At 42.5% G+C, this 72,089-nt stretch overlaps 3 protein-coding genes across 3 annotated transcripts; 1 reads left to right on the top strand and 2 right to left on the bottom strand.

The window, feature by feature from the left end:
• Positions 1–35,917: 35,917 nt before the first annotated feature.
• LOC146651780 (breast cancer metastasis-suppressor 1-like protein-A) lies at positions 35,918–46,292 on the bottom strand. The gene is made up of 10 exons (XM_085382286.1): positions 46,018–46,292; positions 45,710–45,800; positions 44,426–44,553; positions 43,854–43,933; positions 43,254–43,350; positions 41,721–41,810; positions 41,546–41,610; positions 41,415–41,454; positions 40,979–41,108; positions 35,918–38,571 (listed from the first exon to the last, which is right to left on the bottom strand). Exons 1-10 carry the CDS (start codon positions 46,151–46,153, stop codon positions 38,454–38,456), a joined length of 975 nt encoding a protein of 324 aa, XP_085238412.1. The 5' UTR covers positions 46,154–46,292; the 3' UTR covers positions 35,918–38,453.
• Positions 46,293–60,894: 14,602 nt separating this feature from the next.
• Positions 60,895–63,264, top strand: LOC146651779 (NF-kappa-B inhibitor alpha-like). The gene is made up of 6 exons (XM_085382752.1): positions 60,895–61,190; positions 61,756–61,861; positions 61,957–62,164; positions 62,279–62,367; positions 62,480–62,740; positions 62,837–63,264. The coding sequence occupies exons 1-6, from the start codon at positions 60,967–60,969 to the stop codon at positions 62,864–62,866; spliced, it is 918 nt and encodes a 305-aa protein (XP_085238878.1). The 5' UTR covers positions 60,895–60,966; the 3' UTR covers positions 62,867–63,264.
• A 1,318-nt stretch (positions 63,265–64,582) lies between these two features.
• LOC146651778 (proteasome subunit alpha type-6) lies at positions 64,583–70,255 on the bottom strand. The gene is made up of 7 exons (XM_085382377.1): positions 70,084–70,255; positions 69,117–69,211; positions 67,258–67,339; positions 66,711–66,866; positions 66,439–66,617; positions 66,171–66,265; positions 64,583–64,795 (listed from the first exon to the last, which is right to left on the bottom strand). Exons 1-7 carry the CDS (start codon positions 70,157–70,159, stop codon positions 64,738–64,740), a joined length of 741 nt encoding a protein of 246 aa, XP_085238503.1. The 5' UTR covers positions 70,160–70,255; the 3' UTR covers positions 64,583–64,737.
• Positions 70,256–72,089: the final 1,834 nt, after the last annotated feature.

Below are 72,089 nucleotides of genomic sequence, written 5' to 3'. Positions count from 1 at the left end.
GTGTATATATATGTGTATATATATACACACACACATAGATATACATAGATATTCAGTTTTGTGTAATATTTATAATTAGAGCTATTTTGTTACATTTAGTACATTTAAAATATATTGTATTATTTAACTTCGTCTAGTTAGTTACTGTTCTTGGAGAAACTAATAATTTTCTCCTGGAATTAATAAATAAATAAATCTAATTTTGAAACTATGTTACTGTGTCTGCTTTAAGGAGACTCTTTGTGCCAAAAACATACAGCCAGATAACTGCTGCTTCTAACATGAGCTCTACAGTTTGATGCCCAGAAAAAAAATCCAGGCTCCTGTTAACCTGGTTTAATCAGCCTGATGTCAGAGGATAATGGCCAGACAGGCCATTCCTGTAACAGGAATAACCACTCCTTAGATGAGCAGAAGGGCACATCTGAACGCACAACACAGCAAATATTGAAGCAGACAGGCTACGGCAGCAGAAGACCGCACCAGGTGCCTCTACGGAAAACCGTGGTCTCAATTTTTGCTGCGACATTTAGATGCAGCGATCAGAGTTTAGTGTCAACAACATGAAAGAGCAGAGCCACCCTGCTTTCATGTTGTTTACTAACATGGAACGGTTTGGGCTACTGCTGGGGGTGTAATGTGTGGGGGATCTTTTCTTGGCACACTTTGGAGCCCCTCATCACCGACTGGGCCTAATGGCCTACACAGTCACCAGCTCTCAATCCAACACAGCACCTTTGGGACGTGGTGGAAAGGGAAAGTCACATCCTGGATGTGCAGCTGACAAATCTGCAGCAACTGTGATACTACCATGTCAGTATGGCCCAAAATCTCTGTTGAATGATAGTAGCAAGGCGTACCCAATGAAGTGGTTGGTGAGTGTATAATAGATTTATTTTCTTAAAAATAGTGAATACTAGGAAGTAACACAGTCTTGGAGCCAGTAGCTTGGTGACTGTAAGCTGTAAAGGTGTGCCTGCAGGTGCCTGTTCCCCCCCCAGCATCAATCAACACTTAAACGCTAGCAGACTGACAACAAACAGCCACACTGGCTTGTTTGCCTGTAAGCACTAACCAACCAATGAAGAAAAAGCAAGCACATCCTCTCAACCAATCCCAGAAGAACAGGGGTGTGGTTTCAGTGTGGAGGCTGCAGGTTCTCTGGAAAAGGCCTCTCCCCCGGCTCTTTGGGAGAGGAAGGGACACCTGAGCACCCCGGGGGTTAAATTAAGAACATCAATATTTCACGTGTAAATGAAGCAGCTCACTGCAGAGGCGGTAAAGTGAGAGGGACTGACCGGGCACGGATATCAAGTATCAATGCTGCTGGAAAGAACGGGCATGCTTTTAAGACAGACCTATGACATACAGGATGAGTGTGTATCCTGTATTTAGTAATGTGTGTGTGTGTGTGTGTGTGTGTGTGTGTGTGTGTGTGTGTGTGTGTGTGTGTGTGTGTGTGTGTTAGGGTTGCCAACTCCCTGAAAAATAAATAAGGGACACCTCGTGGCCAGGGCCGGGCGACCCAGTTGTCTTCACCCTTCCCAGTGTGGTGAATTTTCTAGCTCTTTTTTTGTGTGTGAAATTATTTTTTTAACCATTTGACTTGAAGTTGATTTAAGTACATGCATATTCTATTCTTTGTGATATGAACACATGGGAAACAAATGATCATTTAGCCATTTATTTTTAGCTCAAAATGACAACATTAACACATAAAACAGGTCTCTTTCTTAAACAGAAGCCTGTCATGCTTAACTTTTGAGAATATAAGTAAATCTTTCTTTAAAAGAACTCTGTCCTGCTTAACTTAAAATAATAGAAAACAATAGAAAGAAAAACATTCTTGTAACAGTGCACATTTAGTGCATTTAGTACAATTGGCTTCAGTTGAGGTATTATTTCAGCTTTTCTAATGCTAATCAGCTGCTCCTGTTTGTAAACCCGCTTGCTCCCATGATTACGCATCATAACTCATCATCATTATTCATCTATGTATTACTTTTATGTATTAGTCATCTATTTGTTGTAATCATCCATCCTTGCAGTTGTTTATTACACAAAATAAATTATATTATCACACTTCTGGCCACATAGCGCTGATATTCATTGCACATGCCCATATTAACTTTTTCCAGCCAGGTGTTTTCCTTTTCCCATTCTTCCCTTTCTCTGAGGGGAACAAACATTGCTGCTCTAATGCTGGGCTCACACTGTGCGGTTTTAGGCCCATTTTGAGCCGATTTTTGAGTGATCGGACCGATTTTGGCCTTCATCGTGCGTCGTGTAGTATACGTGGGGTAACGAGAAGTGATTAACACCTCACGACCAGCTCCCGATCATCAATCGCTCGTGAGGGTCTCACCACAGCCGCTCACACTGCTCACGCGCAAACACGTAAACGTTGGTGTAAAAGATGGAGCAGCACGGCTGTGCAGCGTGTGATCTGGACACAAGCGATGGAGGCACAACTTGTAGAACTTTGGAAAGCTCATCCGAGCCTTTTCGATGTGGCATCACAAAATTATCACGACCACAACAACCGTGAAAATAGTTGGATTTACACTGCTGCTCAATCACAGCTGCCTGATCAATGTTTTTCATTAGCAATTTAGCAAAGTTGATGGTGGTGGTGTGTCTGTGTGAGTGAGAGACAGAGAGAGCGACAGATTTTCTGTTATAACCTTCATGTTATGGAGGCACAGTGTGAGCACTCAGGTCGCATCAGAGCATCGGGCCGTATAGTGGTGAGACCTGCATCGTGACCTACCAACTTCTAACCCCTGCGAGTCAATCGTGCAGTTTGAGCAGGAGCTGAATAACGTGACTGAAAAAATCGCACAGTGTCTGCCCAGCTTTAGGTGTACTGTCGTCCGAGACTTGCACCGCAGTGTCGGCGTTTGTTTCCCTGTTGGCCATGCTTCTTGTTGTGGTCATCTGTTGTCTTCCGGTATTTTCTCCGTAAGCGACCTTTCCTCGACCAATGAGATGAGTGGTAATCTGAATTGTCATACTCGTAAGTGTGCTGTCAGCTCATTGGTCACAAAGCAGGAGAGGGGCTGGGAATTATGTTTTCAAACAAAGCGTTAATTCCATTAAAAGTTATAGACTACTTTTGATTCTCACTGTATTACGGGACAAAGTGCGTCCCTTATTAGCTCAATACGGGACGTGTACTTTTGTTTCGAAATACGGGACGATTCCGTATTTTAAGGGACGGTTGGCAACCCTAGTGTGTGTTGGAGGGCAGGGCATGGAGCTCTGCTGGTTGGTGTAACGTCCAGCTGTAGTAGCAAGTCAAGGAAGTGGATGAGCGGAGCTGACGGAGACGTGCAATCAACATGAGAAAGCTTCTAGTACTTTCTATAAGTACCCCTACACACACACACACACACACACACACACACACACACACACGTTTTCACATCTTAATCAGGCCTTCCCTGAAACCACATTTTGAGCCTCAAAATTCCACGAGTACAGTCCTCACAAAGACATTTAAACAAGTACACACGCGCACACACACAGTAACACAGGTCCATTTGCACCAGCGTAACGTGCTTCGGACTTTGCTATATCGACCTAAACAAGCATATTTGCCTTTGTGGTGGCTGGAAAGGTGGCAACGTTTTAAAGGCCCACCTGTCTCCAGAGTGAACGGCACAAAGCCACGAGGACTGTAATAAAGAAAGGCAGGCACGACCTTTCAGAGCGGTTTGATCTTTACCCCTCGCGCTCACGCTGTGTACGTACACACACGCGAACACGCTAATCACTTGGAAACTTGTGTTTTGTGTGGAGACGTTACCTGCAGCAACACAAGGACCTTCCCCAGCTGTGTTTTATGTTTTGCCTTTAGAGCCGTCTTTACTTATTTCACTTCCTTTTGCTGTATTCATGGTAAAAAGGAAAGAGAGTAAAATGATGCTATTGCAGCCTCACTGCTTATTATGGGCCTTTGAGGGTCATTTTCACCGTGCTGCACTAATGACGACTACAGAGGTGCCGGAGCAAAGAGTGAGGGGGGGTTCGGCTGTTCTTGTGTCCTGGACTCTGCAATGCAGCGAGCTCTCCACCAGCACCATCCCACCAAACCCAGCTAAGCTTCCTCTGTAAATCAGTCCCGCTGCCTTTTCAATTACTGGGCCAGCGTCGGTCTCCGTCTCTCCAACTCTAACTCTTTCTCTCAACGTCTAATAGCTCCATCACTCTCATTTTTTTAATCCTCCGCCTTCTCACGTCTTGTCTTTTCTTACTGTCTCCCTCTCTTGTCCTCTCCCTCCCTCTTTCCCCCTCATTTACCTTGCTCCCTCATCTCTGCCTGCTCCATTTGTCTTACAGTGTATTTTTATGGACTCAATCACTCTTCTAGCATTTTTTCTGGTCCCTTCCTCTTCCAAGCTCCCCACCCACCCCCACCCCACTTTATAGCACGTCAGTGTCACCGTCACCATCTCTGGGTTCCTCCTCATTGGTGCCAGGCCTCCCTCTATTTACCTAGAAGAATAGGCTCATCCATCTTTGATTGTTGTGAAATATTATGGCGGTGTCACGACAACCAAGCCTCCCCGAACCTCATGCAATATTCAGAGGCGATGATATAAGATTCCTGCTAATGAAAAAAACAGCAGGCAATACAAACAGCCCTTTAATAACGGCCCGGCAGAACAGCAGGCTCCCTGTTGAGCTCAGGAGTTGTCTGAGACACAGAGACAGAGTGAGAGACCCTGTATATCAGTGCTAGGCCCCTAGGGTGGAGGCACCAGCACCCAGCACCCGTTTGCTCTAAAAACCCCACTTCATTAGTACCATGGACATATCTAGAACAAATGCATGCAAAATACTGTTTAACATGTATATAAAAAAGAAACATATGTAGCTACTTGTCATATTAAAATATTCCTCCATGTTTCTCAGATCGTTAGAGGAGAGCTTGTAATGATCTGCAGTTTGTTTGGGACGCTCCACTCCAGCAAAGCCTAAAGTAAAGCCTGCATGTTTATCCACTTTTCTAACCCTGTCACGCTAAATTGCACCAGTCCACCTGCTCCTAAATCTCCATAGCAACTCAGGCTGTCGATGGAGAGTGATTTCAAACTTAGATCAACGCCATTACATACTGTGTTAACCTGGCCGACACATTACCGACTCAACACTACTGCGCCAGAACTCTAGCCACCCTGAAACTAACCAGCTGATTAACTCTCACCTTTGCTTCACCAACAAAAAATATCTCATCCTTCGCCTCCAGAGCGGCAGCGCTGCAGCACATCAAGCTGAAATAAAACTCGTTACTTTTTTAAACTTTAATCCGAGCAGCAGTATAAAGGAGACAGATAGACCTTGCCAAAGTGGCGCTGCAGAAAGGATTTTTTCTGTAGTACTGCAGCTACACACAGCATACAAGTGTCCAAGAGCTTCAGTCTTTCAGGATATCTCTGTTTTTCCTTTACAAGTATTTGGGGCTTGAAACGAGATGATAAGATCACAGTCGGTGTGTTGGAACGGCGTTTCAAGATCCTGCAGGTGTATCACGCCGGTCACATGACTGAAAAATGTGAAGGAGTGACAGGCCTGGAGCGTGTATCCTTGTGTTGTGTAGAATTGTGTAGTACAGGGTTCAGCATTACTTCAAATATGCCAGACCGCATTTTGCTTATTTATTACAGAAATATACTTAATAAGTAAGAGTTATTTATTACGTAGAAATAAATAATCTGTTTATTTATTGGATGGCGCCACAAAACGAGATCTGGTAGCATCAAGATGTCTGTTTTATCAAACGATGGACGCACATGTCGTTCCAGAAACTATATTTACATATTGTTCAGTATCAGTGGTGTTGGTCAGTGAATGAATTTCAAATTGTGACCACAAGATAGTTTTCCACTCCGCCTCAGTACGTCCTAAACGAGCCCTGGAACAGAGACGGTGGCTGTTTTTCACGATCATGTCAAAGAAATTTGGCACATCAACTCGTTTTCTGCAGTTTGACACTGAGAAATCTTCTCAAACAGTGAAATCACTGGCCCATGCAGACGTCCACTGAGCGGTGATCCACTTCCCTGAAAGCCTCGCAGAGTCGCTCCCTTTATTCCCACTTGCATTAGGATTCAGCTTCAGGTGTGATGTTCTACCAGTGTCTATGTTTTTTAGCACTGGACAACTTTTCCTGTCCTTTTTCTGCACTACCCCAATTTTGTTTCAACATGCTGCAGGCATCAAATTCAACATGCAGTAAATTGTCTGTGTCAACATTTTACTATCTTCAATTAAATACGAGGTCGATGGCGACAGCAGTTCTAACAGTGTCACACACACACACACACACACACACACACACACACACACACACACACACACACACACACACACACACACACACACACACACACGTTAAGTGTATGATCAAAAGGGAGGGGTTGGCTTAGTGGCAGTGCATTGCGTCAACAGCAGGGATAACCCTCGTTCCTCGTTCCTTGTCCCAAATGCGCAGATCAATGCAGAGGCACCTATCCAAGCACGCAGCAAAGAGACGCACCAGCGGGAATAAGGAAAAGATGGGAGGGAAGGGAAAATGATGCAGAAAAATGGAGGGAGGAGGAGAGAGGTGTCAGGGAGAAAGCGCTGAGCTGGAATCCTCCAGCCAGGGATTTCCTTCCTCTGATGTACCCCCACCCAGACCTTGTCCTTTTTGTTTTCCCCCCTTTTTTCCTGCCGTAATCTTTCTGAAGTTTGCTGCTTATTCCCAGCAATACCCGGCCTGTATGCAGAGCAACTCACTGCCAAGTCTCTGCAGACAGGCACTACCCCGACGCTGGAGACAGTGATGATGATGTTAATGATGGTGAGGGGTTGGAGGGAAAGAAAAGGAGACATAAAAAGGGCAAGGGGAGATGAGAGAATGAAAAGGGGGCCAGTCTTGCAGAGGCAATGCAGAGGCAATACGATGCAAATGCAACATAATGCAGTGGTGCTGGGGGGAGGCACTGCAGATGAGACGGGGCAAGGGCGTCCAAGAGACGTCTGCTGCTGCTGAAGGCCCCGCCAGTGCTAGCAATGATCTTTGCAATGCACCCTTGACCTTGATACATATACTTTGTGAATTACATACTAGTACGCAATGGAAACGCGCGACAGCAGACGCAGACGAAAGCGAGAGCAGCCAGACATTGTCCCCTCCATCCCAGACGCCAGATTTGTTTGACACGGCATCAAATCCAAATTCCAGCCCTCCCCCCTCCCAGTGCACGCTTAAACATTCATCAACTCGTACGTGCGCTCTAATAACGATCCACGTACTCATGCCCGACTCTTCAATTATTCATTACCAATATACGCTCAGTCTGAGCAAAACACAAACAGCTCAAATGTACCTCGACACAAAAGAAGTCATTACTGCAGCCAGGCTGGGTTTAGGTAACGCAGACATGGCGATCTATGCTGACGCAGTACAAACTAATACAATTTTCACAAGTAATCTTGTTTCAAGTCTTGTTAGACTGCATACAGCCAGAGAATCACGATGCCGCTCCCTCTTCACTCGGGGTACAAGCCTGGAGAATGTTCCCTTAAATGTTAACATCCTCTTTTTTCCCCCCTGATTTAATAATTCAATAAAGCTAAACTTAAAATGGTCTGCGCTCTCTCAGCACTGCCAGGAACAATTCAATTAGCCAGACAACGTGTTGTGACAGCCCGGTTTACGCTTGGATCCCTTATTTGTTTGTCCCGTTTGTATAACCCCTCAGCCCCAACCACCTTTCTCTCCCTCCTCCTCTATCTCGCTCTTTCTGTCAGTTATTTCTGCATCGACAAGAAAGCTGAGGCAACTAGCCGACTCAGACTTTTTCTGTCCTACTCTGACGAGCCGCGGGCCACATTTGCTGTGGGGATAGGGGATAAAAAAAACCCTGCTGTCAAGGGGTAGCTGGAACAGTGGGGAGAAGTGTGATGGGGATGGCGACGTTCTGCATTTGTACAATGCTGTATGTGAAAGGTGCTGACGGGCGACAGTGTGGGAAGGGCACAGCATTTGTTCCCAGGATGGGACGGCCAGCCGCCCGTCAGTGCGGGCTAATCCGGAGCTGTGTTGATTGACAGAGAGTCAGCTGTCAGCAAGAGAAAAGCGCTTTGTTTTCCCAACACACAAAAGCGTTTCTGTTCGACGGCAGCGCCCTGCATGGACACGTTCACCTCGGCCAACGGCAGAAAAAGGAGATGACTATTTAAAGGAAACGCTTTAAATGGTTAGGCATTAGATATTCTACAGAAAGGCCTCGATCGAGCACATGTCATTTTGCAGTTTGACACTGAGCAGCTACTACGTCATGACTCTTAAATCTATTTACATAGTGCCAAATCACCCTCTAAACTCTTCAGATCTCACAGGACCCAAAGTTTCCCAAATCAGGAGCCAAAGATTTGGAGTCTCCAAACTGGGAGAAGGTTTCACACAAGAAGGGCCTGAAGGCTCTGCGTCCCGTTCTACTTTTAAATATCTTATGAGCCACACCTAAATCTGCAGTCTGAGAGTGAAGTGCTGTGTTGGGATGATACAGTATTACGAGGTCTTTAAGACAAGAGGGGCCTTGTTGTATGTGAGGACAAGGATTATAAATTCAGTTCAGGATTTAACAGGGAGCCAATGAAGAAAAGCTAATGTGGGAGAAATCTGCTCTCTGTTTCTAGTCCCTGTCAGGACTCTCGCTGCAGCATTTTGGATCAACTGAAGGCTTTTCAGGGGCTCCTTAGGACATCCTGATAATAATGAATTACAGTAGTCCAGCCTAGAAGTAACGATTGCAGGATCACTCTGAAACAGGATATTTCTAATCTCAGAGTTGTTGCGCAACTGCTACCACTGAATTCTGAATGCAAGTGGCTGATGCAAATATCTGCTTACTGTGAATAAACAGAAATTTCATTCACAATAAACAAAGATTTGTGAGTTAGGCAAATTTATTATGTGATTAGGTTAATAGCTGTATTATCACAGACCACATGTAACTGCTACCTTGACCCATTCAACTGCAAACAGATAGTAGGCTCATAGCATGCTGACTCCATCTTATTTTATCATCATCTCGACGCACCAAACCTGCTTTAACAATGGAACGTGACTGCGAGGTGTTGTATGGCTGAAGCAAACAATTCAAAGTTCATTGCTCATCAATTCATTGATCATATCACAGTCTCCAACTGCTGTTCTCCCTAGTGTAACAGTAGCATCGGGTACTGCAGTCAGCAACAATATTATAGACAGGTTCAGACAGGTGAAGGAAATAAGATTAAACTCTCTTTCCCTTTGACAACTACCACCCACTGAGACACAAGCCCCAACCCACCCAGGCGGATGCAGCGTCACATGCATATGGAAAATCTACGATGTTCAAACTCTCCAGATGTCACATGACTCAAAGACTCTATGTGACGCTCCCAGAGGTGCCTGCCTCGATCAGTTTGTTTTGGCAGTTTTCACCTCATCGGCATTATCTGGCTTTATGTGATGATTCAACTGTATGCACAAGTGTTTCCCATTAAACATCACCAAATGTTTTCCGTGTTTTATGTCTGAAGTGAGAAATGCAGTCAAGCATAATGCAACGTCACTGCTCGTGTTTGGCCTAATGAGTGAATGTCAAAGTCAGCTAGCAGTTCAGCTAATAGTTGTTGAGTTCATGTGGTCTGGACCAAAGTGGGCAGACTGACTGACAATAAGCCACACTGACAGCACAGCTAAAGAGCTGAGATATTGATTTAACTCTGTTGCAAAGTTGAGCATTTTACCATGCGAGTCTTTAGGGAGGAATGCACTTTTGGAAAGACGGTTAGTAGCAAAAGTGCATTGGCTTCATTTTTCTGCTCAGATGCACCAGACTGTGTTTACCTTTGTTTATATGAGCTCTTATTTGCACTTATACAAAGAAAAGACAAACAACTCTGAATAAAAAGAAAAACAGAATCTAAACAAAACATGGGCTGCTTGGTCAAAGTCAATCTGGAACCTTTGTTTGCTCAGATGTATTTGACAAACTGAGGAAGAAAACGTGTTGTTTGCTTTAAATAGCAAAGAGCAATATTAAGCTTTCTGCATATATAAAAATGTGTCTGTAGGTAGAACCAGAGACAAGCCTGGAGAGCAGCAGTGTCTTCTCCGCCGTGTCCACCCACACAGGGGCCTAGTCACCAGGTGGGCGGCTGGCAAGTCCACTTCTATTGGCCAGCCGAGAATGCCTATCCAGTGGAAACTGCGAGAGCGCAATTTTTCCAGCCAAAAGACGACGATTTCCATCTCCTCATCTCCCCGCACGAACGTACCCCTGCCACAGTGATGAGCACGGCTGATTCAGAACAGAGAATTGCCTCGACTAAAATAGTTATGCCATCATCATCATCCTTCTTTGATAAGCACTTCTGTGAATTTAAAGCAACGCTTAAGAATTTTGAGACGTGTGTGTCATCATGAACTTGGGTGACCTGTCAGACCTTGGCTCATTCTTACATCGTTCAAATTAATAGAAACAGATGCGGATGATGTAAATGGAAGTCAGTGAGGGGAAAAACAATCACACAAGGCACCATTAAAACATTTTGCTGATGGGTTCACTTATATTAAAAAACTGCTTTTGGCTGGAAAGTGATTAATCAGACTGTTGAACACCTACAACACTAATTTGAAAACCAAAAAGCCTTACTGCAGAGTTGAAAATGCTTTCATAACTACTCATATGACTCTATGTAGTTAATGTATGACGTCTGCAGTACAGGGGAGTTTTGGAAATTTCAGGATTGTGGAAAAGTCTCAAGCCTCCCCTCATTTCTTTGTATTTTGCTTCCAAGTAGCCAGACTGTTGTTTTTTATTAAAATGGTCTCAGCGACAGTTTTTCAGGTTTTTGAAGGTCATTGGACATTGGCTTCTTTTTCATGTTTTTTAATCAACTTAACATTGGTCTCTAGATCATTCATAAATAAAAAGGATCCTAACTCAAGCAAAGAACCACATAGCATCTCTCTACAAAGAGCCTATTTTAAATTTTATACTTAGGCACTTTGTTACTAGCAGCCCGTCACCAAAGCACATAATTAGTTCCCATTTTTTAATTGAATATAGAAAAATGTTTGTGAGACATGAAATAGTATTTTTGCAACAATGTGATTCACAAAGAGCAACTGGCCTAAAGCATGGCAGGTCTCGGCACAGTGAGCAGTGTGTCCTCAAAAACAATCTTAAAGTGGAGAAGGAAAGGTAGGCCTAAAAAAACAACTTTGCAGATGAACAGTATCTAAAAGTCACGTCTTTAAGAAACATATCCACAGGATCTGAGAGATGCATCTTCAGCTGGTTCATCTAATGTTTACTGAAGCTTCATCAGAAATGGTGTCAGTGGAAGAGTGGCTGTCAGAGAAAAAGTAGAGACAAATAACACAAAAATTCGAATGATTCATCCAGATTTCAAGTTTTTGGTTAAAAATGAGGAGGTCAGTAGAGAGTCATGGCAAAGGATGTCAGCTGCTACAGCTTTGGATGTTCTTCCAGCAACACGGAGAACTGTTCCTGAAACTTATTTGAAGAAATTACGATAAAGCTGTCCGAAGAAAGTTCTGATTTAAAAAAAAGGGTAAACGTGGTCATAGCCCTCAAATTTTGCGGTTTGTGCAGACTACTGCTGCAAGTTCTTGGACCAACCACTCTGGTCCACTCAATTCAATTCAGTTTTATTTATACAGCGCCAAATCACAACAACAGTCGCTTCAAGGCACTTTATATTGTAAGGTCGACCCTACAATAATACATAAAGAGAAAACCCAACAATCATATGACCCCCTATGAGCAGCACTTTGGAGACAGTGGGAAGGAAAAACTCCCTTTTAACAGGAAGAAACCTCCGGCAGAACCAGGCTCAGGGAGGGGCGGGGCCATCTGCTGTGATTGGTTGGAGTGAGAGAAGGAAGACAGGATAAAGACATGCTGTGGAAGAGAGATAGAGATTTATAACAAGTATGATTCAATGCAGAGAGTCTGTTAATACATAGTGAGTGAAGAAGAAACACCCAGTGCATCATAACTAAGGGAGGACTCAGGGTCACCTGGTCCAGCCCTAACTATATGCTTTAGCAAAAAGGAAAGTTTGAAGCCTAATCTTAAAAGTAGAGATAGTGTCTGTCTCCTGAATCCAAACTGGAAGCTGGTTCCACAGAAGAGGGGCCTGAAAACTGAAGGCTCTGCCTCCCATTCTACTTTTAAATACTCTAGGAACAACAAGTAGGCCTGCAGAGCGAGAGCCAAGTGCTCTAATAGGGTGATATGGTACTACAAGGTCATTAAGATAAGATGGGGCCTGATTATTTAAGACCTTGTATGTGAGGAGCAGGATTTTGAATTCTGGATTTAACAGGAAGCCAAAACAGGAGAAATATGCTCTCTCTTTCTAGTCCCTGTCAGGACTCTTGCTGCAGCATTTTGGATTAGCTGAAGGCTTTTCAGTGAGTTTTTAGGACTTCCTGATAATAATGAATTACAGTCGTCCAGCCTGGAAGTAATAAATGCATGAACTAGTTTTTCAGCGTCACTCTGAGACAGGATATTTCTAACTTTAGAGATGTTGCACAAATGGAAGAACGCAGTCTTACATATTTGTTTAATATGTGCATTGAAGGACATGTCCTGGTCAAAAATGACTCCAGACTAAAGCAAACCAACCATTCGGTGATTTTGCAATGTTTTGCAATGTTGAAATATGATACAAAAAAATGTAGCAATCACTTTTATACCACTATTGCAACAACCATCATGTCACACTTGGGTATTTCCCAACTATTACATTATGTAGAACAGCCATTATAACTTCACTGATGTACAGTATAGTTTCCTGTGTTGAGCAAAGTCAGTTTCCTTTCACTTTTTTCTCTTCTCTCCATTTTCTCTCTAATTACTGCTTCACAGACTAATGAGGAGGATTCTTTCTTTAAATACAAACAGCACCCTGACCCTTAATGAGCAGCGTCTCTGGTTTTTGAAAACATTGTGGCACAGATAGGAATACAGCATCTAATAAAAGATGGATATAGAAACCCAATATTTTGTGGACTGCCTTCATGAAACTCCCGGATGAGCATTTTGGCTGTTGCCATTTTTATTTTTATTTTTTTTATTGTTGCTGATCACGTATGAAACAAAGAACCAACAATCATGACCATAAACTCATTAAGAAAATGTCCCAGTATCAAAATAAGACACATGTAGGCTTATTTTCTCTGCGAGCTTCACTGAATCTGAGAACTAGAGAAGTTGCTTGCTGGTGGATATTAGAAAGGATGAGCGTGTAAGGCACTGGCTACATCCATCTCCTACATACAGTCTGTGGGCACAGATATGTAACTGGAAAAAATGTTGCAACCTTATTGCAGCCTCTATCACATGACCCTTTTAAGAAACAAATCAACCACAGAAGCTCTGACCTTGTCTGTGCTAGCTGCTGTTATGCTGTTATTGTGGGAAGATAACATTTTTAATTAAAAGCTCTTTTCATCTTTTCAACAGATTGCTGGATCTTGGCAGATAAAAAATGCAGCTACTACTAAAGAGTGTGATGGTAAACCAGTACAGCATTCGAGTATTGTGGATGTGCTTTGCATTTTCTGGATGAAACAAATGGTTGTCTAATAATATATTTACTATTTATACGTTACACTCATTTGCATATGTCAAGACCCCAATCTGAGCGAACAAATACTGAGCCAGTGAAGCCAGTGGAGGGTCAGAGGCTAAACACAGAAGCCTACTGAACTGTGAATATTTCCTCATTCTACATTTGTTTTGGTGATTAAGACTTTAAATTCCAAGTACAATTCTCGCTCTTTCCTCATAAACACAGTGAGCAGGCACGGCGGATGCACCTTCATCCGCAGTTACCAAGAAGACCAGTGGTGGATTTGAAGATGAAAACCTGAGATGATGTCAGCAGTCTGCTGAAACTCACCACCATCGGCTAAGGTGTCTTCAGTTTCCAGAGCAGCACCTCATCCTCAACAAGAGCCAGTGCCAACGATTCTGTGCCGCCGGACTGGGAAACGACAGACGGCCAAGGATCAAACGGTCGAGCGAGGGCAGGAATATTTGAGGAAGATGAACTGACTGCTAATGAGACACTGGATCCTAAATGATAACAGAGTGTTTATGAGAGGTCACCTGAGATGGCTGATGAATAATAAAGGGACCGTAGCCGTGTGAAAGCAGGATAAACTCATTGGGCTGTGGTTAGAATCGGTGCAGCCACAGAACAACATTTAGGGACTCGTGCATGGCCTCAGCAGAGGCAACAAGTGAGCAGGGCAAGTAAAGGCCAACAGAGGGCAAGCAAAGGCAGCAGCGGGTCACAGAGTGACAGCAGGAGAACTGGAACCTCAATACACTCTCAGTACTGACTGAAATACTTTAAGAGCAAGTAAGCCTCCTAATTTATTATTTATTACTCTTATATATATATATAAGAATACTTCTTCAAAAGCATTTTTTTTTCTGGCGCAGAGACACGTTCAAGCTCGAGGCATTACACAGAAAAAAGCTACTTCAGTCCTCTGCTCTGGTTTGGAGATGACGTAACCGTATATTCATTTATTAGTTTAAACTTTCTTCTCACTATGATGAATATTTGAATTATTGTCTGGTCTTCTTACCCAAGTACAGAGAGAACCATAGCATTTTTATTTGTTCTTTTTTAAGTATATATTTTTGTATTTAAATGCATTTTAAGATAAGATAAGACTTTGTTGATCCCACGACGGGGAAATTTTTGCGTCACCTCAGCTCAGGTACAGATATCAGAAGGAAATACAAAAATACAAATAAGTACAATCAATGAAAAAAAGTAAGTTAATACGCTATATACAATGGTAGCATACACAGTATGTGATTATGGATATGGTTGGAAATAAGACATAAACTATATACCTTGACATAACTATTGTACCACTACTATTCCTATGTATAGACATGTACACACACACATGTACACACTAAATATACATATGTATACATATACAGTGGGGCAAAAAAGTTTTTAGTCAGCCACCGATTGTGCAAGTTCCCCCACCTAAAATGATGACAGAGGTCAGTAATTTGCACCAGAGGTACACTTCAACTGTGAGAGACAGAATGTGAAAAAAAAATCCATGAATCCACATGGTAGGATTTGTAAAGAATTTATTCGTAAATCAGGGTGGAAAATAAGTATTTGGTCCCCTCAAACAAGGAAAATCTCTGGCTCTCACAGACCTGTAACGTCTTCTGTAAGAAGCTTTTCTGTCCCCCACCCGTTACCTGTATGAATGGCACCTGTTTGAACTCATCATCTGTATAAAAGACACCTGTCCACAGCCTCAAACAGTCAGACTCCAAACTCCGCCATGGCCAAGACCAAAGAGCTTTCGAAGGACACCAGGAAAAGTATTGTAGACCTGCACCAGACTGGGAAGAGTGAATCTACAATAGGCAAGCAGCTTGGTGTGAAGAAATCAACTGTGGGAGCAATCATCAGAAAATGGAAGACATACAAGACCACTGATAATCTCCCTCGATCTGGGGCTCCACACAAGATCTCATCCCGTGGGGTCAAAATGATCATGAGAACGGTGAGCAAAGATCCCAGAACCACACGGGGGGACCTGGTGAATGACCTGCAGAGAGCTGGGACCAAAGTAACAAAGGTCACCATCAGTAACACACTACAACGGCAGGGAATCAAATCCCGCAGTGCCAGACGTGTTCCGCTGCTGAAGCCAGTGCATGTCCAGGCCCGTCTGAAGTTTGCCAGAGAGCACATGGATGATACAGCAGAGGATTGGGAGAATGTCATGTGGTCAGATGAAACCAAAGTAGAACTTTTTGGTATAAACTCAACTCGTCGTGTTTGGAGGAAGAAGAATACTGAGTTGCATCCCAAGAACACCATACCTACTGTGAAGCATGGGGGTGGAAACATCATGCTATGGGGCTGTTTTTCTGCCAAGGGGACAGGACGACTGATCCGTGTTAAGGACAGAATGAATGGGGCCATGTATCGTGAGATTTTGAGCCAAAACCTCCTTCCATCAGTGAGAACTTTGAAGATGAAACGAGGCTGGGTCTTCCAACATGACAATGATCCAAAACACACCGCCCGGGCAACAAAGGAGTGGCTCCGTAAGAAGCATTTGAAAGTCCTGGAGTGGCCTAGCCAGTCTCCAGACCTCAACCCCATAGAAAATCTGTGGCGGGAGTTGAAAGTCCGTGTTGCTCGGCGACAGCCCCAAAACATCACTGCTCTCGAGAAGATCTGCATGGAGGAATGGGCCAAAATACCAGCTACTGTGTGTGCAAACCTGGTAAAGACCTATAGTAAACGTTTGACCTCTGTTATTGCCAACAAAGGTTATGTTACAAAGTATTGAGTTGTATTTTTGTTATTGACCAAATACTTATTTTCCACCCTGATTTATGAATAAATTCTTTACAAATCCTACCATGTGGATTCATGGATTTTTTTTTCACATTCTGTCTCTCACAGTTGAAGTGTACCTCTGGTGCAAATTACTGACCTCTGTCATCATTTTAGGTGGGGGAACTTGCACAATCGGTGGCTGACTAAATACTTTTTTGCCCCACTGTACATACATATATACCTGTACATGTCCATACACATGGAAGGTCCATTATGCATGAAGTGGTGACCGTGGATGTCCACAGTGTCCAGTGACTTATGACACCGTGATTGAGGAGGGTTTTAAATGTATTTTTCAGATATATTGATGATTGATTCTATTCTATATTTTTACAGGCAAAGAGAGATCTTTAAACTTTTCATCATGCCCAAACAAAAGGCTAAAAGTGCCAGGGCAGTAAGTTACAAACTACTGCAGGTAGTCGACAATTCCCACTGGGACACTCTCAGCATCCGAATGTGAGGTCAGGGATTTATGAGTCGAGCCGGCCGGCCTGAATCCAACGCTGTTTGCTAAGTTCAAAAAACTGTAAAAGAAAAATGCACTCGAAAAAAAAGTGGAGACAGTTGCAGATGCAGGAACAAAGCAGCAGTAAATAGAGAGTCACTGACATTTTATTAGCCACACCTGTTCAACTGCTCGTTACTGTAAATATCTAATCAGTTAATCAGATGTCAGCGACAAAGGGCCAGACTGCTCCTTGCTGATGATCATTTGCTTCACCAAGGTATGCACAAGAGCATCTCTGAACACACACCATGCTGAACCCTGATGCAGCTACAGCAGCAAAAGAACACACTGGATGTCACTCCTGTCATCTAACAGCAGGAAACTGAGGCTTAGCAAAACTGGACGTCAGACTGTGTGTCGTCTCCTGTCATGCTTAGTGTCAGAGCATCAGCACAAATGGTGATGCTCTCCTGCTTGTTTGTGTACATTTTTTGTGTCTTCAAAACTGAGTTTTCCCATTACAGTGATATTAAACTTTGTTAGTCTACAACCAGTAAGCAATTTAATACAGTTCATTGAATTTATGTTTTCTCTGCATTACATTTCGTTCACTTTCATTCACCTGAAATTTTGTTACACTGACACTCAAAAAATACACAATTTCACAATTGATCTCGTGTGCTGGACTGGAGTCTTTGGCAGTCTATTTCAGGTCCACGTCCCATCTTCAGAGCATCAATACAAAGTTGTTTTAGGTGATCCCTTTATGCAGCTCTCCACAGGGAGCTGTGTCTGTGTCTCCATCACTGTCGTCAAAAGATGGTTGTCCATCCGTCCAGCACAGTTCCAGAGATCTAGAGAATCAGTGCAAAGCTGTACTGAAGCTGCACCCCAACAACTCAGTCTGTTGATTTTTACTCTAATCTGTGATCAGTAATCATCAGTTCTGCAAACCGGCTCGTCTGTATAATGTAGACGGAAACCTGACACCCAGAGGAAGACAGGGAAAACATGCAAACTCGATCCAAGCAGGCTTCACACACAAAGGTTGCTGTAAGTTTACTTTGAACCCAGGAGGCTGCTTGATGTGAGACATGCTCGCAGCACAGCTCGACTTTTTCATCATTTTTCCTGATGACAGTTATTTGCATGGATTGCTTTTTTTGGGCATTGCTGCTCCTAACCTTGGCCCAACGAGACATTAATGAGAACAGGTGTACTCTTAATGACCTAACTGGAAAATCTCACCGAGAACCGCTCACAATGAAGCACAGTTACATCATCTGTGTACAGTACTAATTGCCCCAGAATTCGTTGCTATTAAAAGCCTGTTGGAATTATTTGGACTTGAAAATGATTGGATGACGGTGAATTCCATTAGTGCGATCTCTCTTTTCTCTGCATCTGTGCAGCCTCCATCTCTCTAGCCCATTAAAAGATGCATCCATTTCACAATAAAAGCCTTTTTTTCTGCTCCGCAGCTCACTGCATTAGGCTGCTGACGGATAAAGAGAACAGAGTGTCTCCTTATGAAGAAAATGCAGACACATCATCTATCCGCATGCAGATGGATAGATGCATGGACAGACCAGGTAGTCGGAACTGCTTTTGCTCTGAGGGCCTTCTGTCTTTATGTATGTTCCAGTGCACAGTCTGCGGGGCTTAACATGCACCCATGAGCATCACTGAAGCTCAGCGAAGCCAGCACATAAAGACGGATCGAGCCTGCTTGCTTCAGCTCGCCCTCCTTCTGAGGGTTACATAAGAATGGGAGATGCAGGCATACCGGCGCTGTTGCAGCTGGAGGTGAAAGTAGGCCTGTTAAGCCAAAGGGGTGATAAAAGTGTGTGAGTGTGTGCATGTTAGAGAGGACCATGTGAGGATGAGGGAAAAAAAAGACTGCTCGAAGCGGTGGGCTGGGCCGAGGCAAATGGAGCCACTGCTGGACACGAAATTCTATTTACTTATTCATAAATCTAGACCTCGAGGACTTGTTTTCTACACACTCACTGAGTAAGTGTGAGCCTTTTATTTTTTTTTAAATGTGAAGCAAGGAAACATATCAGCCAGTAGGTAAAATGCAGATATTACAGAGTATTAGTGTGTGGAGAATATAAACTTGCTGCAAAAATGCTTTGTCACAGTCACAGTCACGATCCATATGAACGCCACCAGATGCTACAGGACGAACCTGCAACTGACAAATAACCCAAGCTCTGCTTTACCCTACCTTTCTGACCCCCCCACCTAGCTCCACCCCCTTACCCCGAACCCTCTGTGGAACAACATGAAGCTTTTACCAAAGACAAGATGACCTCATGAATATTCATGTCGCAGACACTGCTGGAGACGCAACAGAATTCGCTGAGCTCAGCGCTGAGAAATCCCCGTTGTGTGGCAAACATGCATGGTGGGCCTCCCTCTCTTTGTCTTTCACTCCTGCTGACCCACCCGCCTGCCCCATCCTGGTGCTGAAAATATGTGCATTCATGTTTACATGGGCTGACTGGTGGATACTGGGGCCGACATGTTCTACATTTTTCCATCGAGGAGGCCTGTAGTTAAAAAACTTGGACAAAATACATGCCATCCTAAGAGAATGCATAACCTGTAAGGCTGACAGTAAAGTCATGAGGAAAGTTGTTACTCAGAGTAGCTGCGAGTTAAGAAAACACCAGTAAACAGAAAAAGCCTGAAATGGAAGTTGAATAAACCTCAAAGGAAGATGAATTTTTTTTAAAAACACATGTATCTACAGTATTATATGACACATGTGATTAAAACACATTAGCTGCATCTTTTTCCCCTCACAGCACTGCAGTGACCTTTACATGTTTTGGTTTCTGTTGTTAGTGGTCCCCAAAAAGGCTTTTGTCTTGTCTTGAGTTTTGCTTGAAGTCATATTCAGCTTTTAACAGTCTTTTGAAAATGAGTCAGAATACCTGGAGCCATACTAGTGAGTGATATCTGAGTTTTTCTTATATCTGCATATGCATTTGTAAAGATATGTTGTAAAATCCCTTATTTGGCAAAGGAAAATAATCCTTCTAAAAGTTCCCAAATCCACATCCAGGTCAATCACTTCTGAGACTGAGCCCCTCCCACCAGTTGGCTACAAATTTTCAGGTAAAACTTGCTAACAAACAGAAAAAAGTAACCAAACCAAATCAGTTGCATAAAGCAAGCATCTGTGGAAATGAGTTTAGATTATGTCTGTGAAGGTTCTCAGTCATCCAGGTCATCGTAGTCAAAGGAGCTTGCAAAGAAAAGCGTCTGGACTTCTTTAAGTTGCTTGAAGACGTTTCACCTCTCATCCGAGAAGCTTCTTCAGTTCTAAGGTCAAATGGTGGAGAGTCCCAGATAGTCCCAGAGTTTAGATTATCTGCAATCCACATGTTGACAGTTGCTTCTCTTTCACATTACTAGCCATACAAACACACACAGATTTGTGCTGAGAATCGCAGCATTGGGACAGTTTCTCACTGTGGTCCCTCTGTCGTGTTCACGAGTCAGTGCTTTATCACGTCCTCCGATGGCTCTGCACCGCGTGCTCAACACCTGTCTTTCAACGTCTCAGTTGAGAGGAGCTTACAGTACCTTAGACTAGGGCTGCCACGATTACGTCGACTATCAAAATCGTCGACGACTGATTTAATAGTCGACGCGTCGTTTGAAGCTTTGTAAGATCCCAAAAGACGCAGGAATAAGTAGCAGGATTTAAGAGTGTAATAACGGACTGAAACAGAAGATGGCAGCACTGCATGTACAAGGATGCCAGCTGCCGTTAAACCCCGAAGAAGAAGAAGCTGTATCCCAGAATTCATAGCGCAGCCCAGCTCAGTTTCCAACAATGGCGGCAGCTAGTTAGTTTTAATGTTACTCTTATTATTCTTTCTGGGTCACAAAATAAACGTTTAACATATTTTCATGCGAGAATGTAGCTGTGTAAACCTCAAATATCTGCTCAGTTTATCAAGACACCGCATATTTTCAAAAGCGCTCCGACGTTTTCGGAGACGTCTGTTACCCACTAGCTCGATAGCTAGCCGGGGGCTAGGTCACTAGAGCCGTGAGAACACCGGACTCCCGGCAAATCGTTTTCAAACCCACCGCTGTCTTTCACTACTCAGGTTAAACATGATATATAAGTCACTTAGATAACTTAAAAATGTTGTTGTTTGGCTTTCTTTAGTATTTTATTTGTTCCTGAGTAAATCGGTTTGGCTGAGATTAAAGTTTTTACACAGCTGAATAAACTCAAGCAGACAGCTGATTATCAGAAGTGTGAGATGCTGGAGAATATACTCCGGTGTCCTGTTATATTTTAGATAGCAAGGAGTTTATTAAACTTCACCGAAACAATCTGCAAATGTCATTAAAATTTAATAAACTATCATCTTGTCTTTATTTTTAGTTAGCACAGACCTGAAACACTTAAAGCTGTAAGCTAATGATAGTTATATAAGAGCAGATGCTGCTGGTGCAATAAGCTGTACGTTTTATGTCCAATGGATGATGATCTGATTAGTCGACTAATCGCAAAAATAATCGGTGACTAGTCGACTATCAAAATAATCGTTTGTGGCAGCCCTACCTTAGACAGAGCACAGGCAGACTCTTGATCATGAATGGAGATGACAGACAATCGGATGTCATCTTTGGAGATTTATGACAGGGCTAAGCCGAAGGCCCAAAACATTGACAAGTAACCTCATAATAGCGCTGTACTCTGTGATCCCCTGACAGTGCTGCTCAGCTCACAGCTGCACATTTCATATGAGTGACAGAGGAAAGTGATTTTGATTTAGTGATGTTGTAAACCCATGCACTGTGTGCATATTTCTTTTGTACTGAAAGACGTTTCTGAGAATGTGGCTCAGGGGACACGTTCAACTGGATGACTGGATACGACAGTAAATAAAAGTGCAATCTTTTACACCTGCTATTCTAAACAGTTAGCTTACTAGATCCTGGTACAGGAAATCTGTCAGATTTGATATATTTTCAACAGCTGTTAATATCATTCTACGTAAACAAAGAAAGGTTAAAGGTTAATCAGTAGCTGTTACTGTCAATAAAGCTAAGAGTCTACATCCACGCTAGCAGATTTCTGAGGCCATGTTAAGGCACTGCTGTGAATTGTCATCGTGATCACAGTGATGATAAATATGCATGCTGTTTAGAAGATGTAATGTCACAATTACATTGTCACAATCATTCGAGCTTAATATGTTAATATGCTAAGGGCTACAAGTACAGCTGAGGCTGATCATGTCTCTACTAACATCTCAGGTGAACTGGATAAATGATGACAAAGTTGAAGATCACAAAGTCCCACAAAACTGTTTGCTTGGTCTTCCAATAACACCTCAACACCCTACCGTCAAACTAGGATTCTTGTCTGTGAGGATCATGAACATGCTCGACTCATTTCTCTTATATTTTGCTTCCATGAAGACAGACTTTCGTGTCATTTTAAAGTGGTCTTGAGCAATATTGAGCACTAGTTCTCCAGGCGTTTTTGGAGGACTTCCAATGTTTTTCTTTGGACATTGGCTGCTTCTTCACTCATTTTCAGTGTATTTATACTTGACCATTTTGAGAAGAATATTTTTTATTTGTTAAGCCATCTAGTATTGACCTATTGATCATTTAAGCACACAATACAGACAGCTTTGACAAGTGCACACATTTGTTCCCAAATGTTACTTTAAATTGATGGAAAATGCCATAAACAACACAGTTTGACAGGCATAAAAGTGTATTTTTGCATCAGCGAGGTGACTCCCACAGAACCTTTAGTGGAACAGCTAGCATATTTTGGAATGGCGTGCAGTATATCCTTAAAAAAAGTTGAGGAAACTGGACAAAAGAAGAAAAAGCTATCAAGAGCTGACAAACAGTAAAAAGTTACTTTCTTAAGAAACAGGAAAAATTCAGGAAAGACCTAACAGAAGACCCGAGAGAAGCATCTGGTCCTTCATTTGATCCATCTACTCTATCATCAGAAATGGTCTCAGTGGAAGGATGGCTGTGAAGAAACCATAGTTAAGGAAAGAAACTGGGGAGAAGGTTGTGGTGGAGGTAAAGGTGGAGGCTATGTCATTGTTTGGGGCTGCATTTCAGTCGGTCGTGTTGGGGATTTAGCTAAAATTGATGGAAATATAAACACGGAAAATTATAGTCAGATTTGATCCACCATGCAATACCATCTGGAAAATGTCTGATTGGTAACAGCTTCATTGTGCGGCTTGACAATCATCCCAAACACACTGCTAATGTCATGCAAATCTACCTGGATAATAAAGGCGGTCATCCCATACATCGACGTTCAAACTTATCACATATATGCAAAATATTTTTGCATTATATTCTGTATTTCCACATAAGTGCAAGTTTCAACAAATCACTGCACCTATTTCCAATGTTCCTAGCAGAACACACATTTATGCACAGCACTGTGCAAACAGGGAAAATACAAGAGTATTGAAAGTAGCGAATTCTGGACACAACGTATTAACAAAGTAATACGCTGGAAACTAAACTCACGATATTTCGTGTTGGACTAAAGTTGTGGATCTCTCTGACTGACTTCATCACTCCATCACCCACTGTTTGATTTCTGAGCCACCGTGTAAAATATTACAGTTCCTCCTCTTGTTATTGGGACTCAAATTTCAATATGTGGGGTTTCTCAGCGGACAATATATCTGTTAATGTCAGATAATAAAATCACAAGTATGGTCTTATATAAAAGCCCAGCCACAAACAGTGACCAGAGTAAGGGCAACTGAGGCCACAGCCTCTAGGAAATATGCAAAAATGGCAGATTCTAACATAAGCAGTGTGATCACAAGCCATTGCTGTCCTCCACTGCATATCTGTAGTCACATGTAGGCCACATGTTTTTGTAGAATGATAATAATTTCCCTTAGGGGAGAAAAACACAGTAATACCCTCTTTGGCACCAGCCTTTGTTAATGCACTTGTGGTAAACCCCAAATGTCTTCCCAGAATTCCAGTGTAAGGAAGACATTATAAACTCACATATTTAACGTCATTAGCTTACTACAATATATATTGTAGTAATATGGGAAGATGGCACACTGAGGACGGGTACAAATGTATTTGAAAATCACAAAAACGCTGCTCTCAAATGGGGAAAAACACAAGGGATCACAGATGTCACATGTTATTAGCTCACTTGGTTTGAACAGTTCTGGTGACAGAGCTTTATTAAAATTGGAACATCCTCTGAATATTTTAAAAAGCTATATTTAGTAACAGGAGGTGTGCTCTCAGCACTCTGAGTGTACTGAACTTTGGACCATCCTGTGTCCTCTAAGCCATTTTGTCTCCAAGTCATCCTGTCAGTCAGTGACTCATCTGAAGCAGGAAAAATAAAGACTCAAAAATTAAACCTCTCAATCTGTGAGCTGCTCTGTTATTACTGCTGTTTGCTGAGTCAGTAAATGGTTAGGAACAGAAAAATGTCTGTGAAGGTTCTCAGTCATCCAGGTCATCGTAGTCAAAGGGCGTAACACACAGAAGAGACTGTGCTTTAAAATGCGGGGTCATCCCCTGATGGCTCTGAAATTTGTCTGCCTTCCTTCCTGCACTCAGCCAAACAGCAGTTTCACCTTTTAAACTCTCCCTCCAGTTTAAGGGAATTAAGAACGCTTCAGCTCCTCTCAAAGCAGACGCTCCCACGGGCCTTACACATTAGTCTCCGGCTTTTTCTAGAGCATTCCCTGAAAGAAGTACGCAATTAACAATAATTCTGAGGCCATACGCCACAATGTTGATTATGATCATGACAAAACGTTATTTAAAAGCAGTGAAAGTCCTTTTTTCATTATACGCCAGTCGTCTTCTTGACTGAGCATAGATTTACTATAGCTGCTGTATTTCCTTGTCTTTGGCATCAAACCTGCTACAAACCACGTGAAACATCTGTAAAATATGCAGGAAAAAACAATATGACAAAAACAAAAAAACCCCGGCACATTTCTGCATGTGGCACAGTAAAAACCATTTTATAAAAGTTTGATCTTATTTGACCTTGAAGAAGAGGTCACATGTGACACGATATTTAAAATCTATATAGGGTGCTAAGTTAGTGAGTTTCTAAGTTATAAGGCTTTTTGTCAATTTTCAACCAATATATTTGAAAGTTGACTTTGAAGGCCTTGGTGGATGTAAGCCAAAGTTTAATGGATTGTTAAAATGACCCCACTCGACCCCCCCCCGTGTTTATAGACAGAACGACGACACGCATACACGCAAACGCTACCAAAAGCATAAGCTCTACGGTAATAATGATGTTTTGTGTTTCTCTGTGGAGAAAATCCACACAGGCAAACTCCACCTGACCACACATATTGATCTACACACAGTTCCTGACACTTCACCTTTCGGCTGATTCTCACAGAGCCGAACTCCAACACTGTTTCCAGAAAACCTGCACTCTGCTCTTGGCAGAATGCTCGGCATTGTTGAGATAAACTGCACCTTTGTATACTGGAAGTGTTTAAGCTGCTGCCTGATGCTGCAGGAAACTTCAAGGAAAGACTTCTGGAAACAGCTGGAAGCAGCAAGCAAACTTTAGCCCTTGTTAAGCAAAGATTACCTTCATTAGTGGTCATTGAGTTGAAATGTCACAGACAGTGTTGCCAACTCCTCAGTAAGGAAAATCGCTATTGGTTGTCCTAAAAGTCGCTAGAAGTCGCTAAATGACATCATCGCCTAAATTGCATAATTGGTCATGCTAATCTAATTGTAACCTATGTTGTTGGAGAGAGAAATAACATCGTGGAAGAGACATAAAGTGAGTAAAAAATGTCCTAAATGCATTTAGAGTTTATTTAGAACTACAAATTAAATTTCTTTTAGCAATTATTGTTTTTTTTAATGTCACAATTCCAACCCTGCACCTTTACCCGGGCTTGGACCGGCAAGTGACCCGAAATAGGCGCTCTGGTGGAGTTACTTTGTGTGTGTGTGTTTATAAGTAGTTTTAAACCTTGTGATCCACAAAACAGCATAAGAGTAAAAGAAGAACTGACTGCGTTACAGCACCCGCTGCTTGTTGAGAGTAAAAGCGATACGCGCTTTCACGTCTTCTTTTAGCGACTTTCTTTAGAGAAAAAGTCGCTAAGGGGTCTGAAAACTCGCTAAATATAGCGACAAAGTCGCTAAGTTGGCAACACTGGTCACAGATTGCCTTCATTGTATTTTACAGAGATTTTAAAAGGGATGTGCAGGTGTGCAGCGTAGCGAACATGGGAAAAATGTGCTTTTAGAAATGTCTGAGAGTGAGAGTGCAAATTCTTGTGCAGGCCTATCTGCTGACTTTTTTTAAATTTTTGACTTTCAGGTTAGTGGAAAGGAGGTCTGAAAGGACTTGAGCCTGTTTTACCACAAAAATGGTGAACTATCACTTTGTGCACAAAACACCCCCAAAACAACAAAAAATCCCAACACTGCAAAAAATGTAAGAGCAGGAAATAGCTAGGAAAAATAATACAGGGTGATCCTGACGTAGCTGATGTTTCAGAACTACGACGCCCTGACGGCAAAAAGCACATCTCCTTTATTCTTGAGTCTTGACTGACAGATACGATGATGCCGAGTTATTCTTTCTGAACATACCTGACTGAATGCACTGTTACACCTCTGAAGTGAATACAGTGCGTGACATAACCTTACGCAAAATGTGAGAAAGAAGTGCCTTATATGCGAGCATTGTGACCCATCAAAATAAAGTGTTGGGTAAAAGCATCCCGAGGCGGCGAGCTGTCCCGTCTTTTGACATGCTTCATTTAAGATGTTGCTTATATCCCCTCCCTTTCTTCCGTTCTCACTGTGGTCTTTGCCGTCTATCAAAAGCTCTCTTGTGGGCATGTGTGTTCTTTAGAGTCAAGTATGCCATTATGATGAGTGGTACTCATATGTGAGCTCAGGATGTTGGGATGGGAAAATGTTTTCCTATATTTTAAAGTGCAAAGTCGATTAGCCATTTGCACCGGCATCGATATGCATGTATACCTTTGCCTGCTCATGCTAAACATAAAAAGGAATCCCTGTATATACACATACATATATGCAGACACTCAAAGGCCAACCAGGTCACCAAACAGTAAACCACAAGGCCCGACAAGCAGCACAGAATAATCTCATTAAGGCTGGACTAACTCCAGGTTCCACATTCCCATTTTCTCTATCAGAACAACAGAAACAAAGGAAAAACGAGCTTTGTGACTTGTCAAAGGGCACCACTTCAGTGTTTTTAAGCTTAAAATGAGTAAAGCAGGAAAGTCCTCTGAGGAGATCTTTACAAAAACACAAAAGATGAAACAGAGAGGAAAAAGAGTACCTGTCTAAGCGATGTGCTCCGTCAGCATCCTGTCAACAGCACGCAGCCAATTAGGACTGCAGCCAAATGGCTGGGTGAGCTTTCTGTTTCTCACTCCACTGATCCTGTGTCCAGCACAAACATACACACTGAGATATTTATTTATTTATTCAGGACCGTGCATGTTAATGAACATAAATGTAAAAAAAAATTACATGAATGTAAACATGCCAGATTATAGCCAAAGGCTAATTTCCATCTGTTGTCCTTAAACATAAAAAAATAGACATAATAATTCATAAAAATTCATCATTCATTCATAATAAAAACTCCATCACCAAACTTACACATACACACCATTCTGTTCCCAAATAAAACATTAAAACTATACATGCACAAACATGCAGGCGGTAAAGAAGTTCATGTGCACTTTTAGGCCAAATGTACACATATATATACATATATCTACACTCAACAAAAATATAAACGCAACACCTTTGTTACTGCTCCCATTCCCCATGGGATGGACGTAGAGACCTAAAATTCATTCCAGATACACAATATAACCATCCCTCCCAAACAGCGGTCACAAATCAGTCCAAATGTGTGGTAGTGGGCACATCTGCTATATTGAGATAATCCATCCCACCTCACAGGTGTGCCACATCAAGATGCTGATGTGACATCATGAGTAGTGCACAGGTGTACCTCAGACTGCCCACAACAAAAGGCCACCCTGGAATGTGCAGTTTTGTCTCACAGCAAAATGCCACAGATGCCACAAGCAATGAGGGAGCGTGCAACTGGCATGCTGACAGCAGGAATGTCAACCAGATCTGTCACCCGTGCATTGAATGTTCATTTCTCAACCATAAGCCGTCTCCACAGGCGTTTCAGAGAATATGGCAGCACATCCAACCGGCCTCACAACCGCAGACCTCGTGTAACCACACCAGCCCAGGACCTCCACATCCAGCAGGTTCACCTCCAAGATCGTCTGAGACCAGCCACCCAGACAGCTGCTGGAACAATTGGTTTGCACAACCAAACAATTTCTGCACAAACTGTCAGAAACCGTCTCAGGGACGCTCAACTGCATGCCCGTCGTCCTCATCGGGGTCTTGACCTGACTCCAGCTCGTCGCCGTAACAGACTTGTGTGGGCAAATGCTCACATTCGATGGCGTCTGGCACGTTGGAGAGGTGTGCGCTTCACGGATGAATCATGGTTCACATTGTTCAGGGCAGATGGCAGCTGAGAATGTCCCAGTTCTTGCATGGCCAGCATACTCACCGGACATGTCACCCATTGAGCATGTTCGGGATGTGCTTGACCGGCGTATACGACAGCGTGTACCAGTTCCCACGAATATCCAACAACCTCGCACAGCCATTGAAGTGGAGTGGACCAACATTCCACAGGCCACAATTGACAATCTGATAGACTCCATGCGACGATGTGTTGCACTGCATGAGGCAAATGGTGGTCACACCAGATACTGACCGGTTCTGGGTCCCCAGACCCCCAATAGCACAAAAAACTGCACATTCCAGGGTGGCCTTTTGTTGTGGGCAGTCTGAGGTACACCTGTGCACTACTCATGATGTCAGATCAGCATCCTGATGTGGCACACCTGTGAGGTGGGATGGATTATCTCAATATAGCAGATGTGTCCACTACCACACATTTGGACTGATTTGTGACCACTGTTTGGGAGGGATGGTTATATTGTGTATCTGGAATGAATTTTAGGTCTCTACGTCCATCCCATGGGGAATGGGAGCAGTAACAAAGGTGTTGCGTTTATATTTTTGTTGAGTGTATATATACATATATATACATATATATATATATATATATATACACACACACAAACTGCAGTCACGGGTATGCGATAACTGGCAATGAGTCAATGTTGCCCTGAAAGAATTTTGCCCCGCTCATCTTTGCAGAGTTGTTGTAATTCAGCCACTTTGGAGGGTTTTTAAGCAGGAACTGCCTTTGTGAGGTCATGCCACAGCATCTCAATCAGATTCAGATCAGGATTTTGGCTAGGCCACTCCAAAGTCTTTATGTGTGTTGTGGATCATTATCCTTCTGCAGAACGCAAGTGCGCCTCAGCTTGAGATGGTCGGACACTCTCCTTCAGGATGTTTTGGTAGACGGCAGAATTCATGGTTCCATTTACCACAGCATGTCTTCCAGGTACTGAGGCAACAAGTAGCCCCAGCCCAACACACTAACACCACCATATTTTATTGTCGGTATGATGTTCCTTTTCTGAAATGCTGTGTTAGTTTTTTTCCAGACGTAACAGGACTCAAACTGTCCAAAAAGTTCAGCTTTTGTCTCGTCAGTCCACAGAGTATTTTCCTAAAAGTCTTGGGGATTATCGATACGTTGTTTGGCAAATGTGAGATGAGCCTCTGTGTTCTTTTTGGTCAGCAGGGGCTTTCTCCTCAAACTCTCCCATGGAGGCGATTTTTGCCCAGTTTCTTTCTCATTGTTGAATCATGAACTCTGACCTTAACTGAGACATGTGAAGCCTGTGGTTCTTTAATCTCGTTCTGGATTCTTCTGTGACGTCCTGGATGTGTTGACGATGTGCTCTTGGAGTAATTTTGGTAGGCCGGTCTCTCCTGGGAAGCTTCACCAGTTATACACAAAGGTTTTCTCCATTTGTGTATAATGGCTCTGTTTGATGATCTAAAACATGTAAGCATGACAAATACGCGAAACGCTAGGAAATCAGGAAGGGGGCAAACACTTTTTCACACCACTTTACATTTGCACAAGTGTGCCTTACAGGAAACGTATGTGAAAGAAAGGAAGGCTGTATGCAGCAAAGCTGCCTGTTCCAAGTCTATGTAGCCTCCAGCTGCTGATGCCAGTTGGCCATTTGACTACATTTTCATATTAAGGCCGAGTCTCCGAGAGGAGGATAAGACGTGTGTGTTTTATCTGTCTGAGCCAATGACGACAACCCGATAGCCTCTCCATGTAAAATCTTTGCTACAGTCCTGCCACCAGCTGGGAAACCTTCAAAACACAAAAATAAAAACATAGAAGGACAAACACACACATCCTCTCTAATGTGCGCACACACACACAGACAAACACCCTATCCCTGTCTGCCACTGCCATGCTACAGTAGTTCCCGAGGCTACTTTGCATATCAGACCTGACATAATGAGGAGATACTGTATGGTGTCTGAGGACAGACAGCGGGTGTGGATTTGAAAGGTGATACTGCCACCTCGTCTGGTCAGCTAAATAAACCTGACACTTACGAGCCCGGGAGCTTGTTGGAGCTCCTCAGTTTTGAGCTATCGAGTCGGAAGGAGGTATAACTTTGGAAATGAATTATCTCTGCGCTCTCACAGAACAAGAGCAGAGTCTCAAAGGAGGCTGAGGTACTTATTTTTAGGTAGAAAAGGGTCAATGAGGAATGCCACCAAAATCCACAAACAGGTTGCGTACACTCATCGAGCACTGGAAATACACCAGTGTTAGCCAGCTAAACTGACCATTTACAGCTGTGAACTCTGTGAACTCCAAAAGCTTTGTCACTTGTTCTCATGCATCTGTACGTTTAAGATTTGCATAGAGGAAATTTTTCCAAGTACATTCACCTTTGGGCATAATCCAACAGGATGCAGTCTAAATGAAAATGGTGCACCAGTGCATGATACTGTTTTTTTGTAACTGCTGTAGGCGGCCTGGTTAGAGGAAATTTGTGCTAAGTCTCCTTAATCACAAACTTACAGATGTCCTGAACAGATGTTTCACTGAGAGAACCTGTTGCCGCCGCACTCCTTTGTTAAACCTACACAGCAAACACTGCAGCCCGAGGTTCCCATTGGACAGCCACTGGTAGCACCTGAGGTTTCTACTAGTAACTCTGCAACATGGAGAAAGGTCTGCTACTATTTTTCCATTTCTCTGTCCCCCGTAGAACTGCAGAGGAAAAGCACTGAAACTGAGCCGCTGTGCACCTAAACAACCTTTTACTATTTCTCGGCCAAGAGAGCAGATTCTGGCAGCACCTCCCCAAGACATCTCAACAAGGATGCAGTTTGGGTAGCACAAAACGACGCATGAATTATTCACCCTATTAGCTATTGTCAAAGTTTGATGGATAACGGCTTCAGAGGTACCCTCCCAATGGGTAAAAACTGGCAATTTCTACTGAGGGGCAGAGGAGTGAACCACAGGATGTAGTATGCTTTAGTCAAATTCAGTAGAGGGTGGCTAAAAATAAACTCTCCCCAAACCCCTCATGACAAGAACAGATCAGTGATGCATACACCTTAATAGTAGATTAAGTTCTCCCTTTCCTGTGACAGACAGGAAAGGGAGAACAGAGCAGATTGGGCCAGCTCCCTCTGTTCACACTGCCTCTGAAAGCCTGGCTGTTTTGCCTGTTAAAGAGGCAAACACTATTTCTTTCCCTCCACTGCTGGGGTCACGATGCATCCTGTTTATGTCGGAGTCTCAGATGAAGGGCACTCTTGCCCTTCATCTGTGAGGCCCCCATCTGTGTGCCTCAACCTAGTATGGAGGTGTCCACAGCTCAGCAAACATGTCTATTCCTAAGGTTAGATGACCCCGAGGTGACAGTGAATCTGTCAGAGCAGGACACCGATGAAGACCTGGCTATATCACTGCTGTCATGGATCATGTCTAGCTGATTTGAGATCAGCAAGAGAAGCTTGGGACTCAGTGACGGCTCCGACCTTCACCACAGCCTGTCATCTAGGAAGAAGTTCTGGAAACCTTTCATGCTACAACTCATTTGATCTCAAATATTGCTTAAATGGTAACCCATCTTCTCATCCTCGCTGCTTCATCCAGCAAATAGTGTTTACACACCATGTTAGGGACAGGCTGAAGATGCCAGGATACTGGATAAGACCCAGTTAGGCTTGTTTGTTCACGTTAAGTCTTGGAGCGTGGAGCTCCGTGTTCCTCATTACAAACACTGGTTCATTAAATGAGCAGGTAAATCGTGTAAAAACCATGTTTGTGCTTTGTAGGGCTTGATGGCAGCTGATATAAGTGCTGGTTGAGACTTCAGAGCCATCACAGATTGTTCCCATGGGTAGGAAGTAAGCCTACAAGCAAAGCTAGCAAACATCACGTGAAGCACAACTGCCTCATAAAATAGACCTTTGGGTAATCTCGAGGGGACTTGACATTATTTTCCTCTTCCAGCCAACCCTGGGCCAATTAAAGTTGACTAATGCTCTTTTTGTCCTTCACGATGTGCTGCTGTGTTTTAGACAGCATGAGTCTGACATTTTTCATCCACCAGCCTCATCCTCGAGTGTTTTTTATAGTTCACTTTTCAAAAAGCAAAAATGTAGAAAATAGAGAGACTTGTAATGGATTCCTTCTTACATAATGCTTTTCTACTGAATGGGGTTCAATATCTCGCCAATGTAGACTGGAGCAGTCAGAGGCCGAACCATCAACTTTCCAATTAGTAGATGACCTCCTCTACTTCCTGAGCTCCCTACAGTAGTAGTAGTTGTACTGAGGGTAAAGACGCTTGATTACTTCCTGTTGTCATCCCACTGTTTTGAGCATGTGGCGGTCACCATCAAACATTTACAGAGATTGATCTTTTAGTTAGTACGGCATCAAGGGAAAAAAATCTGTAACAGCACATAAGGTCATTCAGATTTGCTTCCACGACTGAACGACAAGATAGAGAAACAGAGATAAACTGGGCGCTGATGGTGAATCCTTGCCCACTGCCAGCATTAGCCAGGCTCGTGTGGAGCGCAGGATGCGTGCTGCAGCCCTGTCCATTTGAATCCACCTCACTCTCTGTCTCCCTCCACATCTATGCAGGTGATGCTTTATGCCTTTGATGGTAACTTATGGACGCGTGCATTTAACATTCTCTTACACAATCGCTAACAAAGCCGCGCGCCCACACACAGGCTCGGCACACAGCACATGCATGCATGCGCAGAGATGCACAATGCACAGCGTTGCTCTCCTGAAAACACATGGAGCACATACATCACACAAAGGGGCAGGGATATAAGTAATTTAGCACACTGTGACACTTTCACGGTCTAATTAGCCCCAGTGTTGCAGTAAACACGTCCCAATGACCCCGCAGTTCTGGTTACTCATTAAGTATAGATGGAGCTGAAGATGGCCCAACCTCTCTCGTCTGTCGGGACCTGACTCGTCATGGAGGCGGCTCCCCAGAACCATCCAGAACCTCAGGACCGACCGCAGGATTCAACAAGCACTTATACAAACACAATCAAGACACTAGAAACCCCTCGTTTTTCTTCTTCCAGTCGTGTGTGAAGCTAACAGCATCCATCCTTCCCTGACCACATTCATGCATGCTTTCATGTGCACATTGACAAGAAGACGTAAAGCAGATTCAAAGAAAGCTCTAGAGAGAGTGCTGCACGGCTTGTGCAGAGACAGACAGCACCGTGCTTGCTGCTGTTTCTGCCTTTGACGCGGTGATGGGGATTTTCCTCTCCCTTTCTCTCTGTTGCGGTAGCAGACGTGGCCAGCGAGCTGTGATCAAACTGTGCCTTCATCCCTCCTCTCCCTCTCATCAGCTGGAAGGCTTCAGCAGCAGGGTGCCCCAGATTAACAGGCCACCTCCCTCCTCCCATCTAGTGCAGATGATGCTTCCTCTATTGTGGAACACTACTGACACCTTCTGGTCAGACAAAGGACACAACGTGTGGCAGTTCGAACTGTGGGATTTTCTAAACTTCATGATGTTGACCTGGTATGACCATAGCAGTCATTTTCTTACAACCTCTTATTCGCCATTTCCACATTTTTACCATCAGACTGAAGAACAGCTGTGTATAAGTCGGAGTTCAACATCGTGCCTTATTCATCTTGGACTGGGCCTTCGTGCAGCTCCAGTGCAGCTTCATCTGAAACAAGCCGTTACCGCTCTGTTTGCCGTCTCTTCAACGCTACTTCTTCTTCTTCTTGTCCAATAGATGGGTGGGGCTTGTTTCAGTGACATCACACAGAGCCATGAGGAAAAAAAACCCTGAAACTGAGTGTTTACTCTGATCTTATTTGAATCTTAGGGCATGTTTAATGTGAGTATTCAGGATTGCAAGAGCATATACACCAATCACGCACAACATTATGACAACCCTCTTAATATTCTCTTCGTCCCCTTTTGCTGCAAAAACAGACCCTTTGGGGCATGGACTCCACCATCCCTGAAGGTGTGCTGTGATATCTGCACCAAGATGTTAGCAACAGATCCTTTAGTCCTGTGAGCTGTAAGGTGGGACTGTGGACCAGACTTGTTTGTCCAGCATATCCTACAAATGATTGATTGGATTGGATTTAGATCGAGGCAATTTGGAAGCAAAGTCAACACCTCAAACTTGTTGTGCTGGCAGGGTTTCCATGAAAGAGTACACATGGTCTACAACAATGCTTAGGTAGGTGGTACGTGTCAAAGTAACATCCACATGGATGGCAGGACCCAAGGTTTCCAGCAGAACATTGCCCCAAACATCACACTGCCTCTGCTGGCTTGTTTTCTTCCCATAGTGCTGCCAGGTGTTCCTCAGGTTAGTGACGCACATGCACCCGGCTATCTGCATGATATAAAAGAAAACGTGATTCATCAGACCAGACCAGCATGAGTCAGCATGGGCACCCTGACTGGTCTGCAGCATACAAACTGTGATGATTCTGACACCCTTCGATCAAAGCCAGCATTTATTTTTCCAGCAGCTTCGGAGATGCTCTGACCCAGTCATCTATCTGAACTCACTCAAATCCTTATGCTTGTCCATTTTTCCTGCTTCTAAGCACATGAACTTTGAAATAAAATGTTCACTTGCTTCCAAATATATCCCAGTCTTATTCAGATGTGCCAGTGGTCATAATGTTATACCCGATTGGTGCATATATGCCATAGAAAATATGGTAAATATTGATTTACAATGGTACCTTTGAATTCCAGGCTGCACTGCTGCATCTGATCAATACTCCCGATAGATCAATCAGAGGCTGCAGTGGTTTCTTGTATGTGGTAAGTGGTACATCAGCGCCAATTCTCAATCAATATCAGAATGTGGTGTTAATCTAGTGATTGGCCCTCTGGCAGAAACACATGACTGAGAGTTTGAACAGCACAGCAGAGCAAAGAGCCATTATCCAACAACACTAGATCAGCAAATACCTTCAAATTACGTTACTTTTTTCCCTCCATCACAGAGGAGCGTAGCCTGGCTCGCCGCACCTCAGAGGTCACTTTGGGTTGAGCACCGTCAGGGACTTTCTCTCTTTGTTCAGTGGCGTATTATGTAAGATTGTATCTGGGCTTTTTGTGCATGCTAGGCCAAATCTAATAGGATATAACAGTTCTATGCAAAGCTCAAATTTTTTTTTCATCTAAAGCTGCAAAATCAAAAGAAGTTAGCTTGACTCAAGCTGAGCAGTGCACAGTGATACTGTAATCACTTCAAAGCACAGACGCTTTCCTTTTCCTTCTTCTTTAAAAGTATAGAAAGAACAGTGAAGCTAACACTAGCATATGAAGGTCAGGCCACGGTGATGTGAATGTGCAGATTAGACTCTTCAAATCAAATGACACAAAGTCTTTAATCAGTTGTACATGCATTGGCACAATATCACATTTTTATTTATTTTTCTTTTTAGCTGTGATGTGAAAAAAAGAACCGTGATGCATAAAAAGGTTAAAAAAAACAAATGAAAAACATGTACGCTGATGCGCCAGGACTACGCATACTTTTTTTTATCTTTTATGAATGTTGCAAGCACCTCTCTTTACAATACTGTTGGCAAGTCATCATTTAAAAACATGTTTGCAAAGATAAAAAACAAAGAGCACGGTAAACGCAATGCAAAGCAGGATCTCCTTCAGTTAATCGAACCTAATTTACACGTATGAAGGGACGTCTGATTGGATGGATCGTACACACGCATAAAAAAGAAAACCAAAATCACATCAAATACATCAATGCTGACAAACTGTTTTTTGTTTTTTACTTACAGCAAAGAAGAAGACAGTGGAATAAGGACAGAGGGGTGACATGAAGGACAAGAAGGGAGGACGGGGAACACAACATAAAAACTGCATGAAATGGAACGATTTACAGATTTGAGTCTTTTGTGACTCCACCAGCACATAAAAAAGCAGCTCGAACCTGGGAGGTGGAGGTTTCTTTCTTTTCTTTTTTAAACCTAAAGTCTGGAAGTTTGAGGCACTGTCAGAGAAATGGCAACATGACAGGAGGCAGACAGAAGAATCACAAACCACACAGACGTCTGTATGTACAGGGCAGCTCTCTTTGTCGTAAATTTAAACTGTCGTGTTTGCCTTGCTGATCGGTTTGGAGTAGGGCTGCCACGATTACGTCGACTATCAAAATCGTCGACGACTGATTTAATAGTCGACGCGTCGTTTGAAGCTTTGTAAGATCCCAAAAGACGCAGGAATAAGTAGCAGGATTTAAGAGTGTAATAACGGACTGAAACAGAAGATGGCAGCACTGCATGTACAAGGATGCCAGCTGCCATTAAACCCAGAAGAAGAAGAAGTAGCTCTGTCCCAGAATTCATAGCGCGGCCCAGCTCAGTTTCCAACAATGGCGGCAGCTAGTTAGTTTTAATATTACTCTTATTATTCTTTCTGGGTCACAAAATAAACGTTTAACATATTTTCAGGCGGGAATGTAGCTGTGTAAACCTCAAATATCGGCTCAGTTTATCAAGACAACACATATTTTCAAAAGTGCTCCGACGTTTTCGGAGACGTCTGTTACCCACTAGCTCGATAGCTAGCCGGGGGCTAGGCTAACTAGAGCCGTGAGAACACCGGACTCCCGGCAAATCGTTTTCAAACCCACCGCTGTCTTTCACTACTCAGGTTAAACATGATATATAAGTCACTTAGATAACTTAAAATGTTATTGTTTGGCTTTTTTTTAGTATTTTATTTGTTCCTGAGTAAATCGGTTTGGCTGAGATTAAAGTTATAGTTTTTACACAGCTGAATAAACATCAAGCAGACAGCTGATTATCAGAAGTGTGAGATGCTCAGAATTTACTCCAGTGTCCTGTTATAGTTTAGATAGCAAGGAGTTTATTAAACTTCACCGAAACAATCTGCAAATGTCATTAAAATTTAATAAACTATCATCTTGTCTTTATTTTTAGTTAGCACAGACCTGAAACACTTAAAGCTGTAAGCTAATGATAGTTATATAAGAGCAGATGCTGCTGGTGCAATAAGCTGTACGTTTTACATCCAATGGATGATGATCTGATTAGTGACTAATCGCAAAAATAATCGGTGACTAGTCGACTATCAAAATAATCGTTTGTGGCAGCCCTACTTTGGAGTTAAATAAAATGTAGTGCTGGAAAAAAAGATAATCCTAAAAGACCAAGAGTTTGTTTAGTACAGTGCCCTTCAATAAATCCTCTGGGGTGCTTTAATCTCATGGTGTTCATAATATAACTACTCACATAATATTGATTCTGTTACACTTTTTAAACTAAATTAAAGTTGGTCTGGGGTCCCTGGGGATCCCAATACAGATCTATCAGGCTCTGTACGAGCATGAAATTCAAGTGTAACTGGTGCGTCTGGAGAGGCAAATCAAACACACTGCTGATGGCGTTAGTGTTTCTCACTCACACATTCGCTGACCCGCTTCTTTTCTCCCGCTCCTGGTGCTAACCCAGTACAGAGTATGGCTTCACTGCGTTGATATTGTTCAGGACTTTCTGTCCCCCCCCCCCAAAACCCCTCCATCAGCCGAGGCATTGTCTAGTCTCAGAAAGGCACGCGACTGAGCTCTGTGGTTCACAGTTTGCTAATGCTCTGGTTCTTCACCTTTCTGTTTAGCAGCACTTTGCATTGATCTCCGTTCCAGAGAAAATGACACTTTGTGACCTTGTCGATAAGATACATATACATATTTACAGAGAAGATCGTCTCCTTATAGCAGAAGGGTCAGTTTATGTATTTGCAACTTGTGCACAGAGGGAGTGAAATGAGATGTGTATGTGTGTTGCAGTAGTAGTAAAATGTACAAAAATACCACATGGAAAAGGACACTGAGAAAGACAAACGCAGCAGAGATGATGGTTTTTGTATGTGGCCGTGTTTTTCATTTACGAGTGTTTGATTGTGTATTTGCCTTTCTGCAGCTGGGAGATGTACAGCTTTGACTTGGTACCATCCAGTCGTTTGAACCACACCTCATCATTGTTGATGGTGGTGATGATGGCACTGCATGACACACAAAAAACAACAACAACAACAACGTCAGTGAACAATCGCCCCCCAGTCCTCTCAGATGCCAAAGACGTGTGTGATGACTGTGTGCAAACACACAGGAGGACGCAGCTACTAAGCAGGAAGCCAAAGTCAAACCTGCTCTGTAATGCTCAGCAGGCTTCTGGTTAGAAAACAATAAAGATTTAATAGATGCGTCCTAAACATGTTCTTGATTAGTTTATCAGTGTTTCACATTGTCGTTCAGGGTTTTTGGCCCTCGTCTTTACAACAGAGCCTCGTGGCCATTCGTTTATGCACAGCTGTCCTAAATATCCCGCCACAGCATATCAATCACTTTGATATAATCTCTGGACTTGTGACTGGGCAAACTGATTCCTTCCATCACACCTCCACCACTGTGCGTTTGGTATGAGGCATTTGTGCTGATATGTTGGACCTGTGCATTACGGTCAAACATCTCCACTTTGGTCTCATCTGTCCAAAGGAAATTGCTCCAGACGTCTTCGCACACCTAAACCCTGCTGCACAGTGAAAGTATCTAAACTGTTGGAGGCATCGTGGTAGCGCTCCATCTTTTAAATACAGTCTATAGTGCAGAAGTGACCTCACTTACTCTCCCTGAGCCGTTAGCTTGCACACTTTCTATAAGCAGAGAAAAAACACTAACACCAAAAAACACTGCTCTAATACAGACATTATACAATCAAGTGGACAGACGGGTTGAAACTAGGATGAGCAGGAGCGAGTAGATGAGCTTAAGGCATTGAAAAACAGCAACAAACCATTTCATATATTCCACTGAATGGCCAAAGTTTCCTAAAGACAGTTATAAAAACACATATTTTTATTTTGTTGTCATTGGGTTACTTCTGTGTTCCAATCATTGGCAAATAATAGTGAAGAATGAAGAAAACTGACCATAAAACTGGCAGAACAATTTAATAAGTAGTGGCCTAATTTGTGGTTTAATAAGTTTAATAATGAGTTCTAAATCTAAAATAACAAAGAGTGTACACAGATTTATAAATCTGAGACCGTGTGTCCACACTTTGGATCTCACAGATCTGAGCTGCAAACATACGAGCATTTCATACACCCAGCCTCAGGTGTCTACAGGTCATCCCTGATGCAGGAGAACAAAAATAACTGGATCATTGCGAGTCCAGAGCTGCACAGGAGGACTAAAACCTAAATAACAACATGAACATTTTATCCTTCTGATGTTTTGACCAGTTAATTAATAGCTGTCCAAGTATATCAGGTGTCTGTTGTTAGCAGTGTTGGTCATGTGAGCACTTCTCCTGGCTTTTATTTCAGCAGCTCATTTGCTGCTCTGACTGGCTCCTTGTTGCAGCATTACTGGAAACACGATTCATTCTACACATGGATGAAACTGCTTGTACTTCTGTCACTGTTGCAGTATCCTTTTACTGTACTACTGTTACATGAGATCTGGAAGTGGAATATACTGTAGATTAGTCATTTCTAACCCTGGTAAAGGGTTTAAAAAAGGACCAGATGTTTAACTGCTTGTAAATTGCTTCATCATCCTTCTGTAAAACGTTTCATTCAGTCCTTTATTAGAAGAGCTTCCTCTACGACTGCAGTACAGCAGATATGTTGAGCACCTTTTCTGTGAAAGGCAGACACAGGAAGAATTTGTTCACACCTGCATAAAACAAATGAGTTTCTACTACAGACAAGGAAGTGATGTTCAGGTTCATTACTGAGCTGCTTCCACAGGAAGGATCTCATCACATGGTCAGAGCTACTCCAACTACACTGTCGTCCTCAGCCTGCTGAAGATGGTAGTTCAAGAGCACAGTGCTGGAACACATCTGCAGAAAACAGCTGCATTTGTTGTTACAGTTCTTAATACTTAACTTGGCCCCTGTGTATTTGTATAAGTTTAAGTACATTACCTGTAATAATTATAATAATGGATTGCATTTATATAGCGCGTTTCAAGGCACCCAAAGCGCTTTACAATTTCACTATTCATTCACTCTCACATTCACACACTGGTGGAGGCAGCTACAGTCGTAGCCACAGCTGACCTGGGGTATATTGTCTGGTGTGCATGGCTGCCATATCACAGCTCTAACTGCTCATAACAGCCACCTGCTTGTTTCGCCACTCAGTGGTGGCGGTAAAAGCGAGGGGGAGGTGATGTAGCATCATTGCGTGCCTTCAACTGACAGCGCATCCTTTCCAGACGGCACACAGGGCGCGACGCAGAATGTGCAGCCACATTCAGCCTCGTAGGCACATTGTCTCCCCAGCATGTGACTAGAGAGCCATTCAGTCACATAGCCTTGCACAGTGTGTCACGAGCAGACGCACACACATTCAGAATTCATACTAGAAGCTGTTTCCAATAAACCCCCTTCCCACACACCTAGTTGGGTACTCGTCCTTCCTGTTGATACAGATGGCCTGTCCCCTGGAGTACCACTGGTTGTCATAGAAAAGTCGACCGTCCTCGGAGCGTGCCACGTGGTGATGTCTGTCAGGCTTTACTGCAGGCACTGGAGAAGGAGCAGGAAAGAGAGGAAGAGACGGAGAGGTTTCAAGACAAGCGACGGGGACAGAGTAAGGTTAAAAGAAATAAAAAGTCTTCTAAAAAAGGAGGGAGTCTCCTCTGAGCACAAAGTACTGAGTCAAAACCCCTCGTGTGTAAGTGCGGGTCGATCGCCACACTCAGCCAGGTATCGACTGTAACCAAGGACGAGGAGAAACTCTTAGCGTGTCAGGCTACATTTCACTGTGTGTTATACTTGTATAACTATGCATGTGACAAATAATAAAGAACCTTGAAGAACCTTGAACCTTACCATCCACCTTCACCCTGTGGGGCCCCAGTGATGCCATTGCCTGTGAGGGGAGGACACAGACACAACTTGAAAGGTTAAATCACAGCTTGGACACATTCAGCAGGTGACAAACTCTGCTTTCAGAAGAATACCTTTCTTATTGCAGTCCAGTCTTCAAGGATATCCAGGTCTTGCAGCATGTAAACAATATAAGGCCGTGATAGAAGTTGAGGAAAAAAACAGGAAAAACAAACAAAACATTGGTTTTAACAGCACGTCTGTGTGTGGAGATGAATGAGACAAGGACAGAACAGCAGCGAAGGATATCAGAAACAACAACGGGCTTCTTCTTCTTGACCGGGCAGAACGGGTCCTTTTTCTTGTTCTTCCGTGAGTGCAATCCATCATTCCACAACTCTGCAGAACGGAGAGAGAGCGGAAAACAGCTGTGCGTTTGACCACTTCCTTCTACACTGCTCAAAACAACACATCAGATTTCAACAAGGATCAAAATCATGCTGGATATCTATACTCATAAGAACAGGAAGGCTCCACCAGACAATGTCCATCCCTCAGGCCACCTGTGTAGGATCACCTACGAGCAGTGACACTGACCCTGGTCGAATGCAAAACTAGTGAAACAACAGTCCTGTTTTGGGGTTGTCTGTTTTGAAACAGTGTAGATTTAACTGACAATAAACTCATCCGATGTCATTACTTGGATTATAAATCAGATGAGCAGTGCAGCTGTGGGTCCCCGCAGGTCATCACGAGGATTGCAGAATTAAAGCTGTACCCGTCCATCTTTTATTTACAGTATAGTACAGCTAGGCAACCTAAATGTGAGTCACCATCAGTGTTGGTCAAGTTACTTGAAAAATAATGAGTAACTAATTACTGATTACGTCCCCCAAAAAGTAATCCTGTTACTTTACTGATTACTTATTTTCAAAAGTAATTAATTACTTAGTTACTTTGTAAAAACACGATTTACAACCTGAATAGGTGATAAAGCGATAGATCTTTCAGCCCAATTCTACTTTTTCTGCCTTGTTTTATTAGTTTTAATCTTTTAACTTTATGCATCAAGCAAAAATGTAATTATCTGCACCATTCTCTGACTGGAAGAAATTTGTTTAACATTTAAACCTATTTTCTGCACATTCCAGCTCATAAAATAATTTTTTGTGTGTGTTTACACTCAGTCTTTCAAATAGATGCAAGTAAAACACAGCAGAACATAAATAAAGTCAAAGACTCAGCGGTCCTGTTGCTCTATTTTCACCTGTAAAGCAGGAGTGGGGCAGGCGGAGGTTTACCCTGGTGCAGGTGTGCAGCGGTCAGTGGAAGAATCCGCGAGTTTCTCTGTGAGTTTCCCATTACGTCGTAGCTACTCGGTGCTTGCTCGGAAGTTTAGACGTTTTCTTCCCACCCACAGCGGACACTAGTGTTTTTGTCACTTTTTATGGAATCAAACTCAAAGTAAGGTCAGTACTTCCACGCTTTAAACGCTGCACGCTCATACTCTCTCTGCACTCGATATATGATCCATTGTTGATCTGCACACAGCTGCTGTCACTAACATCGCACTCGCTTACGTCACTGTCGTGAGACATTCTCGCAATAAAATCACGGTTTTAGTAACGCAGTAACGGTAATCTAATTACTGTTTTTGCAATAGTAATCCCTTACTTTACTCATTACTTGAAAAAAGTAATCGGATTACAGGTAACACGTTACTGCCCATCTCTGGTCACCATAGACCCAACTTCTGACAAATGTTTGGTAATTCCTGACTAAACTCTGGATAAATACCTGATAAAAATACAGAATAATAAAAAAGGATGTTCTTGTTGCTACCTGAGGTAATGTCGATACTGTGCCTGTCTTCCTCCAGTCTTCTGATCTTTTCCTCCAACTCACTCTGCACAGTATCAAACAGCAGCAACTTCTCACTCTAGAAGGCAGAAAACACACACACGCACACACACACGCACACACGCACACACACACACGCACACACACACACACGCACACGCACACACACACGCACACACACACACGCACACGCACGCACACACGCGCACACGCGCACACACGCACACACGCACACACACACACACACACGCACACACACACACACACACACACACACGCACACACACACACACACGCACACACACACGCACGCACACACACACACACACACACACGCACACACACACGCACACACACACGCGCACACACACACGCACACACACACACGCACACACACACAACAATACTGAGCAAAAATGGTCAAATAGCTTAAACTAGTAGGATTGAGTTGAATTTACTCCACAATTAAGCAAAACATCTCAAAAATCTAAAATTACAGACGTATTTGAAACTTCAAAAGAAAGAAAAAAGATAAAGAATTCTGTGTTTTTGAACAAGATGTATTTTAACTTGGCCTCTCACCTCCCAGTGCTGGCACGCTGCTTGGATCTCACACTCGTATTTGTTCTTTACTGACTCCAAGCACAGCTCCCTGTAGATCCCTGGAAAAAAATCATACAAATCTAATCTGCAGGAAGGACAAGATCCTTTTCTGTAGCTGAGAGTTGTACATAAAGGAGGTGATAGCATTTCAAAGTTTATATTCCCATTTAAAATGCCAAGAAAATATAGTGAACCCTTTAAATGATCAGGATCTCTACACATAAATCAAGATCGATACACACGTGCTTGAAGCACAGATGAAATCTGTGGAAATCTGAGAAGAAGCTACAGAAACACTCCGATGGAGATTACTGCTGTTAAACAAGTTCACTTCAGGGATGCACCTAATTTCTCCAGCCTGCATGATTCAGTATTGTTCAGTCAGACCATCTTTGCTTGGACTTGTGACTTAGATGGAGGTCAGACCTTATTTTGTAAGTAATATTTGCAGAAATACTGTTAATCCAACTGGGTTCACAAACTACAATGTAAACTTTGTATGTCAAGGTCACAGTCAGACCTATACGTCTCCATGACAACTATAGACTCACCGGCCACTTTGGTCCTGATCTGCATGTTCTCCTGCAGGTTGGCTAAAGGTTCCAGATACTCTTGGGCACAACCGGCCATGACCTCCTGGAGCTTGATGTCCACCTGGCTCAAACGCTCCTTATACAACCTGAACGGCAGATAGTTGCATTTTAAAACTGTGTTGTAATGTCTGTTGTCAAACCCATTTTAGAACTGATGTATAAATGTGACTGGCATGGCCCGGCCCGGTGAATGACAGGTAGAAATCTCTCCAAATATGACATAAGTAAGTACCTGGACTGGACAGTAATAACCCAGGAATGACACAGAATCCAAAGGCACACTGGAGGTCTGTACTGTGAAGCAAGATTTGGGGCTTATTGATGCAAATCCAGGTTCACCCTTTGGGTTTTCAGTGTTACGAGGGTGTGTTATGACTCACTTCTTACTGGGGAATTATGCTTCAGCAGGAAATCTATGGCACAACCTGGTGTGAAATGTAGCACCTCTCTAGAAATGGAGCTACACGACCAGTTGAGGCAGCCCACAACTATTGCAACTGGCCTTCAGCACTGATTGCTGTTACTATCAGAAGGGCTGTGGGACAAAAGCAGTGGGAAAACTAGAGGGACAAATATGTTAACCCTGGAAAAACCGACCACAACAAAGAGCGGGGGACGACGGAGGGGAGAAAGGACATGGTAAATAGCATGTAATGCACTAGCACAAGCATGTTTCAATGACATCGGCCACTTGTATAGGTTACGTCGTAGGTTCAGCAAAGATCATGCACAGAAGTCCCAGTCAGGTCATGGCGGGGTACATTGCCATGGTAATCTACAACCTCCTCCAGAGCAGGTTATGTCAAACTATCGTGTGTGGACTTCAGTGTGCAGATAGTGAGCGAGTCTGCAGTGTTTATAGCTGTGTTTGAGCATCACTACGCTCATGTCTCCCCCTCCCTGTAACAGCTGGGATAGTTTCCAGATCTCGCTCCACAAACCTCTATGTTGGGGCAAACTGGTAGATGGCTGCGTGGGTATGTTGAACTTATTTTGTAGTATAGGCCTCTAGACTCACAGCCTCACAGCATACTGGAACACCATTTCAGAACCAGTACTTTATACAAACTGCCTGAAGGCAACAAGACAAATCCATGATATTGACCAGTAATACTGGCTAAAATGGACCAAGATCCACGGTCCATGTCACTGGGAATATCCCAGTGAATCTGACAAACACCTCAGAGTGTGAGTCCCAGATGTCAGAGCTGCTTTCAGTGTGAAACATGTCAGAGAGCTTACTGTTCCTTCAGGTCAGTGAACTGCTTCTCCAGTGTGGTCATCTCATCCAGGCACTCCATCCTCCTCCTCTCACAGTCTTCATCGTCCATCTCTGTTCACATACAGACATGACAGCTTTGACAACCCCTCCACACCACAACTGCTTTTTATCCTCATCCACATGACAACCCCACACTGCACTTCACACCCAAGCAACCTGTCAGCCCATTTTTAAGAGAAATCACGCGCACTGTTAAACATATAAATTACACTCGAGTATGTAACACGAGTTTAACTGTCGGTTGATGTTCAAGGCCTATTTTTCCCACCCGAGCTGTCTCCATCTTCAGACACGGACGAGCTAACGGTATCCTCCTCGTCTGTGGTGCTGCCGTCTTGCTCGGGAAAGTCCACCTCCATTTCTTCGTGGTTGCTTTCTTTCTTCTCCCGCGAGTGGACCGGCATTGCGACTGTCAGATAAGCCGGTGTTAACGGGGTGGCACGGCCTTTCTTCAATGTTTCACCCCGAAGAAAGAGCCAAATGCAGCGGTAGCTAACCGGCTAGCTAGCCCGCATCTACCAGCTGGAAATAGAAACATGGCCACCGTCAACCAATCATAAGGCGCTTTACTGAGTTTGTCCAATCAAATGCTTCTGTGAACGAGCTTGCGACCGGAAGCTTGCAGGGATTTGTAGTCTTTAAAAAAAACTTTTTTCAAAACGTCTCTTTATATCAAGTCTGTTGTGAGGATTAATTCTTTATTTTGTCCATAGATTAATTCTTGTACACTTAACTTAAACATTAACTCCTGACAGCAATTTAGAGACTCTCACAAATGCGTCTATATTTATATTTCATGACAAGCACCTTTTGTTAATATTACAAATCTTTAATTGATTTAGACAGGCTGGCACTGCAGTCTCTGGTGCTGATCAAAATCCATACCTTTAAAAAAATTGTATCCTTTTCATTTTCTATCTTTGGAGGTCATTTTTTTAACCCATCAATTTACTATAACTAGATGCTACTTGTAGTATCTAAGCTATACTGTTACTGTATTAGTTTTTCTTTCCTATTTTCTGTCTGATAGTTACACAGCCACATTTTCAGATAATAAGTTTAGTGTATCTGGACGTATTTGTGTAATCCCAGACTTCAGGCTTCTGTGAATGCACCAATACAGACAGTTTGTGATGGGCAGCCAACCAGAAGAAAGTTGGCTAAAGTAGCCCAAGGAAGGGAGAGTGGTTAACCAGCAGGCACATGGGCGGCCAAGGCTCGCTCATGACTGTAATCTAACAGATGAGCTAACTCAAATGACCAAAACAGTTAATGCAAGTGTCAGAATACACCGTGCATCAGTTTGTTGGGTCCTGCCATCCTTGTTGATGTTACTCTGACACGTACCACCTACCTAAGCATTGTTGCAGACCATTAACATGGTTTCATGGAAACTGTATTCCCTGATGGCTGTGGCTTCTTTCAGCAGGAACAGCGCACTGCCACAGAGCAACAATGGTCTGGAAAGGTTTGTGGAGCACAACAATGACTTTGAGGTGTTGACTTGGCCTTCAAATTCTCCAGACCTCAATCCAGTCGACCATCGTTTGGATGCGATGGACAAACAAGTCTGATCCATGAAGGCCTCACCTCACAGCTTAAAGGATTTGCTGGTAAAATCTTGGTGCCAGATACAACAGCACACCTTCAGGTTTAGTGGGTCAGGGTTGTTGTGACATCTAAAGAGGGACCAATATTAGTCAGGTGGTCATAATGTTATACCTCATCAGTGTGTAAGTCAACTGTATGGGTTTATAAGTTCCTCCAAATGGTTATTGTGTTGCCCCTTTTCTTTACTTCATAATGCAAATCATCTAAAAGAAACTTCTCAAACATCCTACGAGCTGTTGGAAAAGTATTGTGGGAAGTGTTGTTAATGCTGATTTTATCTGTTGTCACGCTCTGTTTTGTAATTTTAACTTATTTTATGTATTTTATGACTATTGTTCCTTTTATTAATTGTGTTTTTTTGTAAGGTGACCTTGGGTTTCTGAAAGGCGCCCTCAAATAAATGTATTATTATTATTATTATTATTATTATTATTATTATTATTATTATTATTATTATTATTATTATTATTATATAATATAAAAAGCATGTAATATAATATATTCAATAACTTGAACTCACTCAAAAGGCAAGATGACATTTTGGTTAGATCACGATTAACCTTTAAGGCTGTTATTTCCACCTTAAAGCTGTAAAAAAACCCATCTCAACAGAAATGGATACTATTCATGTTTCTTTGTGTTGTTACTTGCACTTAAATAGTAAATACCACCTGAGTTATGGCTCTGTGAAGTGTTTTCACAGGAGTTAAAAGTAACTCACATCTGCAGGGAATATGAGAGCTGCAGGTGTGGAGCTCTAATGAACATGGAGACTGGAAGCACAGAGAAAGTCTCATCAGAGCTGACTCATGAATGACAGCGTGTTAGTCCTGCAGGTCTGGACCCTTTATTTGGCTCTGGAACCAGACAGGTTCCAAGCACCCGGTGCAGCTGCAGGAACACATTGCAGAGGTGTTAGAGAGCCTCTGCAAGCTGAGTGGCAGATGATTCAAGCACCTTGGGGTTCAAGCTGTCACGGCTCGACGCTTGACTCTATTCTCACTCACCTGGGTGGCAGTGAAGGATGACTTGAGGAGCGAGAGGAGGCTGCAGTCGTGATGTTGTGTTGTGCGGTGATGGACAGTCGGAAGAATGAAAGTAGTGCATTTTCTTTCACTGGAGAAGATTGCAGCACTTCGGTAAAATAAAATCAGTACATGCCGAATGGTGTTCAATTTCACTGTTTAATATTTGCATATGCAGGGATAAGAGACAAACCCCATACAGGCTTTCATACAGATATTAAACTTAGGTATTTACAGAATAAGCACCATGAAATTGCAACCTTTAGAAGACAGAAACTAAGCCAGAAAATGTGATTACCTGACAAGAAGTTGCTTTTTAACGTAGTTTAATGATCCCTCACTTGTGATAGTCTTGTCTTTATTTTGAGCTCCTTCGGTTATTAATTTACTTGTTGCCAGGAGAGATCTGTGCACAGCTCTCTTTGACTATACAGTGATCCATTTGTTGGAAATGTAAACGCAGCTTTTTGATGTCTGATAAAATGGATTTTGGTGTCCTGTAATGAGGTAGTTTACGTTTTTTAAACATTTGCTTTCATGAAATGTACAATATTCGACTTAGTATAGTGCTGTACACATTATCCACTCAGAGCCCACAATCTTCACCTTTCAACCACACGAGGGCGATAGAGGCCTTTGACAGTGGTTCTCCAAAGCTCCTCTGTTCTTGAAATCACTCAAGTGAAAGAGAAACAATTAAGAATAATGATAAACTCAAACAAATAAAATAGTACACAATTTAACTACGAATAGCTGATTGCATTACACAATAGACAAATAAACTTAATATGCTTGCTGTTGGCTGCACAAATGGTACAAAAATATGAAACAGCAAAGCTTTACCCAAGACAGGGATTGTGAATTTCTTAACCCTTTAACAAAAGTCTCAGGATTAGGCAGGATTTTACCTGAGAGTACAGTCAAAAGCAGAGGTGTAACAACTCCACAGAAAGACGGTGATTTGTCTTTTGCCCTTCTCCCCCGTCCCTCTTCTCAGCTGTTTCTCTTTCCCTCTTTCTTTCTCCCCTTCTTTCCCCCAGTCAAGTCTGTCCCGTATTCAGTAAGTGAAAATAAAATAAACAATAAAAGGTGAATCAAATGGACCATTACGGCAAGGCTGGGATAGTCAGTTTGGTAAAGTAAATCCGTTGGGCATCTTTCTTTGCCTTTAGACAACAATTCTGATGCAAAAGAGCCAAACGGGACAGGCCAAAAAAAAAAAAAAAAAAAAAAAAGAAAGAAAGACGGTGATACTTGTTTGGCTGTGTTGCACAAACCAATGAGAATTAGGATACAAAGAAATCCAGTAAGCTCATACCCTGAACAGTTCAATCTAATTCACCGAATTAATCAAAGTTCAAGAGTATTATCAGTAGTAACCATAAAATACATGGAAATATGTGAACGGCATGTCGCTGCGCTGGACCACTCCCTCCATGATCAGTATTTGGCATTTGATGACTTTCCTTCTTTATCATTTTCCATACATACATTCTGTTGTTGGCTCTTATTCAGCTGCCATATGTTGGGAGGCAGACTACACCCTAGACAGGTCGCCACTCTGTCGCAGGGCTAACACAGAGAGACAACCGTTACAGTCAACCTATGATTTAGAATCACCAATTAAATCAACCCCACTAACTGCATGTCTTTGGCCTGTGTGAAGGTGGAGAACCAACGCAGACACAGGAAGAACAACTCCAGAGAGAAAGGCCCCGGCCATATGGGGGATTTGAACCCAGGACCTTCTTTCTGTGAGGCAACCGTGCTAACTATTGCATCTTGTTCTGTACGTTAGGAGTAAAAAACCCCATTAGGTGCTCGTTGTGTTTGTAGGAGTAGCAATTTTTGTGAACTACAGATGAACCGGTGGGATGACGGATGTGTCACGGCGTGGGCTCGTCTGTCTTTAGGCCGGTTGAGCTAAAAATTACATTCTGTGTCTTTCCTCAGATTTTTTTTGTCCACAGTGGCGAAGGATGAGATCTCAGAGAGGACTCGGTAACACACGATCCGACTGCACTCACACCGCATTTTTATGTTTAGCCATCATGAATAAAGAGGGTCACCTGAATAACAATGTCTCACATCCATTTTTGCATTGTAAACAAGTGGATAGTGTGTCCCATTGTGGGATGGCATTATTGGCTTTCCTTTCATAAAGGTTGACCCAGTGTATCATATGCTCGGGGGGGATAAGAAGGAAGGCAGTGGGTGAGCTTTCAGGGAATTAAACCGGTTGTTTTCACAATCAGCTGACTATTAGGCCTCAAGGTGACGGCACATGGCTATTTTTAGGGGGCTAAAGAGGTGTGTTAAGTTCCCCGTGTAGACATTTGTAACATTTCTGCACTATCAGGAAACAGACAAGAAAAACCTTTTAATTTTTAATGTTCTTTTAAAGTTACATTAAAGTCATTTAATGAGCTTTTATTCTCTGTGTGGTGGCTGCACATGCAGATCTACTAATAATGTCAAATAATACATACTGCTGCATTTTTTTAAAGGTAATTTTTGTACCGTCACATTCAGGCCCAGAAACTCAAGCCTGGCCTCCACGAGGTATAAATGTCAAGAGCACAATAAGAACCCTCTGATACGACCTGCAGAGGGTAAAGCCCCAGAGACAGGCTGCTGCCCATGTAACAGTACAATAAGCACATTAAGAGAGTGTTGATCCCTTTGGCTCAGTTCACTCTTTATCTGTGGAAAAAAGAAGAAAGAAAAGTAAGCAAAGATTTTTCTAATTTAATCTGGGCCTCGTCTTGAATCAGTGCATTTGTGTTCATAATCTATAAGCAGCTGTGATTTCAGTTGTTCCTGGCCCTCTGTGTCTATTAAGTCTTTCTTTGGAACTTCCAGTCCTTATCCACATCCACAGCATCCTCTACTGGCCACATTGCCATATTGGTCTTGGTGCTATAGTTGCTTTGATAGTGATAATAAATGATTAATCAAAACATTTAAATAACTGTAGATAAACAAGATTTCCCCCCTTCCTTTCCCCCCTTATCTCTTGAGTTTATCCTTTATAAATCATCTTAGTTTCTCCTTTATTTTTTAAGCCAGTTGTTCATGATTTCCACATCTCGGATGCAATCTGATCCATTCCATGCTTTCTAACTGCGTCTCCTGTTACTGCGTTACTGCAGCTAGACTGAAGGGGGAGGCTGTAGCAGATCACAAAGGTACTTTTTAGGTGGAGGCCAAAAATACGCTGTGGCTTTTCGGGTGGTCTGACACGCAGTAATGAATCCATTATGTGTCTGCTGGCTGCATTTGTTTTTCCTCTCTCCAAAAACACACAGAATGTTCCAGTCGTCTTACCAGCGACTGCTGATTCTCTGAACTCCTTTAACAGTACGGGTCATTCTAGCAGCACGAGCTAGTGCACGACACCAAAGCTGACAGGAGGCCTGCCTGATGTTCGGCAGATGCAGAAATATACGGGAGAGTGTTAGACGGTAAAAGATTTTGCTCAGTTGATTCGTGGCTTATCTTGTAGACTCACTATTTCCGTAGTGCGTAGCGCTTCACACGGCTCTAAGTGTGTCAGGAAACTTGGCTTGTTTAATTTGTATTTAGCGCAGTATAGTACTCAGGCAGAAAGTCTGAGCTGTCTTTGTGGTTTATTTCAGAACACTTGTAATGTTTTTTTTTTGTTTCTCATAGTCTTATACAATGCTGGGTTGGCACAACAGACAATCAACGAGAAACTCGAGAGAAGAGAAAGAAAACTAAACAGAGAATCACAGTTTGTGGTCGGGCTGCATGTTTCCTAATTTCCTTCCAACTGTATTACTTAAAGCTTTGCTGGAAGAATCATAGCTCACTGTCACCTGCTTTAACTGCTTTGCATGTCCAGTCACATGGCTGTCAGCACTGTGATAATAATGTGTAAAGCAAAGTAAATACATGAGCTCAGATCATACTTGTGTGCACAGGTCACTGCCCTGCCTATTTTCTGACATCATTAAAATGTGGCTGAAATCACCTGTAGTTGTAATTATGATCTATTCTTCACTTGAAGCGTTTTCTCTTCTGTCTCCTTTGAACCACTGGAGCTAATCGTCTCACTCTAAAGACAGTTTGAGTTCTTGGGCTCATTGTGCTGTGGGAAGCTTTGAAATGGTGTAAATCCCCTCCATTAGCATTCCTCCTCTGCTTAACACTTTGAAATTTTTATTACAATGTTAACTGCCGTTAGCCTGTTTCACTCACTACACGTGTAAAGGCAGAGCTCCAACAGCCCCACAGCTGTCTTAAGCTGAACTGCATGTTGGCATAACCAGTAGACTAGGATTCTACATGTTGTGTGAAAGTACACTAGGTTTTTATGTATTAGTACACAAAATAATTCATCCAAGGCCCAGCAGCGGCTGCACTTCCTCCGTGTCCTCTGCCATGCCTGGAGACAATCGCCAGCTCCTCCTGTCTCAGGAAAGCCAGGCCATCACAGGTGACCCTTGCACCCCGCCCACCACCTGTTTGACCTGCTGCCCTCTGGTCAGCGCCTCAGGTCAATCAGGTTCCACCCCTCCAGACTCTCAAACAGCTTCTTCCTCTGGGCCATTCGGACTGTTAACAAACACTATACACTCACACAAATATGCATGGTTATCCATCACGTTCGTATATATTTCTCTTGTTTGCTTTTTGCTCCTGCCGTCCATTATTTATATTTTATTCTGGCACAGCTGGTGTGGAGCACCCATAATTTCATTGTACAGATAAAATGATGCCTATTCTATTCTATTCTATTCTATTCTATTCTATTCTATTCTATTCTATTCTATTCTATTCTGGCCTTAGCAGGTTCTAAAATTATTTAAGTGACCTATTGAGCTATTGAATGTAGGAGTAGTGTGTGAAAAGTACACCCTTACATCTTCTGTGACAATTAAGAGGGTAAGTTAGAGCCAGGCTCTGCTAATCAAATGCACATGATAAAGTGATCATCAGTAAACGGGAGCACCTTTATAAAGCAGAGGTTTTGGTACTTTGCTGGTGTGGAGCATTCAGGTGTGTGCTAACATAGTACAGAGGACAAACGTGCAGTTATTGCTGCCCATCAATGTAGGTAGAGTTATAAGGCCATTTACAAACTATGTGGGATTATCATGAGTGGAAAATATTCAAGAGAGTTGCCCATTTTCAAAGGAGTGGATGTCGCAGCAAATCCAACCCAAGGTAAAAAAAAACAACAACAAGAAGTACGTCTCAGACTCTATGAGCTTCAGTTAGCATGTTAAATGTCAAAGTTCGTGACAGTACAATAAGATAAAGACTGAACAAATACAGGTTGTTAGGAAGGGTTGCTGGGAGCGCGCCTCGGGCCTCAAAAAAAGGAACATAGCAGCGTAGATATGCAAAGTTGCATCTGGACAAAGCAAAAGACTCCTGGAACAGACAAGACCAAAGCGGAAATGTTTGGACCAAATGCAGCAACACACTCGGTCAAAAGCAAACACAGCACATCAGCACAAGAAGCTCATAACAACTGTCAAGCACAGTGGTGGAGGGGAAGGATTCGGGCTTGTTTTGCAGACCCAACCTTGCAGTCATTAAGTCAACCATGACCTCCTCTGTGAAGGCATCTGTCTGACAGCTAAAGCTTGGCTCAAACTGAATCATGCAACAGGACAACAAACCCAAGCATAGCAACAAATCTACAACAGAATGGCTGAAAAAGAAAAGAATCAAAAATACGCCCAGATAACAATTCCTCTATAATGATGTGAGAGACTGATAAAGTCATAATGAGAAAGCAAATTGCTTTAAGTTATTGCTGTAAAATGTGGACCTTTTATTTGTTTGGTTTTTTTTAAATGTCCCAGTATGTAAAACCTTGAATTTCAATTCATGTTTTCATTTCAATTGAAGTCATTCCAGTGAATGAATTGCCAAGAATGAAGAAGAAGGACTAATGTTTCCCAGGTAAGAAGCTGTTTTGCAACATGTCGAGGTGGTGAAGGGGAACCTAAACCTTTGTTCAAACGACTGGTAGCAGCTCCCATTTCGAGTGAAACTTTGAAGAATAGGCACATTAATTTTTAACGTTACATACATGCCAGTTACCTTTAGCGCAAGATAAGCATATTTATAGAAACTTTTAGTATGTATCCCACATCGCCAATACAGTTCCAACATTTGTAACAAACCAGACTGCAGGAAGTGATTTTAATTATGCATTAAGAGCACAGACAGACATCGCTTACGCTAACGTGGAAGCGACTTATGCTAAACTTACACTGTTTTTAATAGCCAGGAGGGATTAAAATGATGACTCATTGAATAGAAGACCATTGTCCCACTTCATCTGTGACCTCTGATTCCTTTCCAGCAGTAATAAACTTAGCTTAGCATAGCTTCGATTGTAAATATGACGAAACAGCTAGCTTAGCTGAATGGTTAAAACAGATCTACAAGCACCTTTAAATTAATTTCTGGTGTGGCTTGATTAATGCAGAGAAGTTCTTTTTATTTTCTTTTTTCCCCTTTTTTATTTACTGGGAGTCACATGCTGGAACTTTTCCTCAGCTGACGACAAAGACTTCCTGGAAACCCCACTAATTTGCCTGGCAACCTTGTGACTATGACAACAGCAAAAGTACTAGTTGCTGTTTGTACACTTTGTGTACAATTTGGCCAGGCTAGCTGTTTCCCCTGCTCCTGTTTCTTAGACTACAATAAGCTAATGAGCTACTGGCTGTAGCCTACATACATACAAGCATGAGATTCTCCCAACATGCCGAACAATTTCAATAAATCTCTGAAACTCAAACATCTAAAAGACCAAAAAAACAAACAAAACAAAAAAAGTCCTGAAATGGACAGAAAATTGTCCCCAACTGTCATATTGTCATAGAGCTGATGTTAGAGCCTCTCATGTGTTTGCGTGCTGCGCTAAGTGTTTTTAACCTGGTAGTTTGACTGTGAGAGATGCCTGTGGCAGTAGGGCAGTGGGGCAGGAGGAAAGGATATCTAATGGATCCTTATTCCTGCTCTGTATATATATATATAGCCTACAGCTACAATATGCATGTACATATAACACCGTGGGAATGCCTGGGAAGGGTAACAAAGGCATTACCCCTTCTCCGAATAACGCCTACACTTCCCCGAAGTAAATATGCATTTGCGCATTCAGCACGAAACTAAGTCAAGAAAGGGGAGGATCTCATAGATTTTCACCTCACTTTGAAAGTTTCAGTCAATACACTGAGTCTCAGATGTCTTCTGTCAACTTTTTCAGAAGTTATAGCAGAAGAAAGAGAAGGAAACGCAAAATCTTATGACCGCACACACCACTGAAACAGGTATGGAAACCTGTTTGAACCATTTCTCAATTTGTTATGGGAAACACACAGGGTCAGTGCATTTCCTCGGCCATGCAGACGCAGTGAGATCACTGGAAAAGTACAAACGTCACTCACATTAACTAATCTAATCCTAATGATTTTATTAAAGCGCATTATATATAATATCTGATACGTTATCTACACGGTTATGCACTAACAACTAATTATGTTGCATCAGTGCGGTGAAGTCCCCTTGACAGAGAAACATCCTGACTCATATCATTGAACCCTACCTACCCATTATCAAATATCACCCATGGAAAACAGCAATGTGTGAACTTGTCATAGTAAAATACTCCTTTTTTACATCAAGCCACACATTATGAAAACATAAGGTGGGTGTAGTTTGTGTCAACTTTGGGTGTAGAACTGCTGTGTCAGTATGCCCACACAAAAAAGGATCTTGTTTAGGTTGTCCACTGAGTGATTACTGTAAAAATGAAGTAATAGCTCCCTCCTGAAACAGGAGGGAAGTCGTCATGAATGACAGGTCCACATCTGGGAAGCTGAGGCTATTTTTAGACGCTAAACTGAATACAACCAACTAATGCAAGCGACGTAAAAAAAACAAAAAACCTTTCTGCTTATCTTATATTCAGTTTACCTTTATCTTGCACTTCAGAGACTTGCACTCTGACACATTTGGGGAGAGAAAAAAAACATCTCATTTCCTGCCACAAGTAAGATTAGAAGCCTTAAGGTAGCAGGCAGGAGGAAACATGTAGCCTTCAGGTTACAAACTATAAATAATCTGGAAACATCCACCTTTGAACAGTTACACTCTTAGTTGTGATGTTGAACGCTGACTCCCTGAACTGACACTCAGTCAGAAATGGCTGAGAAATCAGCTGGAAACATGGAAAATTAAAATAATAAATAAATGAGGCTAGATGCATGTATGGATTTTTTGTTTCTTGTTTACTTTCATTTTGGGGCTTGCCACTGGCACATCCTTGTATTTAGGCTAAAGAGAGCATTTATCTTATTTTTGTACCACTGCACAGTGGTCAGCAATGCTAGCTCACAGCAAGAAAGTTCCTGGTTCAAACCCCAACCAGGGCACTCTACTGTGCTATCCAAATAAACGATAACTTCTGGCTTCAAAAACTAATGTGACACCTCCTCTATGAGCTCCTTAGAGCAGTGTTTCCCAACCACTGTGCCGCGGCACACAGGTGTACCGTGAGAAACGATCAGGTGTGCCGTGGAAGATTATCTGGTTCCACCTGATTAGTACTCTAAGCCACCAGCGTGAGTAACGGGCTGAACAATTACATTCTCTTCCATTAGAGAGCAGTACAACTACCTGCTCTAATTAAACGGGTCGCCAACTTCCAGTAAAACAGAAGAAGACGAAATTACATAATAGTCATGCTGTGAGACGCAGCGCATAATAGCAATAGATAAATATTTGAAAAGACAAAGTGGTCAGTCTGACCTGAGTCCTGGAGAAGCTTCGGACCCAGATGAAGCCCGAGCATGAGCAGTGGTCAGAAGAAAGCAACAAAGATATACTGGGGATAAACTAACCCGCTAAATGGATGGGAAAATGATCAATATGCTTTTTATGACATTTTAGTCATAAAAAGTCACCACTCTCTCCAACAGAGCCACTGCCTTAGACTAACGTGGCATCAGCTAAATGCGAATAATAAAAATAAAAATAATATATAATAAAAGATGGAAGGTGACATCATTCCTTAGTTTCTGCAGCCTTGAAATGAAAAACTGCGTGTTGTAAAGAGTGGTGGGTCTTACTGTGAAGCTGCACGCTCACTGGCTAATGGGCACCCCCCCCCCCCCCCGAATTATCCTCCATTTTTTGATGCATGGTAGATTTACAAAACACACTTAATTTTTTGTTCAGTATGACCCAAAATGAGGAACTGAGACCTTTAATGCATCATTTAAGTGTTTACAGACGTCAGGACGGAGAGCTGTTTCCCCATCGATTTCTATAGGATCAGAAGGGTTTTGCAGCCACAGCTATCGCCATCTGGTGGCTGGAGCATCATGTTTTATCTCGTCTATAATATCTGGTCCAAGTGAAAGAATATACTGTATGCAGGCTAATTATGGAATGAGAAACTGATAAGTGGTAGGACTGGTAAATTGGTATTTCCAACTTAAAAGAAATTGAATTGCCCAAAAAAATTAAAAACAAGAACAGACTGAAATGGTAACTAACACTGTCGGGAGTCAGAGGCTAATCCACCGACCTCCAGACTCCATTTGCCTACAAAGAATGTCTTCAAGTTAGTAAATTTTTTAAATGAAAGTAGTCACACAGTGCAGGTGATGTGAATAATGCTTTGCAACCAGAAATACGGGCAAAACAACAGCGAGACAAAAAAAATAGAAAGGAAAACTGAGGCTGCAAACACACCCTGGCAACAGGCTGAAATGCCCTGAAACCATTCTAACAAATATAAGGGTGTGTCTTTATGCTAATGAAGGAATCAGGGCTGATCTTGAACAGGTTTGCGTACAGATTATGCATAATAGCTCTCGTGTCTGAAAGGTGCAGAGAGGTGTGTCTTTGAATGCAGGCCAACTGTAACCCTGCTCCAGACGAGTTGGCCATCGACTGGCTTCAGACTCACACTTTGTGTACAGAGAACTCGATGCTTTTCATTAATCAGTGGGAAAGGAAATGCGTGCATTTCCCCAAATTGAAAGCTAAAGCCACAAAAATAGATACTTTCCAGAATTTGCCTTGTTTCGGCTTCTAAATATAGTCCTGCAACTCCAGGATTTTTACATAAAACATGCACTGCACACCAAAACTTCCTCATTGTCATCTTTTTACTGGAAAAAAAAGTAGCCATGCACGTCATCTGTATACCAGACTTTTGGTATTACTGTAAAACAAGTTCAGAAAATTCAAAACACACTGTGTGCTTTTTTTTGTTCCCTTTGTGGCCATTCCAAAGTTACCCTGGATGTTTTTTGTTGCATTTAGCAGTTTTTGATGGAAGCAAAAAAAACCATTATCACCTCCATGGCTGCAGTATTTATTGCAGAGCTGTTATGTAAGACCACATCGGTTTCAGCTTGGACTTAATACACCGGCACCGGTGAGGTTGGAGTTGGTCAGTTACGAAAGTGGGAAAGTTTCATGACTTTCGAGGTGTGAAGCCCCTTGAGGCATTTTACTGACTCAGATAAGTGGTAATTTACCCACACGCAGACAGAGGGCAATGTACAGCGTCAGTGGTTGGTGTCCATGGAAACCAGCGGTAAACACAGGGCCCGTGGAGACGAGAGCGCTTGCATAGCTTCACCAAAAAAAAAAAAAAAAAAGGCAGCTTTCATAAACGTAAAGTGGAAGTCCCGGCATTTCTCACACACGGTGAATGTGTGACCATATATACACAAAAGCACACAATCACGGCAACAGGAAGAAAACATAGAGGTCTGCAAGAACAGTTTGTCCACAGATTCCTCATTCTGATACTTGGCAGCGGTTAAAGTATGTCTGGAATTTCTAAAGGACACAGAAAAAGCCGTGCATGCTTGCAGCGGTGACGTTTTTCTGATGTGACGCACTCTCTCACACACAGGGATACAGCAGGCTTCTAGATAGTGACATCACAGACCCTCCTCCGGGTGTGTGTGCTTTCTTTGCAATCTCTACTGAGAATCGCCCCACAGAGGTGTGAAAGCTTCGCTGCGCTTGGATACTGTTGCTATGTTTTCACCAAGCCTACCTTTTACAATGCAAACAGAAGTGATCCTGGGATTTTTTTCATGTGAAATGTCAGGAGAGCACATACAGGTAGCTCTGTCACGCACCTTTCTACCTTGTTGTGTAACAGAAAGGAATTTCCTTTAAAAAAAAAAAGATCCCAAGCAAGATCAAACCAAGAAAACTTCCTAAAATTCCTCCCAAAAATCTCAGCAGAGTTTTCTGCATGAGTTAACACAGTGTTTTCCAGGAGCTCATGGTGTCAGGCATGTGCAATGCTGAATGGGCAAGTCCAGAACATCCTATTGTGGAACATGCAGTGTTGTTTTCATAAGGGAGTCTCCATGAGGAAACTTTAGAATCTTCCCCCCAGAATCTCTGTCTGCGTAACTTCACTTTGTAGCGTAAACCGAAATCTGTCCCAGTTAAACAACATGAGAAGATTTTTCACGTCTCTAAATGTGATGTGTGATCATAACTGTGCTATTTTGATTATGGAAGAGAAACATTAAGGTGCTTATCATTTTGTTCCATCAGGCGAGCTCCAAGTCTCCATAGACTCTAATGTTAAAGTGCTCAACTTTACGTGTTTACAGGACACATAAACAAGTAAATAAAATATAGTTTTGAGTTCTGCAGTTATTTTCTGCCTTCGTGACAACTGTAACTGAAACGAATCCAACCTTTAATATTTTTATGTTTTAGTTTTGGACAGTGAAACGTTGGTATTTTTTGAGCGTGCAACTCGGGACTAAATGACAGGTGTCTAGGTATGGATTCAATGTATGGAAGACCATATATAAAAAGGTCCAGCTTTTAATACAGTCTTTGTATTTCGTGCCAAAGTCCTAAATCTTTAATAATATAATAGTAATAATAATAAATATTTGAGCTGTACATTTGAACGTATAGCAGGCTGCACGTGATATTGATTTGGCTCTTTGTACTTTGCACCAATATTAGGTTTGTCTGTTACTGAGAATTACAACCACAGAATATTTATAGGCTTCACGCTGAGGTTAACTGCGAAGAGCCCGTGATATGCGTAATTTTTGAAACACAGGAAATTTGGATGTCTGTCTATTTAAAAAAGTATTTAGATTTGGTTGAAAGCATAGGAAGGAAAGTATGCAGTGCTACTTTGGTTAGCCACTTGAAACAGATAATTTCCCCAGTGCAGTAGGGAATTCTTCAAGAGCCAGTCAGGGGCTGTCTCCCTATCATTCATGCCAATCATGTCTCATTCACTGAAATTAAATCTATGTCCCCTAACCTACATCACAGGTGAAAAAAGGTGTCTAATAGGAAACTACAAGTTTTCAGTCTGAGTCTTTTGGGGGGGATTTTTCTCACAAAAGCACAGGCCCGATGTGATTTCCCTTGCTAAGATAAGTCAATTGGAAATCCCCACTTAGGCGCCGCCCCGGCAGACGCGCACACAAAACCCAGCGCGCCCTCCCTCAGTAGCACAACTTTGCTCTCGCCCTCTGAAACAGACGGAGCTTTTGCTTATAGGAGAAAGGAAAGCCAGCATGTACAGAGTTTCTAACCACAACCAAATGGATTATAACTTGGACAACATGGAGCCCAAACACGGGAAAATGCTGCCTTGCCAAGAGGACCGTTTTGACAGCGGTGTGGATTCGCTTAAGGAAGACGAACTGGCGAACGACTTCGAGGAGCTAAGATTGCCGAGCGAGGATCACTCGCAGGAATACGAGCCTTGGAGAACTGTGGTGACCGAAGACGGTGACACGTAAGTGGATTATTATTGTTTTTAAAAAAAATCAATGTATTTATTTAGTATGAACATGTATATGTGTGTGTGCGTCGATTAGTCGAACTTTAATTGCGCATTTGCAAAATTCCGCTTTGTGCGTAAATTGAAATCGGCTTTTGCACCAGAGCGCAGGATCGGTGCACATGAAAGATCTGAAAAGCTGCACAGAAATATCGGAAAAGTTGCATGGAAACAACATCTTTTAAAGGTCTTAAAAATACTTTGTGCGCATGTGTTGGCAGCGCAGTGCATAGTCGTGTGTGTGTGTGCGTGTGTTGGCTGAGCGTGCAGTCTGGGCGGTGCTAAAGTCCGCTCTGCGCGTTCAGGAAAGTCCCTGGCCTGCTGCCAGTAACTGATAAAGCATCAGATGTGTCAAGCCACAACTGGTGGAAATAACCCGACAAAACTCCATTCTTGCGAAACGCTCCACTGCTCAAGCTTTGTTCTCTCATATTTGACTGGAACCACTTCCTCTGTGCGTAATTTTTCTTTGAAGGGCTCTATTTTAACTCCCCTCTCTTTTTCTGTCCTCCCCACACAGGCTGCTCCATTTGGCCGTCATTCACGAAGCCACCGAACATGCCGTCCAGATGATTAAACTGTCTCATAATCACCCGTTCCTCAATGTGCAGAACCACCAGAGACAGGTAATAAGCGGCACTGTGCCAGATCCACGAATCCCTTCCGAAACCTGCACACTTTGCAGTCAGGTTAACATATGTTTCTGTTGTGTCCCACACAGACCGCCCTCCACCTGGCAGTGATCACAGAGCAGGCCCACTTGGTGGACAGACTCCTGAAGGCCGGCGCTGACCCGCTGCTGGCCGACGACAGCGGAAACACAGCCCTCCACATCGCCTGTAAAAAGGGCTCCCTGGCCTGCTTTGGCGTCATCACCCAGAACTGCCAACGTCACCTCACCTCCATTGTGTCTTTCCCCAACTACAGTGGTAAGCATCGAGTTCAAATAGCGCCCTAAGAAACAAACACACTCTTATGTTTCACTTACACAGCTGTTGAAGTGTGTGTAACTGAGTTTGCTCTACTTCCTTCCCTCTCCATAGGACATAACTGTCTCCACTTGGCATCCATCAATGGCTACATTTCTCTGGTGGAAAGCCTCGTTCGGCTTGGTGCAGACATCAATGCACAGGTAGGTGTCTCTAACACGGAAGCCATTTGGATTATTTTATGATTATTATGATTATTATTCTTATTCACACACGTGCAGAAACTTGACCTCGTGTTTCTGTTGCTTCCTGCAGGAACAGTGCAGTGGACGGACGGCGCTCCACCTGGCCGTTGACCTCCAGAACCCCACACTAGTCTGTCGCCTCCTCGACCTCGGTGCAGACGTCAACTGCCTGAACTACGGTGGCTTCGCCCCGTACCACCTCACCTACGGGCGGCAGAACGAGGAGATCCGCTGCCAGCTGTATGAGAGAACGGCACAGGAGCTCAGGGAGCTGCCTGAAAGCGAATCGGACGACAGCGACATGGAGGATCTGGACCTGTCAGAAGACGAGGTCAGTATCTGCTCAGCTTTGAATATCACACTGAGATCCGATGGAGTCAAAACACTTTAAGGCGTGAATCTATAACATTTTTTTTCTTCTCTACAGCTCTATGATGACATAAAGTTTGGAAAGTAACAAGAACAGCCTGTCCACTGGTGATGTAAAGCTGCTACTGGGTTAGTCGAAACCACGGCTCCCAAACGGGGGGACAGCTCAACCCACGTCCCTCCCTCTCCACCCTCCGTACCCTCTACCGTCCAAGTCCAGAGGTGCTGGTCCTGGGATCACGAATGAGTATGAAGGTGGCGCCCAGTCTGGTCGGGATCGCTGAACGATCCGTACCAAAAGACCCCACACCAAAGCAAGACCATGACTTCTGTATGGTCCTGATGTTACTGTAATAACTGTACAAAATAATGTGTATATACCAGAACAGACGAGTGTAATATTTTGTAAATACAGAGACTATTTTTGTACATGTGTGTGAATTTTAAACACTATATAAAGAAAAATAAAAGGAGTTTATGAACATGAACTGCTTTGAGCGGCTGCTGTGCGTTTCCTTCCTCATGACGATGATGACTTTGTCTTGGCCTTTCCACGCTGTAATACGAGCATCATTTCTCACTTATAGTGATGAAGCACAGTCACCAACCAGACTTGTGAAAGAGAGAGACACACACATAAAAACCCCCAAAAAGATCACACTCAGCCGCTTGGAACAGTCTGGGATTTCCTTTTGTTGGGCGAGGTCACAGGGTCTCTGAGTCACCGCGCTGAAAGTCCCTGGGCGGCATAAGAGGAACATGATGTGCTTGAATATTCCACCCTCCCCTGGAATGGCTGTGAGTGGCAGCTAGGAACTGGCGCTACTGGGTAGAAATACCAAGGAGGAAATGTTTTACAAATATGGGCGAGCGTTCCAGAGAGCTCAGTGACCCTTTCTTTTTCTTTTTCGCCGTGTCATTAGGACCAGGAGACTTTCTTTGCTTTACAAGGAAGTCCAGGCTGTCCCTGTCAGCCGACACATGCAGGTACTTAGGAATTTTTCAGAAAGGAATTATCTGAAGCAACCGAAATGAATTTCCCAGTAAAGTTATCCTTGAAGCAACGCTCGAATGCCCCAGAATGACTCGGTTACACAATTGTGTTTGCTGTATCCTCTCTGGCTTGTAAACATTAACTATTACAGTAGGATGGGGATTTTTTGTTTCCAGTGATTACAGAACTTGTCAAGGACAGCGGAAGTTTCAGACAGAATATCAGCCTGGAAATTTGGTCGAGTAACTGACTTAAGATTCCTCTTTGATTAGAAGAAGAAGACGTGAAGACTTATACTCTGGTTAAAAGAAACTGGTGTGTTGCAAAGAATTCCAATATGGAAGGGGGATTTTTTTAGAAGCCACTCACAATGACACACTGAGGTCACATCGCCATCATTTCTGCTCATGTGGATGACAAAGAGAGCTGAGAAAGACAAGTCCCCCCCTTTTTCTGAATTATAAAGTTCCCCCTCGCAAAGAGAAACTATTTGTGTTGTGTGACATTTCCGGAAAGTTAAAGTATTCTATTTCTGACATGTGCGTAGAAAAAAAAAAAAAGCCAAAAAAAGTAGAGAAAACAAGGTCAAATCAAGTCTGCATCACCGAGTTTGTAGTAGAATAACCTCTCCGCAGCACCTTTGTAAGTCATGTGATTTTTGTGCACCAAGAGCCACAACAGGAAGCTCAAAAGTAGAAGCTCTGCATGTTCCCACAAACAGTTTCCCCTGCTGCTAAACACAGACGGTAAAAGGTTTCAGTTGACAAGCAGAGGACCTAAAAAGAAATGATAAAAAATGCAAACAGCCCATTTATAATAGTTTTACTCAAAAAACCTCTTTTTATTGTTGAATGAAACAGTGGGGTAAATGTACAGCAAACAAAGATAACACGAGCCTCCAATCTGGGAACTGCATTTCCCATCATGCTCTAACTAAATCCAACAGGCGACGCCGCTCTGCTCGCTCAGTCCCGCTCGGCGAGGGACATTAGGTGGGTGTCCACTTCAGTCTCTGCGAGGATCCTGCAGGACAAAAATGAGATGAAGATAAAGACTCCAAAATCTAACTCGTTTTTAAAGTGAACATTTTATGCTCACTTTCAGCTCCATATCTTTATTCTTGGCCTCTACCAGGGTGGCTTTGCATGATTCACAGTCGAATATAAGCCGTACTTATCATATAGTTAGCTCTTGTGGAGCCTCTTTGTTTATCTTGACTCTACCTTTAAACAACTTTCTTCTGATTGGCTAACTCTAGTAAGTGGAAGGTTTGAACAGTAGGTGGGTGGGGCCTCTGCGCTCTTAATGACCATACATGGGCTAAGTTTAAGAAAAAAAGGGTCTCTAACAAAGCACTGTGAGCACACAGGGATGTTCCCATTAGGGTCAATTGCTCGTGTGGCGTCCCATATTTAGGCATCCACCATAGCAACAGTAAATGAGATGAAAAGCACAATATGTCCCTATGAAGTCATATTTCACTTAATGCCAAACACCTGTAGCACATGATGTCTTAAATTCAAATATTTTTAAGTACTTCAGCATTTCAAATACTGTACGAAGGTCTCGTCGCTGTGTGTTTTACTATGGAAATGTGAAATTGCTGCAGCAATTTGTTTAACCATGTGCAAACATTCATGGAAATAAAGTGCATAAGGCAAACACATGGTTTGCACAATTTAAATAAAAGTCAATATTTGGAAGATCTTCAGCACAGCCTGAACACTCTCAGGCAGCTTTCATGCAGTTTCTTTAAGTTGTTTTCAGGAGCAGTTCTGCAGGCTTCATGGAGGACATTCAAAGCTCTTCTTTGGAGGTTTCTGCCTTTTGTTCTGTTCTGTGTCAGGATGATCCCACACTGCTTTAATAATGCTGAGGTCCGCCTCTGGCGAGGCCAATGCATGACTGATGGTGCTCCACTGTGTCTATTTATGTCCAGGTATCCTTTAATTGCACTGGCAGTGTTTTTGAAACAAGCCATTGTCAATCAGATGTTCTCCAGATAGTACTGCATGATGGACAATCTGATGATGCTCTTCTGTGTTCACAATTCCATCAATTTTGACAAGATCTCCAACAATACTGCCCCAAACCAGGACACAGCCTCCACCGTGTTTTACAGGTGGCTGCAGACACTCACTCTCTCCTGACCTGCTCTGTAAATAGTGACGACAATTTGGGCAAAAATTGTCACAGGACCAGAGACATCTTGCAGGTCTGAATTTCTTCTCAGTTTTTAATGACATAACTTTAAGATGCTGTTCATCTGCTGCAGATAGGCCTCTTTGGGAATCACCTTGTTGGTGCAAATATACTATTTCAAATAAACCTAACTGTGTGCTCTAATGACTCATAGTGCTCAAAGGAATACAACAGAGTTGTGCTGCTGAACTTTTACCTGAACTTGGGATCCTGTGTTGTTATGACGCCCACCTCTAGCTCAGAGGGCTTGAAGTCAATGGAGAGAACAGTTGACAGGCAAGAGATTGCCGTCTGAAGGGGAAAAAAGGAGGGTTGGGGAAAAAAGGTAAGTTGGTGATATTTTCATTCTTAGAATGTTGGATGCCTGGAAACCACCACCGCAAAGGCACACACTTTACTTTCACATTGGTGTTTGTTCCGTATGAACCTTTGCTACACCAGCAAAAGAAAATATTTTATGATACCTCGATCGTTTGTTCAAAGGTCCAATCCAGTTTCTTTTTCACTTTCTTCTCCAGGAAGCTGGTGGCTTCTGTCTGCTTCACGCCGGCGGCCGTGGCCTTGAAACCACAATAGTAGCCTGCTGGGTCGCATTTGTACACCTGAGGGCCGTACTCTTCATCTATGCCGATCACGATCATACCTGCGTGTTAGCATGCATTTAGAAAGGGCGCTCAAACGACATGAAGTGCTACGTGGAGAATCAGCAATGTGAATGTGAATGCGCAATACTCACAGCAGCCCAGTGGTCGCATCTCAGCGTTCTGCGTGTAGACTTGTGAGATATCAGCAATCCTCTTACACAACATGTCCACTGGAATCTCATAACCGTACTTGTACTGCCAGTTGGCTGCTTCATATCGAGCTCGCTGGACTTGGGACCTGCTATCGGCTGTAACACATTAAATGATGCGTAAGATGGACCAGAAAAAAAAATAAAGGTCAATTTCTTTTCCCAAAGAAGCCAATAAATGTGACACTTCCAGTCTCTAACATCACACTTATGTAAGAAAGTTGTTCTTGCTGCAAAAGAAATGATTACTTGGAAAGAGGAAGTGTCAGCTGCCGTAAGAGCTCGGACTGAGAAGAAAGGCTCGCCAAGTTTAACTCAGAAAAGTACCCTGATGCTTTCCCCCCTTTTATGTATCAAAAACCAGCCTTTGTCTAAACAGCTGTTTCTGTATATTTGAAAGACAAAATGGATTTGGGTGTTTTAATGTTCAATTTTTATGTAACAATAGTAGATTTGATACAATTTTACACATTTTGAGCCTTTTTCTTACCTGTCATCCCAGACATTACACATCCAATATTATCTGTTATTCTGAAAAGGTGGGTCACTGTGGAGGCATCCAGAAGCTTGTCCTGTACAGGAGGAAAGCATGAACATGTAAAGGAACAGAACTGTGAAACTGACAAATTACTCAGTGTATTACATAACTTATCAAACATTTAGTGTAAATATAATCAGTAACAATCAGGTTTGAACTTTTTAGAATTACGTGAGAAAATAAACACAACAAGGAGCAAGCTGCTGGAGAGACAAACGAAGCAAATTAGCAGTTCGACTTGGGGAAAAAAAAGCATTCTGTCAAAAAAATGTGACATTTTTCATTTTATTTAAAACCTGTAAAAATCTCCTTAAATCTACACTGGGATGTGCCGTGTAAAACACAGCCTCTTAAATTCCCCTCAGAGTTTAGGTTTCTCTCTCACAGGCTGGACTGTAACCCGTTTGTTTGTTTGTCCCCAACTACACCAGTTGTGCCTGAAACATTTTGCCAGTGCACAAACTGTTTCCATCGGATGAACAGGATATCGCGCTGAGCCGTGAAAGCTGGGCAGACGTGCTGGTAACTACAGGTCAGCTTGCAGAAGGGCCTCTAATCGCTTCGAAATGATTACATCATGAACTAAATTAACTCTTATTTCCAGGTCACTTATTGCCATTAAGCACTGCAGCTTTCATCACACTAACATGCTGTGAGCAATCATTCACAGCTCAACATAAGGGAAACTGGAAGTTTCTATTGTGGTTCTGGTGTTGGACTTGAATCAGCTATTTTAAACCTCTGTGACGAGCCAACCCGAATTACTTGTTGAGCTTAATTGGACTGCCAATCAGGAGCTCTGGGCGCTTTGGTCCAGTACTAATTCTGAAAAAGTTGTTTTTGTTTGTTTGTTTGTTTTACGGCCATCTGTGTTCTCAATTGTTACCCGGGCTAAATGCAAATTGTAAAGTACAAATTCCACTGCTAGTTCTAATGGTTAATTGGTCTTAGATTAGAATTAGGATTAGAAATGAGTACATAAGCTCAGGTTTAGCAGGTTGGAGACGAACATAGAGAGCTGAGGCTGAGAATGTTTGGACATGTGCTGATGAACGAGAGTGGATATACTGGACAAAGGATGCTGAAGCTGGAGCTGCCAGGCAGGAGGAAAAGGGGAAGACCACAGAGAAGGAGGACATGCAGAGAGTCGGTGTGACAGAGGATGCTGGGCATAGGGTGAAATGGAGGCAGATGATCTGCTGTGGCGACTCCTGATTGGTGCAGGTTTTAACGGTTAGTTCTTAGGATGCACAGATATACCAGCCAAACATCTGTGGCATTTACACATGGTAGATGCTGATGTTTACCTGCTGTGTGACATCAACTTTGTGCTGGGTAAATGTTTAAAGATTGGGCGACGAAGAGCCTTAGGAACAGTTCAACTACTTGGACCATATTTTCGTGCAAAGAGAGTCACTTTCCACATTATCCCAGAATTATGAATATGAGACGGTTTTGGGAGCCTGGGTATACCGTTGACAGGTTGTTAGTCTGTCATGGGGTCACCGCAGAAAGACAAACAAGCATTCACACTTACTCTCACAACCAAGGCCAAATTAGAATCACCAACTAACCTAACGCATGCTGGTCTCTGAACTGTGGGAGGAAGCTGGAGTAACAGGAGAAAAGCCACACAACCTCAGCACAGAAAGCAGTAGAAGCAGCATGTATGGATGGAGGGACGGTTGCATTATTTATTCATTTGTTTCTAACTACTACTCCAAATTTCAGAACATCTATAGCCCTTCTCGTAACACTGCTACTGTTATGGCTGTAAGAAAATAACAACAAACAATCTGACATCAACTCACCGGTACTTTTTTCTGTGTTACAACAACTGCACAATCCTTTCCCCTGACTGCTACTGACGTGAGCCCACCTTGGTTTATGGCCTTGAAAGCATATTCTGCAAAAGAAAAACAAAGAGGGTGTCTTTAAGCACACGTTTGCTTGACAATGGCTACGAGCATTAGGATTCGTGGTTAACAGTCACAGAGAGCTGTTTTGTTCAGCTGGAAAATTGGGGCCACAAGTGAAGAACTATTATCAGATGTCATCTGGTTGAGCAGCTGACAGCGAATTATGTACCAATTCTGTGTAGTCTGGCTTCAAACATTACATCCAAAGCAGTAGTAGTAAAATAGTGTCATTTAAAACCCTTCACTTTGAGTAAATTTGCAAACCTTTGACTTGATTTTAACTGTTGCTGCAGGTGCTCGGGCATCTGTAGAATGACTGCTGATTAGAAGACAGCAACAAAATTCATGGCCATGTTCAGTTCAGCTTTATTAGAGGAAAAACCGCTAATTTACAATATTAAATGTTATCTTGTCTCTTTCAATCCATCCAACTAGCAGCTCTCAGACAAAATAATATTCCTGTGACTAAGAAAAATTGCAAAAAAGCTAAATGTAGTGCAGTCACAAAAAAGACTTTATTTAGCCAATATATTTAACTGAATAACACGTTGATTCATTCAGCAATGAATCAGCTTGCTTGGCTGCAATGCTAACTATGCTAACTAGCCTAACAGCCAGCTAGCTATTTTGATCCCCTGTGTTTAGTTTGATAGTAGCGTCGTAAAAGGAGCCCCATAATAACAACTCGCACAGGATTAGTAAGACTGTGGTGGTCACATATCATACTACTTTCGATTTGGCGGGTCGCTTTTAATTAACTATAACCTCGGCTAAGCGAACCATGACAGAGCATTTAGCTAGCTAGCAAACAAGTAAGCCAGCGAACCGGCTTTTTATGTAAACAGATCCCCATACTGACCGACTTGATAGAGTCTGCCCTCAGGAGAGAAGATGGTAATGTGTCGATCAAACCCTGCACTCGAGCCTCGGGACATTTTACAAGGATAAGTTGGCCGAGAAGTTCGTCCAAATGAATTTGCAAGCAGACTTCACTTGATGCACACTATTTCTACCCGGAACTGAACTGAAGGGACGTGAACTTCATCCGGTGACAAAGGCTTGCTTCGTTTCTATGGTGATAAAACCAAGGGTCCTACTGATGTTTGTGGTTTCTGGTAAAGGAAAAATGTACAATAACACAATAACATGTGGTCAAACCTGTCCTTACTTTTTATGACATACGATCTTTTAAGCCTTCACAAAGAAATATAAGCTCGTTTTCCAGTTTGTTACATTTACTCATCATGTCCACTTATCAGCTATTTTGCAGTGAAGAGAGCATTTCTCCAAGTATTATCCATCAGTCTTGTCTCCCCACTACATTCTTTTAATTGTCATCTCTTTAAATGTTTTATTATTTCAGATTACAAGCCTATTGTGTCTTTATAGACTGCTCTATGAGCACAAGTTTTAACTTGCCATCAGAAATTGAAGTGGTTATAAGTAGCTACACCTCAGCTTCACCATAAAAATGCTATTTACATTTGATCTTGCATTACACAAAAATGCATTAGTAAATATATTTTACTGTCATGATGTTGAATAATGCAAATTTACAACTGAGGCTGCGCAATTGGTGTAGCTCTAAACATTTTTATTGTTACAAAATTTCCCATATGGAAAAGAAATAGTAAAAACGTATATGATTTACTCATGAAAGTGGCCACTTTCTCATTACTTCCATATATTATTTTACTAAGTATCCAAAACATACAAGTTTCATTATATAATTTTTCAAGGGATCTTATATCTGTTTTCACTCTTGTATGCTTTTCATACAAGTTTCACACAAGACAGATACAAACTTTATAAGATTTATTTATATCTTTTCCATATGGGTTTAGACACTGAATTTAAATTTGTGAAAATAATTTCAGTGTAGCATGTCGCATGTTTTGACCTATTCCTACACAGTGTGTGAGTACTTCTTCTAGCATACTTGCTTATCCAATACAATACAATACAACTTTATTTATAGAGCACATTTAAAACCAATGGTATACCAAAGTGCTTCACATAAAAGACAGAAAATAAGACATAAATATTATAAATATTAAATATGATTAAATATTATAGGACCATAACAAAGTACCAGGTATGGTAACAGGTCAGTGTCACTAATACACAGGAATAGCATAAAATGCATATCAAGTAAAACATGTTAAAAGCACATGTATAAAAGGTAAAATAGAGTAAGTCGAGGGATCAGATTAAGCTGTCAGACTGTACAATCTGAACTGCTCCCAACAAACATAGATGTTTACGTCAATGCTGTAACTGCAATAAGTTAGTTAATTAACCGATTCGCACTACAACCTGGTTTGCCTCTTACCTGTAATTATTTTTATTTAATTTAATAACTGTACAGTACTCTCTGTTTATAGTAACCATTGTCCTTAATGTAAATATGTAAGAAAAAATTGTGTATGTTTCTGTTCCGTGTCCTGTGTATTGTTTGTTTGTATATTTGTCTTTTTGGCTGCTGTTACAACCAAATTTCCCCTTGTGGGACAATTAAAGGATTATTCTATTCTATTCTAAATAAGGCAAGGGTAAATAAATGGGTTTTTAACCGTGATTTAAATGACTGGAGAGAATCAGACGCGTGGATAGCAAGAGGAAGGTTATAAATCTGGTGCAGCCAAGGCAAACGCACGGTCGCCTCTAGACTTCAGACGAGATCTTGGCTGCACCAGGAGTAACTGAGTAGATGATCTTAGTGCTCGAGTGGGAATGTATGATCTAAGGAGTTCGATAAGGTAGCTCAGGGTTGTGTTGTTGATCATTTTAAAGGTAAGCAGCAGTATTTTAAATTGGATGCGGTATTTAATGGGTAGCCAGTGCAGGTCAGCTGGAACAGGGGTA

The sequence above is a fragment of the Rhamphochromis longiceps genome, linkage group LG15 (assembly GCF_057381845.1).
Source record: "Rhamphochromis longiceps isolate RC_006_pf linkage group LG15, R_longiceps_female_GT1.1, whole genome shotgun sequence".
NCBI lineage: Eukaryota > Metazoa > Chordata > Actinopteri > Cichliformes > Cichlidae > Rhamphochromis > Rhamphochromis longiceps.
The sequence above is the reverse complement of the archived record's forward strand: the minus strand, read 5'-3'. Positions and strand labels throughout refer to the sequence as shown.

Excerpts from the sequence above, each read along its gene's own strand:
- LOC146651778 (XM_085382377.1), bottom strand. The coding sequence starts at position 70,159 with ATGTCCCGAGGCTCGAGTGCAGGGTTTGATCGACACATTACCATCTTC. Across the intron at positions 69,212-70,083 it reads GGGCAGACTCTATCAAGTCG|AATATGCTTTCAAGGCCATA; the intron begins GTCAGTATGGGG and ends TTTCTTTTGCAG. Across the intron at positions 66,266-66,438 it reads CCTTTGAACAAACGATCGAG|ACGGCAATCTCTTGCCTGTC; the intron begins GTATCATAAAAT and ends TTTCCCCTTCAG.
- LOC146651779 (XM_085382752.1), top strand. The coding sequence starts at position 60,967 with ATGTACAGAGTTTCTAACCACAACCAAATGGATTATAACTTGGACAAC. Across the intron at positions 62,368-62,479 it reads GTGCAGACATCAATGCACAG|GAACAGTGCAGTGGACGGAC; the intron begins GTAGGTGTCTCT and ends TGCTTCCTGCAG. Across the intron at positions 62,741-62,836 it reads TGGACCTGTCAGAAGACGAG|CTCTATGATGACATAAAGTT; the intron begins GTCAGTATCTGC and ends TCTTCTCTACAG.
- LOC146651780 (XM_085382286.1), bottom strand. The coding sequence starts at position 46,153 with ATGCCGGTCCACTCGCGGGAGAAGAAAGAAAGCAACCACGAAGAAATG. Across the intron at positions 41,811-43,253 it reads CAGTATCGACATTACCTCAG|AGTTGTGGAATGATGGATTG; the intron begins GTAGCAACAAGA and ends TCCGTTCTGCAG. Across the intron at positions 41,109-41,414 it reads CCACAGGGTGAAGGTGGATG|TGCCTGCAGTAAAGCCTGAC; the intron begins GTAAGGTTCAAG and ends CTCCTTCTCCAG.